This window comes from Podarcis raffonei, chromosome 1, assembly GCF_027172205.1.
Source record: "Podarcis raffonei isolate rPodRaf1 chromosome 1, rPodRaf1.pri, whole genome shotgun sequence".
NCBI lineage: Eukaryota > Metazoa > Chordata > Lepidosauria > Squamata > Lacertidae > Podarcis > Podarcis raffonei.
Window position 1 is genome coordinate 936,955 of NC_070602.1, and position 72,089 is coordinate 1,009,043.

Consider the following 72,089-nt stretch of genomic DNA (forward strand, 5'->3'; position numbering starts at 1 on the left):
GTGTAAATAAAATTTATTTTTTTTATTATTAAAGGCTCTGTTGGCTTCATTATGTCCACTTGTGAAGAGTTACAGTCTAAATGGGCAAATATTAACAGGGGGTGGGGGGAATGAAGAAATGTATCACATTGGGGAGATTGCTTACAGAAATGTGAATCTTGGCCACCGTCGCATATTAGGAGAAACCCACATCACAACACAACAAATTTCCAAGACATCTTTTCTTTCTTTTTTTAAAAAATGCAAAACCGATATGGAAATGCAGCAAACATTTTGTGTAAATGGGAACCTTTTATTTGACTCTGGAAAATATTTTATACTACTCATCCTTTTTAAAGCTGTTTATGATACTTATTCTATTAACTTGCATTTTTATCCCATTCTCTCTTTTCAGTGTTTTCTTTACACTTTTTAGCTTGATGTTTTTGCTTATTGTATTTGAAAATCTTATCAAAGATAGATGTTGTTGTTGTTTAGTCGTTTAGTCGTGTCCGACTCTTCGTGACCCCCTGGACCAGAGCACACCAGGCACTCCTGTCTTCCACTGCCTCCTGCAGTTTGGTCAAAATAGATAGATAGATAGATGATAGATAGATGATAGATAGATAGATAGATAGATGATAGATAGATAGATAGATGATAGATAGATAGATAGATAGATAGATAGATGATAGATAGATAGATAGATAGATGATAGATAGATAGAGATGATAGATGATAGATAGAGATGATAATTAGATATAAATAATTAGATATAGATAATTAGATATAGATATAGATAGATAGAGATGAAAATTAGATATAGATGATAGATAGAGATAAATAGATAGAGATAGATGATAGATAGATTAGATGATAGATAGATAGATGATAGATAGATGATAGATAGATAGATAGATAGATAGATGATATAGATAGATATGATAGACACACAGATTGATAGACAGATGATGATGAGAGAGAGAGAGAGAGAGAGAGCTATAGATAGATGATAGATAGACAGATAGACAGATGATGATTAGATAGATAGAGAGAGAGAGAGAGAGCTATAGATAGATGATAGATAGATGATAGATAGATGATAGATAGACAGACAGATGATGATTAGATGATAGATAGATGATAGATAGATAGATAGATAGATAGATTAGATAGCTATAGCTATAGCTATAGCTATAGCTATAGCTATAGCTATAGCTATAGCTATAGATATAGATATAGATGATATAGATATAGATATAGATAGATAGATGATAGATGATAGATAGATAGATAGATGATAGATAGATAGATATAGATAGATAGATAGATAGATAGACAGATAGATGATAGATAGAGATAGATAGATAGACAGATGATATAAAAAATGGGGCAAACCTGATATCTAGAAGAATGAGGAACATTTGAGCCACCAAGACTAGCTGCCCTCTCTGTCTGCCAAAGCAGGCGTTGTGCATTCATTAAAAGCTGAAGCTCCTCCAAAGAGGCAAAGGTCAAGCAAGCAGAGAGTCTGGGGTCTTTGCCTCCCCCCTCAGAGCAGCTCTACCTGTTAGAAAGGAAGGTCGTGTCTCTGCAAGGAAAGATGGCACGTGGGGGGGGGGGTTCACCCCTTCGGAAGGAGAGTGTGGAAAATATTCCCTGCGTTAGCCGGCAAAGAGCAATCCCTTGTGGTCAGCAGAATTTTAGCTTAACCTTTTCTCCCCGGCTGAAGGTTCATTAAAAGGACTGTCGAATTGATTCATACCTCGCAGGCCTCTGTTGGAAATTGCCGGCGACAAAAGGTTCATCTTCAGAGTCCCCGTTGTGTCCTTCCGCAAGAGGTCAACCCTTCCTTCTCTGCTGGGCAAAGCACTGCTCAGACATCACCTTCTGGAAATGCCACCTGCAAAAGAGGGCGGAGGAATGAGACAGAGGTGTTGAGGGACACCGAGGCTGTGATCCTCGATGGACTTACTAAGGAGCAACCCCCATGGAGCTCAATGGGACCTACACGCAAGTAGAGATCTCTAACTTAACTGGTCGACATGGTGCCAGGGCCCCCAAGCTGGCACTATCTCTTCTCTGGAGAAGCAATGCAGAATTACATTTTTTAAAACCTAACAAGCTATCTTGTGCTTGTGGCTTGGCTTATCATCGCTACGCATGATGCATGGGGCCTCTTTAAAGTCACAAAGACCATCTATGGGCCAATAGGGACACGGGTGGCACTGTGGGTTAAACCACAGAGCCTAGGACTTGCCGATCGGAAGATCGATGGTTCGAATTCCTATGACGGCATAAGCTCCCATTGCTCAGTCCCTGCTCCTGCCAACCTAGCAGTTCGAAAGCACATCAAAGTGCAAGTAGATCAATAGGTACCACGGAAACACCATTTACCTTCCCACCAGAGAGGTGGGGAAAAGGAAGTTCCAGCTGGCTGGAACAAGCATCCTCTAGGATGTCCCCTCTAGGAATGTTGTACTTGACAGAAGAAGAAGGAGGAGGAGGAGGAGGAGGAGGAGGAGGAGGAGGTTTCTCCCTCCACTTTCTTCATGCCAGGCATAATTTTAAAAACTTCTACCATGTTGCCTCTTCCTTGCCTTTCCTCTAAGCTAAACAGTCCCAAATGCTGCCACCTTTCTTCATAGAGGAGTCTCTTTGATCATCTCTTCAATATCCCTGTTATGTAAACTATAACAATAAAAAATTAATATATACTGTATGTATAAAATTTTACACAACAATTTAATTAAAAAATATTGAAGTGGTTTGCAACACACACGCACACACACACAATCACAAACATATTCACTCACTTAAAACCAGAAAGAGGATTAAATTTACAGATCATCAGCTAACTCTTACAGGGAATCTTTCCTCTTAATTGTCCACCAGCACAGAAAAGCTTTCAGCAAAGATGTAAATGTTAATATAGGAGATATACTTGGGAAGATAAGAAAATAACAAACCAAACCAAAACGTTGTATCAAAACACCATTCCAAAGCAATGAGCAGCTAAAAGCAGATGAGATGCTATGCCCCCTAACCTATTGATTAATCTCCAGTCTCTTAGGCGTCTTGCAATGAAGCCAAGGAAGATGTGCTGAGTCTTGGAGGAGGTGGCAGGGAGTTCCACTGGTGAGGAGCAGCCACCAAGACTGGTTCTCAAATGCTCTTCTGAAGAGCAGTGATCTTGGCCTTGCATTACGTGACGGCGCAGAGGGGCGGGAGCCTGAGATTGGTCTTAAGGTAATGCCATTCAGGGTCTGTGCACTGCGCATGGGATTTATGTCAGCCTCCACCTCACGGCGGCTGATTGCCTCCTGTTTGCCTCCCGCTCGCCGTGGAATTAACAGCTTGGGGAATTACCTTGTACTGGAGGGGATGAGCGTGGGATGGGAGGAATCACAGGTATTTACACACTTCATGGCTCTCCTGACATGCGGGGAGATTAATCTGTCAGCTGAAATAACACGGTGTTGGGAGGCGCAGATGAAGGAGAAGCAGCCGCCCCCATGGCAAGGAGTTGCTCAAGGCATCAAAGTCAATCCAGAGCCTGAGGGCTTGTGGGGAGGAAGGAGGAAGAGGTGGAACAAGGGCTGGTGGGGAGAAGCTGAGGTCAGGCCCAGGGCATCCTAGAGGACCAAGAAAGAAGATTCCACCTAAACATTAGGAAGAACTTCCTGACAGTAAGAGCTGTTTGACAGTGGAATTTGCTGCCAAGGAGTGTGGTGGAGTCTCCTTCTTTGGAGGTCTTTAAGCAGAGGCTTGACAACCATATGTCAGGAGTGCTCTGATGGTGTTTCCTGCTTGGCAGGGGGTTGGACTCAATGGCCCTTGTGGTCTCTTCCAACTCTATGATTCTATGATTCTATGATTCTATGACCAACCAAAGACGAAGAAACAAAGGGATTGCTTCCATTTATTTATTTAAAACATTGGCATGCAACTGTGTCTCATGGGTGGGTGGGTGACGGAGCAAGCTGGTCCATAAACCACACAATTCAAAGTCAGAGTTAATTCCTTATCAGCAAAACACAATCTTCACAGACTTGGCTGAGTGTCAGGCCTAAGGAGCAGAGAAGCTCATGTTCTGAAGGTCTTACTCCATGAAGCCAAGATGAAAGGTCCCCACCTCCCCACCGGTCTCTACAATATTTCTCCTCCCCTCCAAGGCTTCTTCCAAGCAATCGGGGACTGCGCCCCCTGTGTGCAGGCCATCTTGGCTCCTCCTGTTTCATTCATCTCCTAGTTCTGGGAGACAAGGAGGGGAGGGGAGCTTCTCGCAGCAGGAAGGGAAGACATCAGCCTGATGTTGGTTTCTGTTTGTGCCACTGTGCAGTTGCTTTGGAGTCACAAGACTCTGTTTTGCATTCCAGTGTTTCCAGGCTGTTGGAAGTCTCACGGAAGACAGGAGACAGATGTGATGTTACTGGTTTCCTGTTCCTTTGTTTAAGTTGCTCTCTGCTTTCACAGAGAGAGCATGTATATTTCTTTTCTGTCTGTGGCCTCCTTCTCCCATTCGCCTGCTTCATCTTCTGCCTCCGGTTCTAGATGGACCTTGGTCTGATCCAGCTGCAAGGACACCTCTCTTTTTTTCCTGAATTTGGAGAGGCACTGCTGGGTGTTTTGTTTTTTAAACTTATTTTTTATTAAAGATTTCTTGGTTTACAAAAGTATGTGCAATGTCTCTTTTTTCAAGTTGCAGTTTCTACAGATCAGTTTCATTTGTTGAGACATTAGTGTTACATTAGGAAGAGAAGGGGGAAAGGTGGAGGGGGCCATGGCGGGTGGGGGTGGGGTCGGGTGGCGATGTTTCTATGCTACTTAATGTATGTGGGGGGGGGGTTGTGTCAGCTTCGCTTGTGCAGGTTCTCTTTGCCATTTGCTTGTGTTCCTTTGGTGGTGAGAGAGGGTATGGTTGGTTGGTTGGTTGGTTGGTTGGTTGGTTGGTTGTGATTGGCTGTGTTGACCTTTGTTTTCATGTGTGAGTGGGGTGGGTGGGTGTTTTTGAATCAGGTTAGCCATATTGATTTGTATGCTTTTGGTGGATTCTTGTTGACACGGGGACAGGACACTTCTTAAAATAGCTGCAGACCATCATGATCTCCAAGTCATCCATCCATTGGAAACATCTGCTTCGGAAGATCCATGGACAATTCCCTGTTTTATTGTCTCTTTCATTAGACAACCACCTGCCCTCCTTCTAAAAAAATATGCTCAAATTGGAATTTCCAGTTGGAGCCTTCCCCCAGAATAGACTCACTGAGGCTCATGCAAATGGAGACTTCTGCTGTAGCAGTGGAGGTTCTGCCATGTTCCTCTCCTTTGCAGCCCCCTGTGAAGCCTCAACATCTGCTCCCGGACACATCTGGAGCAGATTTGGAGAGGGAAGGGAAGGTGCCTTGCATAAATGGAACTCTGCATGTGAATATTGGATGTATCAAAATTTTCCCTACCATTCTGCCTTCAAGATGACACCCAAGACCCAACAGGACCAAGGCCATTTTGTTGAAGCTGTCCTGGCATTAACTGCTCTGCAATGGAGAGTGTGGACTGAACACATTTTAATTTTAAAATACAGTGTTCTTTTGGTGTGTGAAAGCACTCCTTCATGCAGCATATAGTTAATCTGTGGAACCTTCTCCCACAGGAGGGGTCGATGGCCATTGGGTGGCTTTTAAAGAGGATTAGGCTAATTCATCAAGGAGAGGGCTACTGATGGCTACTAGCCATGAGGCTTTGCCCTATCTCCATGGTTGAAGGCAGCAAAGCTTCTGAATGCCATCTGCTGGAACCTGCAGGAGGGTCTTGTGTTCACCCCATTAGACTCTTCTAATGTTCTGAAGTTCTTGTGGCTCTCAGCTTGTGGTTCTTTTTTCCTCAGTTCTCCAAGAGGAAGACAAGTGTTTCATTGAGATGTCCACCTGCTGGTGATGGGGGTGGCCCAGTATTTTCATTTGGAGGGGATTGTTCCCTCCCAGCCCAAAGGCTGCCTCTCTGACTGGGATGCTGGCTGCTGGACTGTTGATGAGGATTTGCGCAGAAGGAATGTTGTTTCTTTCTCCTCTGTGAAGAGCTCATCAATTGGAATTGGAAATGTCAGGGTTGCTGCTCCCTTTCTGAAGAGGTGTGTGAATTATTCACTGCCAGAGAGATCTTTTATTTCATGCCCTCCTCTTAACAACCGGAGTTGCTGGGGGAAAGCTAAACATCCCATAGGGAAGCATTCTGGGGAAGCCCCAGCAGCCCCGCCATCTGCTAAGCCACAGGTTTCCCACCACCCCACTGGGCTCCCCACGCCGAACAACCGCTGGAAGCACTGAGAGGCAACAACCCATGAAAGCAGTTATGTGAGCAAGGGCAACGTGGGAGGTGCAGAAACATCTCCCAATGCTCAGGCTCAGCGGCTGTGCAGGAGGCTCAGTCGAGTATGGAATCTGGCAAACCAGGTTAAGGACGTCAGAAGGTAAGGAGAACCTGTTGGATCAGGCCCATGGCTCATCTAGTCCAGATGTTAGGATTCTTGCTCCATACGTGCAGTCATGGGATTGTTGTCTATCTGTGCTGGTCCCAAGGGCTAACCGTGCGGTGAGGTCCGAGTCCAGTCCAAGGTCAAGGGTGTGGTATGGAGGCTGTCCGTCAAGGCTGAAGTGGGGTCCAAGGCAGGGAGTCGGGTGAGGACAGGCACTCTGTCAGAAGAGCAGGACAGGGTGCAGGCAGGAACTAGCAACCAACAATGTTGCTCCGGCAACTTGGGACTGGGGCTGGCTGGCTTTTATCTGCCCCGAGGCATAGGGCAACCCCGGTCCACAGGTGACTCTCCTCTCCTGGCCTGGAGGCGAGCACTCCTCCTGCGGGAACTTAGTTCCCTCTGCCTCTCTGCCCTGAGCCTCTGCAGCTCAGGAGAGGCTGGAGGGTTCCTGGACCCAGAGGCAACCTCAGCTTCCTCTGACGGGGCTGAGAGTGGAGCACCTGCAGGCAATGGGTCCTCCATCACCTCAGGAGCCAGAGCAGACTCAGCTGATGCCTGCACCTGAGGACCCAGCACAGGTGAGGACCCTTTAGGCTCAAGCTCCAGCCCCGGCTCAGCTGGTTCTAGAGGCGGGGAATCCTGTGCAGGCTGGGATTCCTCAGGTTCAGCCTTCAAGTCCAAATCCCAGGCCATCACACTATCACATGACGGTGTATGTTTTCATTCCACATAGTGGGTAGTGACGGAGACAGGATGTTTTGTATTACTGTGTTTCCGTGATGTGGGACTATTGTCCTTTGTTCTCTTTCTTTGCTGGCTGATGAGAAAGAGGAAGGAGCTGAATCAGAATGCTCCGAGTGTATTATATGTAAATAAACGTAGATTAGCCAAAATGCTGCACTGCTGAGTCTGTTAAGCGAACTGCCAATACTCTGCAGGTTCCGTATGTGTGCTGATGCCTCTTGTAGTCAGTCGCTGTGATGTTTGGGCTGGAGAAAGCTTTTGAAGCTCCCGAACAACCGACCAGGAGGGAGAGAACATGCCAGTCGGGCATGTGTCTCTATCGGATGCTTACTTGTGTGTAGGACGATCCTAACAGTGGTTATGGGCCCAGCATGCTTCCGCTGCGCCACTCTGCCAACCGGATGCCTCTCTGAGAAGCCCACAAGCAGGATCTGAGCATAGCCATTGTGGCTAGAAGCTATCGATAGTCCTCTCCTCCTCCAAAGATTTGCCTAATTCGCTTTTAAAGCCATCACTGCTTCCTGGGAGAGTGAGTTTCATACTTTAACTATGAGCTGTGTAATGAAGGGCTTTCTTGTTTTTGTCCTGAATCTTCAAACATTCAGCTTAGCTCCTTCGATGGGGGGTGGGGCAAATTTTAGATCCCCCCCAAAAACTGATGCCAAAGTTTAGTGCTAGTTTTGTGCCACGAACCCCACATTTCATGCCAGCCCCCAAACTGACTAATTGGCACAGCAACAAGTCCATGCCAAAAGATCCAACCTTGTCTGATAGACTCCAAACAGGTGCCAAAGTTTCATGCTAGTTTTGTGCTGCAAACAACACTAAATCAGGGGACATTAATTGAAATCCGGGGACATTCTGGGGACAGATTTTGTCCGGGGACAGATTGGTGAATCTGGGGACTGTCCCCAGTAACCGGGGACGTCTGGTAGCCCTATTCTGGTGGTTCCCTCCCTGTGAGAAGTGAGGTTACAGGGAACCAGGCAGAGGGCCTTCTCGGTAGTGACTCCCGTCCTGTGGAACGCCCTTCCGTCAGATGTCAAGGAAATAAACAACTACAGTCGTACCTCAGGTTAAGAACTTAATTTGTTCTGGAGGTCTGTTCTTAACCTGAAACTGTTCTTAACCTGAGGTACCACTTTAGCTAATGCGGCCTCCCGCTGCCGCCACGCCACAGCCGCACGATTTCTGTTCTCATCCTGAAGCAAAGTTCTTAATCTGAAGCACTATTTCTGGGTTAGCGGAGTCTGTAACCTGAAGCATCTGTAACCTGAAGCACCTGTGACCCGAGGTACCACTGTATCTGACTTTTAGAAGACATCTGAAGGCAGCCCTGTTTAGGGAAGCTTTTAATATTTGATGAATTATGGTATTTTAATATTTTGCTGGAAGCTGCCCAGAGTGGCTGGGGAACCCCAGCCAGATGGGTGGGGTATAAATAAATTATTATTATTATTATTATTATTATTATTATTATTATTATTATTATTATTATTAAAGGCAAGGAATGCCCAGGTTTAACAGGGAGTCAAATTCGTAGAGGTCTTGCCACCCACCACCAAGGAACCAACGTCCTTCATACAAATATAAGAAGAGTCCTGCAGCTGGATCAGACCATGGCCCATCTTGTCCAGCATCCAGTTCCCACAGCGGCCAACCAGTTTCCCCTTCTGGGAAACTCACAAGCAGGACCTGAGAACAAGAGTACCTTCTCCTCCGGCCTCCAGCGACTGGCATTCATAAGTATTGCTGCCTCTGACTTGGGGGCAGAGTATAGCCATTGTGTCTAGGAACCCTCCATAGCCCTCTGCTCCATGAGACCGTGTTTGGTCCAAGGTTCTGTTGAGGAGCCTTAAATTCTGCCCCTCTGCAGACCCCTATCATCCCTGGCCCCCAGCGCAACCCATCTACCTTCCATCACTGGGAGTTTTCCGCCTCGTGGGCCATGATTTGTGCTCTAAATGCACCACAATGACCTTTCCTTTGAGCAGTTGAAATGTTTTCATTAAAAATGAAAGAGCAGATACATCAAAATGTTTCGCGATGTAAAGGCCCACGTTGTGAATATAAAGCAGAGGGAGCCGGCACTGCCAGGAGGCGCCCTCCAGATGAAACAATGGACAAATTGGCTTGTTTTGCGACTCACAGGCAAGACCGATTTGGGGAGCAGCCACCTGGGCTTGGCGGGCGGAAGCAAATGCAAGAGGCAGAGCGAGGGAGGAAGAGATCTAGGAAGGCAGGACTCACAGAGGGAGCAATTGGAGCAACTTTGTGGTGACAAGAGCTGTTCGCCCGTGGAGCAGGCTCTCTCGGAAGGTGGTGGACCTTCCTTCATTGGAATTTAGCGCCCTTGTATTTACAGGACCGCCTCTCCTGGTCTGCCCCGTAGAGGACCTTAAGGTCCATGAATAACCATAGTTTAGAGGTCCCGGGCCCTAAGGAAGTCCTCCACCAGGGCCAGGGCCTTCTCAGTGATGGCTCCGACCTGGTGGGATGTTATGTCCCACGAGACCAGGGCCCTGCAGGATTTAACCTCCTTCTGCAGGGCCTGTAAGGCAGAGCTATTCCGCCTGGCCTTTAATTTGCATTCAGCCTGATCTTTTATTCCCCTTCCTTCCCTTCCTCTCCCCTTTTTATGAAGATTCCCCGCTTTGGGATCCCACAGCTAATTCTCCCCTGGTCTCCTCGCTGGCCCAAATAGGAGTCATTTAGCCAGCTAGCCCTGGTGATCATCTAATGTTTATTGGATGGATTCCCCCCCCCCAAAAAAAATGATTTTTGAATTCTGAATTTATTGCTATTCACATTTTATACTGTATTTTATGGTGTTTTTTGTTGCATCAATTAAGTGTTTTAAATTTGTTGTTAGCCACCATGAGCCCGGTTTTCTGAACCGGGAAGGGCAGGGTAGAAATAAAAAATTATTATTATTATTATTATTATTATTATTATTATTATTATTATTATTATTTAGGTTGGATGGCTCTCTGTCAGGCATCCTGTAGCTGTGATTCCTGCATTGTGGGGCTCTTGACTAGATGATCCTTAGGGTCCCATCCAACTCTACAAGTTTATAAGTCTTCCAAGAGAGGGCGGAAAGTGGCAATGGTAAGGAACAGCCACCCTTCGAAGAGCAGCGATCTCATTGCAGGGGTTGGATTAGATCAGGGGTGTCCAACAGGTCGATTATATTTTACTGGTCGATCATGGGGTGTCCATGGTAGATCACGGTTGATTCCCCCCCGAAAGCTCAACAACTTTTTCTTCCTAAAAAGTGCTCAACAACTCTTGCCAATCCAATGGGTGAGTTTCCGTTCCCACGCTTCCAGTATGGAATGTAAATAAGGATCATATGATCCAGCAATGAGAGAGTGAATTACTGACAGAACCCATGGACATCGCATTAAGCTGAATGTTGGAAGATTCAGGAAAGATAAGAGCAGAGCACAACTGAACTGCGGAACTCATTCCCACAGGAGGACCACCAACCTAGATGGCTTTAGAAGAGGGTTGGATAAATTCATGGAGGAGAGGACATGCTCTGCCTCAGTGGTCAGTGACAGCAATCTTTCTGAGTCACGTTTGCTGGAGACAACAGGAGGGGAGAGGGATCTTCTATTCAGATCCTGCTTGCTGGTTTCCCACTGGGGCATCTGCTTGGCTGGATTAGGTGGCCTCCTGGCCTGATCCAGCGGGCTCTTCTGATGTTCTCAAGAGCACCCTTCATCTTGGCCTGGTGGTGGCTTGTCTCTTCCTCCATGATCTACACCGAGACATTTGCCACACAGTTTTGCCCAATATTGCAAGTGCCAGAATGAGCCTGACCTGCTTTGTTCCTCATCATCTCTACATCCACGGTGGCAGCAGAGATGCTTTGAAGAGGCGAAATAGCGCCAGACTCCTGCAGGCCTTTCATTTCAGAGGAAAGGAGGAAGAGTCGCTCCTGTGACACGGCAGCCCTTTGCTGCTTTGTTCACACACAATGGCAGGAGGGGACGATCACCTCCGAGATGGGTTTTCTAGCGGAGGGGAAAGTAGAAATAGAGGGGAAAGTGACAAAGAGATGTCATGGGACTTGACAAAGGGTGGCATGTCGCTTCAAATCCCATGGCAAGCCAGGACTTTGCTAGTTCCTTAATAAAGCCGGTCAAGAGGGGAACCTCGTTCATGTTACAGGAGATTTTCCTCTCCAGAAAAACATGAGCTCAAGCATTCACTGCTTCTCGAATCTTTTTGAGGCTCCCCTTGGCTCCATAAACAGGCCTCCAGTGCCCTCTTACCCTCTGCCTTGTCTGGACTGAGTTCCAGCTTATTCACCTCCACTCCTGAACTGACACCAGACATCAGTTCATCATTTTCTACAGCCACCCTGGGACCGGATGCTAGGAAGGAGAGACGGAGCTGAGCGCCATCTGCATACTGATGGCCCTTCAGCCCAAACCTCTGCATCATCTGAATTTCACGTGGGCATCAAAGAGGATGGCAGGCAAGATGGAATCTTCTGGGACCTGCCGTGATCCAAAGGCCATGTGGCACAACAGTCACATCCTGGCACCACCTTCTGAGATTAACCTTCTGGGAAGGAGTGGTGCCTCTGCAACACAGGGGTCAATAATTCTACCCCCTGAGGCAGCCAAGAAGGAACCTTCAGGTGCTGTTGTATCACAAAACACACAGAGTTCTGGGAGAACCAGAAAAGCAGGAGTCCACCTCCCCCTGCAGATCTTTCACCAGGGCCACCAGGGCAGGGTCAGTTCCAGATTGGAGTCACCTGCTCCTTCTGGTAGGAATCTCAGTTTGCAGCAAGTAGTCAACATCAACTTCATTGGACTGGTCATGTTGTACGGATGCCCGATGATCGTCTTCCAAAGCAACTACTCTATTCTGAACTTAAAAATGGAAAACGTAGCGTTGGCGGCCAACAAAAGAGCTTAAATGACTGTCTCAAGGCAAATCTTAAAAAATGAGGTATAAACATCAACAACTGGGAAACACTGGCCTGCGAGCGTTCCAGTTGGAGAACAGCCTTGACCAAAGGTGTCATGGGCTTTGAAGACACTTGAACTCAGGATGGGAGAAACGTGCTAAGAGGAAGGCACGCTTGGCAAACCCTCACTGTGATCAGTGAAAACAGGCGAAGTCCCGGCAGACTGGAGGAGGGCAAATGTTGTCCCTATTTTCAAAAAGGGGAAAAGAGAGGACCCAAATAATTACCGCCCAGTCAGTCTGACATCAATACCAGGGAAGATTCTGGAGCAGATCATTAAGCAAACAGTCTGTGAGCCCCTAGAAAGGAATGCTTAAGTCATGTCAGACTAACCTGATCTTGTTTTTTGACAGAATTACAAGCCTGGTAGATGAAGGGAACGCAGTGGATGTAGCCTACCTTGATTTCAGCAAGGCATTTGACAAGGTGCCCCATGATATTCTTGTAAAGAAGCTGGTAAAATGCGGTCTTGACTATGCTACCACTCAGTGGATTTGTAACTGGCTGACTGACCGAACCCAAAGGGTGCTCATCAATGGTTCCTCTTCATCCTGGAGAAGAGTGACTAGTGGGGTGCCACAGGGTTCTGTCTTGGGCCTGGTCTTATTCAACATCTTTATCAACGACTTGGATGATGGACTCAAGGGCATCCTGATCAAATTTGCAGATGACACCAAACTGGGAGGGGTGGCTAACACCCCAGAGGACAGGATCACACTTCAAAACGACCTTGACAGATTGGAGAACTGGGCCAAAACAAACAAGATGAATTTTAACAGGGAGAAATGTAAAGTATTGCACTTGGGCAAAAAAAATGAGAGGCACAAATACAGGATGGGTGACACCTGGCTTGAGAGCAGTACATGTAAAAAGGATCTAGGAGTCTTGGTGGACCACAAACTTGACATGAGCCAACAGTGTGACGCGGCAGCTAAAAAAGCCAATGCAATTCTGGGCTGCATCAATAGGAGTATAGCATCTAGATCAAGGGAAGTAATAGTGCCACTGTATTCTGCTCTGGTCAGACCTCACCTGGAGTACTGTGTCCAGTTCTGGGCACCACAGTTCAAGAAGGACATTGACAAACTGGAACGTGTCCAGAGGAGGGCAACCAAAATGGTCAAAGGCCTGGAAACGATGCCTTATGAGGAACGGCTAAGGGAGCTGGGCATGTTCAGCCTGGAGAAGAGGAGGTTAAGGGGTGATATGATAGCCATGTTCAAATATATAAAAGGATGTCACATAGAGGAGGGAGAAAGGTTGTTTTCTGCTGCTCCAGAGAAGCGGACACGGAGCAATGGATCCAAACTACAAGAAAGAAGATTCCACCTAAACATTAGGAAGAACTTCCTGACAGTAAGAGCTGTTCGACAGTGGAATTTGCTGCCAAGGAGTGTGGTGGAGTCTCCTTCTTTGGAAGTCTTTAAGCAGAGGCTTGACAACCATATGTCAGGAGTGCTCTGATGGTGTTTCCTGCTTGGCAGGGGGTTGGACTCAATGGCCCTTGTGGTCTCTTCCAACTCTATGATTCTATGATTCTATGATTCTATGATTCTATGATTCTATGATTCTATGATCAACTCCCACCATGAAACCTCTGTCCCCACTGTGGAAGAAAATGTGGTTCCAGAATTGGCCTCCACCTCCACAGTCACTAACAGACTCATTGATAAAACTGTGTTAATGGAAGACAATCTTACTCAGCTACAAGTGAGAAGAAGAAGAAGAAGAAGAAGAAGAAGAAGAAGAAGAAGAAGAAGAAGAAGAAGAAGAAGAAGAGGAGGAGGAGGAAGAAGACAACGACAACCAGGATGGCCATCCCATTTAAACAGACTATTTATTTCCCTCTCAAATACCCTCAGTTGATTTAAGATGGGTATGACATGAGAGCCTCCTTTGGCACATTTCATATCAACCTTCACAAATGGTTGCTGTTCTCCTAGCTAGGGGTGGACTTTGGTAATATGGCACCCTGAGTGAGGACAAAATTTGCCACCCCCAATATTTCTTATTTTCACAATTATTTCTTTTGGTACAATTGGATAACTCAGTTGGTTAGAGCTTGGTGCTGATAACGCCAAGGTTGCAGGTTCAATCCCTGTATGGGACAGCTGCCTATTCTTGCATTGCAGGGGGCTGGACTAGAGGATCCTCAAGGTCCCTTCCCACTCTAGGATTCTATTATTCTATTATTATTTTCCATTCTACTGGATCTTCTCAGTAGGTTGCTGTTGTTTAGTCGTTGAGTCGTGTCCGCCTCTTTGTGACCCCCTGGACCAGAGCACGCCAGGCACTCCTGTCTTCCACTGCCTCCCTCATGCTGGTAGCTTCGAGAACACTGTCCCACCATCTCGTCCTCCGTCGTCCCCTTCTCCTTGTGCCCTCCATCTTTCCCAACATCAGGGTCTTTTCCAGAGAGTCTTCTCTTCTCATGAGGTGGCCAAAGTCTTGGAGCCTCAGCTTCAGGATCTGTCCTTCCAGTGAGCACTCAGGGCTGATTTCCTTCAGAATACTGAGAAGTACCTTCTCAGTAGGTACTCATATTATGGGGGGGGGGGAGCACCCACACCACCCAGAATCCAGCCTGTCTCAGCTCACCTGGTGGTTGCTCTGAGGAAAAAAGAGGTTTCCCCCATGAGGGAGACACTTTTGACCCGAGCCGATAGATTCAAATGACAAGAAAGAAGAAACCAAATAAACATCAGGAAGAACTTTCTGACCGCAAGAGCCATCCAACAGTGGAACGGACTCCCTTGGGAGATGGCTGACTCTCCTTCCCTGAGGTTTTTTGGGAAAGCCATCTGTCAGGGATTCAGTAGTTGAGATTCCTGCATTTCAAGGGGTTGGACTAGATGACCTGCGAGGTGCCTTCCAGCTCTACAATTCTATGACATATGAGTTTGGGGAATTGGGGAGAAGAGGAGCAAAGGACCCTGGTAGAAGTTCACAGCACAAATGTGGCGGCAGAGAAACACAAAACATTATTTAATGGAAAGGTTAAAGAAAAAAGTTAATTGAATCTCATATTTGCCCGAATTTATCTTGAAATGTACTTGTTCTTCAGGAGGGTTCTCCTGTTTTTCAATTCACCTCCATGCTTAAACTCTAATGACACGGGTTGCTTTGAGACTTCAAGAGAGGAAATCTTAATAAAAGCTCGACTTGATGTTATTCCACTGCAAAGCCGGCACTGAATTAAACATGAGGGGAAGATTTTCCAACCGATGAGTGTCTGCCTTCAGCACCATTGGCCAGCCAGGGAAGATTGCCGGGGGGGGGGGAGCGGGGGATGACTCTCCCTTCCTTCCAGATCCCTTATGGACTAGAATCTTTCCCCACCGGCAGCTAAAACTGACACCCTCATTGGAAGGTTGGATTCTCTCTAATGTTTCACAATTACTGATTACTCCACACAGGTCTTGGTTTATTAACAGGCTTATAAATCTCACTGAGAAGACGCTCGTTTTTTGGGAGGGGGGGGAGAACATGCCTTGTATCAGTAATTTATAAATATTTTTTTCATTATCTACAACAATAAAAATACGGTTGTGTGTTTGGTGGGGTCAGTTTGGATGATGCCCCAAGTCCCCCCCAGTCCTTGGAGTCCTGCACCCAGGGAGGGTTGGAATCTAAGGAAGGAAGTTGCTGAACTGGTGAGACAAGCTTCTATGCAAGACAAGGACCTTGGCTGGTCGCTCAAGTGTCCTCATCAACATCCCAAAACAAGGAGCCAGGTTACAAGAGCTACAACTACAACAGGGTTCTGTCTTGGGCCCGGTCTTATTCAACATCTTTATCAACGACTTGGATGATGGACTCAAGGGCATCCTGATCAAATTTGCAGATGACACCAAACTGGGAGGGGTGGCTAACACCCCAGAGGACAGGAACACACTTCAAAACGACCTTGACAGATTAGAGAACTGGGCCAAAACAAACAAGATGAATTTTAACAGGGAGAAATGTAAAGTATTGCACTTGGGCAAAAAAAATGAGAGGCACAAATACAAGATGGGTGACACCTGGCTTGAGAGCACTACATGTGAAAAGGATCTAGGAGTCTTGGTTGACCACAAACTTGACATGAGCCAACAGTGTGACGCGGCAGCTAAAAAAGCCAATGCAATTCTGGGCTGCATCAATAGGAGTATAGCATCTAGATCAAGGGAAGTAATAGTGCCACTGTATTCTGCTCTGGTCAGACCTCACCTGGAGTACTGTGTCCAGTTCTGGGCACCACAGTTCAAGAAGGACATTGACAAACTGGAACGTGTCCAGAGGAGGGCAACCAAAATGGTCAAAGGCCTGGAAACGATGCCTTATGAGGAACGGCTAAGGGAGCTGGGCATGTTTAGCCTGGAGAAGAGGAGGTTAAGGGGTGATATGATAGCCATGTTCAAATATATAAAAGGATGTCACATAGAGGAGGGAGAAAGGTTGTTTTCTGCTGCTCCAGAGAAGCGGACACGGAGCAATGGATCCAAACTACAAGAAAGAAGATTCCACCTAAACATTAGGAAGAACTTCCTGACAGTAAGAGCTGTTCGACAGTGGAATTTGCTGCCAAGGAGTGTGGTGGAGTCTCCTTCTTTGGAGGTCTTTAAGCAGAGGCTTGACAACCATATGTCAGGAGTGCTCTGATGGTGTTTCCTGCTTGGCAGGGGGTTGGACTCGATGGCCCTTGTGGTCTCTTCCAACTCTATGATTCTATGATTCTATGATTCTAACTAAGGGTTGTGGTCCTCTGAGCTAAAGAGGGAGCTCTTCCCCCACCCTCTTCAGCTAGCTGCTAGAGTAGCATGTGGGAGCTGAGTTGGGAAAAGCAGGTTGGAAGTTGGAGACGCAGGTAACTGCTTGCTCTGAGTTGAATCCAAAGCTGTGAGCCTAATGCAGAAGTAATGTCTGCTAGGGTCTTAATGCTACAAGCGCACCCATCTTATGCTCAGGTTGCGTATATGTGCAAATAAAACTGCTGGGCCCGGGGGTAATCAGTGAAACGTGGTCCAGGACCGGTCTAGAATCTGAAAGTTCCGCTGGGAGTCAGTCTGACAGGGCCAAGGCAGGAAACCAGGCAAGGACAGGTACAGGATCTCAGGCAAGATCTGGCATACAGCAATGTTGCTCCTGCAGCCTGGGGCGGGGTCCGACAGACTTTTATCTTTGTCGGGGTAACGGCTGGTCCTGATCCTCCGGCGACTCACCTCCCTGTTTCATCCAAAGGCAAGCACTCCTCCTGCAAGTACTCAGGTCTCTCCTTCTCTCAGACCTCAGTCTCTGCAGCTCAGGAGATGTTGGTGGGTGACTAGACCCAGAGGCCGCCTCAGCCTCCCCTGACCCAACCGGTAGTGGAGCAGCTGTAAGTGATGGCCGAGCTGGAGGCAACGAGGTCATCCCCGCATCCGGAGCCAGGGCAGGCTCAGGCCCCTGACTCAGCCCAGCTGGGGTTTGTTGCAGGGGAACGTGTGCAGACTGGGACTCTTCAAGATCAGGCCCCAGACTTGGTTCAGATGATGCCTGAGGCAGAGGATCCAGTGTGGACCAAGACTCCTCCGGTTCCAAGTCCGAGTCCCAGGCCATCACAAAAACCATGTACCCCAAAGACACCACAGTCTACGCTAACTTTCATTCCAGGGAAACCAAACCTGGCTAAGTGCCTGGAACCTCGCCATTCGCTCAGCCCTTGGAGTATCTTATTACAATAAGAAATATTATAATTAAAACCACCACTTTGGGGGGGCGGGGAGCATGTACCACGTATAACTGACTCCCTTGGAAGGTGGTGGGCTCTCCTTCCTTGGAGGTTGGGTGGTCCTCTTCCAGGGATTCTTTCGTTGAGGTTGCTGTGATGCAGGAGGTTGGACTAGATGACCCTTGGGAATCCCAACCCGACAAACATATGATTCTGTGATTTTCTTTGGGAGGTACTATCAAAAGGCCAGGAGGCTTCTGGTAATTCAGTGCCATCCCTGCTACAGCATTGAGCTTCTGTGGAATGATGGAACGCCAGACCTTCTGTTTTCAATGAGGTGAGCCGGGAGATAAGGAACAAGATGGAATAAGGAGATATGAGGAGAACAAGATGTGAGAGGGAGGAGGCATTTGTCTGCATTTGTCAGCTGGGCAAGGAGGAGATGGATGATCAGGCCACAGAAGATACTGCTGGGGGGGGGGAGCTGTCATGGTCCGGTTCACGGGCGATCGAAGTCCCGGCAGGGGACGTCAGGACCAGGGGCAAGATGGTGGGGTGGAAGCAGGAACGGGGGTCCAGAACCCAGGAGTCAGGAAGCCAAAAGTCCGAGGGTCGGAGAGCCAGGAGTCAAGAAGCCAAGGATCCGAGGGTCAGGAAGCAAGGAGCCACGAAGTCAGGGGTCCGAGGATCAAGAAGCAGGGAGTCAAGAAGCCAAGGTTCAAGGATCAGGAAGCAAGAAGCCCAAGGCAGGGAGCGTGTTGCTGTGGCAAAGAGCCGAAGGGAAATGCTGACCTTATATCCCTTCCCGGCTCTTGCCACCAGGTGCATTGAGTTACCAATCAGCCTCACCTGTACGGCTGCACCTTGCCTTTTCAGAACAAACTTAGGAAGGCCCCAGTCCTGCAAAGTCCTATTGGTCACAGGGCCTAGCTCCTGCATGCACAGGTGACAGGAGGGAAGAGAGAGGCAAGGCGTGTGGAAACCAGCCTGGACCTCTGGAAAAACTTCACTGTTAATTCATTGCATCTGAATGCAACATCTGGACAAACAAGAGCTTAGAGGGCTCATATATAAGAACATAAGGAGGGCCTTCTGAATCAGGCCAATGGCCCTTCAATTCCAGCATCCTCTTCTCACACTGGTCAACCAGAAGCCCCAGTGAGAAACTTGAAGGTAGGACCTGAACATAACAAGAAGTATCCCCTCCTATGGTTCCCAGCAACTGGTTTTCAGAAGAATTACTGAATGTGGAGGCAGACCATAGAGGCCGCCATGGCTGATAACCACCTCTAGTCCCCTCCTCTGGGAATTGGCCCAATATTCCGAAGGGAGCAAATTCCATAGTTTGACTCTGCATTGCATGAAGAAGGACTTCTTTCATCTGTCCCAAATCTTCCAAAGTCCATCTTCATTGAGAGAGCCAGCGTGGTGTAGTGGTTAAGAGCAGTGGACTCATAATCTGGTGAACCGGGTTCACGTCTCCGCTCCTCCACCTGCAGCTGCTTGGTGACCTTGGGCCAGTCACACTTCTCTGAAGTCTCTCAGCCCCACTCACCTCACAGAGTGTTTGTTGAGGGGGAGGAAGGCAAGGAGAATGTTAGCCGCCTGGAGACTCCTGAAGGGGAGTGAAAGGCGGGATATCAAGTCCAAATCCAAACTCCTCATTGGATTTCCACCAATGTTAGATTGTATGCAGTGACTATTTGTTCAGTATATAATCAGAGAATCATAACTGTATAGCTGGAAGGGACCCAAAGAGTCATCTAGTCCACCCCTTGCGATGCAGAAATCACAGCTAACGAGTCCCTGGCAGATGGCCATTCAGCTTCTGCTTAGAAATCTCCAATGGAGGAGAGGCCACCACCTTCCAAAGACGTCCCTTCCACTGTCAAACAGGTCTCGCCCTCAGAAAGTTCTTCCCATTGTTTAGTCGGAACCTCCTGTTTTGGCATTTGAATGCATTGGTTTGTGTCCTCCCCTCTGGAGCTAAAGAAAACAAGCTTGCCCCATCTTCCACAAGCAGCCCTTCAGAAACTTGAAGATGTCTATCATGTCACCTATCCCTCTTTTGATTCAGTGACATTATGAATTCTGTTTTCAATGTGCCAAGTCTCTCTCTTGCTCTCTTGATTTCAGGACCTTCCATGGTTAAGAAGAAAAGGCAAGTACAGTAGACCTGTCATTCTCCCCACCACAGCTGAGTTCAGCGTCAAGCCTGTCAACCCAGTCTTGTGCCCCTGTTACCCATCAGTTCTGCTAAACATGATAAACACAGATTGGGGTCTCCCCCTCATGGCCTGCTATCAATGTGGGGAGGAGGAGAGATGGACTTTCTCTTGTGTGCAAAACAGTGGAGTCCCCAGAAGGCGAACAACATTACTGGGTTATTGGTTGTCCTGTTTCAGCTCAACATGCCCTGTTAAAAGCCATTTCTACCTGCTGGAGGGCTCAGCAGGGATTCATGACTCAGATGGTATGGCTTTGGCTTGGGAGAAAGTGAAAGGAAGGCCCATTTAATTGAAAAGTGTGGGATAAAAGACCATTAGCATGTTTATTGCAGGAGTAACTGAGCAGAGCTCTACACTTCTGCTGTCTGGGAGCAAAGGGCAGGCAGCCTCGGAGGCCGATTCATTAGTAACTGTCCAGATTATTAGGGATTATTATTATTATTATATATTGTTATCATTATTACTATTTCATAATCCAAATGCATGTACTTAATCATTAACACAATACACACATGCAAAGGGGGAAGAAGACCAGCTGGAAGGTGTGCAGAGGAGGGAGATCGAGAGAATCAAGGGTCTGGAAACCAAGCCTGATGAGGAACAGTTGAAGGACTTGGGTCTGTTTAGCCTGGAAAAGAGGAGACTGAGATGAGATAGGAGAGCCATCTTCAAGTATCTCAAGGGCTGCCACATGGGAGATGGAGGAAGCTTGTTTTCTCCTGCTCTGGAGGGGAGGACACAAACCAGTGGCTTCAAATTACAAGAAAGGAGATTCCAGCTAAACATCAGGAAGAACTTTCTGAGGGAAGAGCTGTTTGACAGTGGAATGGACTCCCTCAGGACACTCTGTCCTTGGAGGTTTGAAAGCAGAGGTTGGATGGCCATGTGTCATGGATACTCTAGTCAAGATTCCTCTAGAATTATACAATTTAGATTATAGAGGTTGACCCCTTACCTGTTCCCTATTCCAGAACAAAGTCCTTTCCCCATATAAGGGCTGAAGATAGATTAACTGTGGAACAACTTCCCACAGAAGGGAGTGATGGCCACTGTGGCTATCACACAGGGTCTCCGGACATTCAACAGTCTATTGATCCCTGTGCCACCACTGTGCTCGCTTCCCCGCTGCCACCAACCCGTTACTCTCGGGTAAAACACTGAGTCCAGACAGTTGTTAAAAGTGAACCAAATGAACAAGTTTATTTCATAAACATTAACAAGTTTATGGTTTCTCCGATAATATTCCTGTCAGTATCTTAACTTTAGTTTCTTTACCGGCCTATACCTTCCTAATACCTTCTGACTGATTATCTCAACTGTTTGACTGACTCCTCTTAACAAATTCTCTCCCTCTCCCACCCCAGACTAGCCCAACCCACAGACTTATCTTCTCCGTCTCTTCTAACTCCAGACTGTCTTCTCAACCACCCTAACTCTAACTCCCCCAAAACCATCTGTGCTTAAATCTTTGTTGTTGTTGTTGTTGTTGTTGTTGTTGTTGTTGTTGTTGTTGTTGTTGTTTAGTCGTGTCCGCCTCTTCGTGACCCCATGGACCAGAGCACGCCAGGCACTCCTGTCTTCCACTGCCTCTTGCAATTTGGTCAAACTCATGCTGGTAGCTTCGAGAACACTGTCCAACCACCTCGTCCTCTGTCGTCCCCTTCTCCTTGTGCCCTCCATCTCTCCCAACATCAGGGTCTTTTCCAGGGAGTCTTCTCTTCTCATGAGGTGGCCAAAGTCTTGGAGCCTCAGCTTCAGGATCTGTCCTTCCAGTGAGCACTCAGGGCTGATTTCCTTCAGAATGGATAGGTTTGATCTTCTTGCAGTCCATGGGACTCTCAAGAGTCTCCTCCAGCACCATAGTTCAAAAGCATCCATTCTTCGGCAATCAGTCTTCTTTATGGTCCAGCTCTCACTTCCATACATCACTACTGGGAAAACCATAGCTTTAACTATACTGCCTTGCTGTGGTGAAGGGGCTTGAATAACTCAGAGAAGCTATGAGCTATGCCATGCAGGGTCACCCAAGATGGAAAGGTCATAGTGGAGAGTTTTGACCAAACGGGATCCACCTGGAGCAGGAACTGGCAAGCCACTCCAGTATCCCTGCCAAGAAAACTCCATGGACAAAGACAACAGGCTTAAACCTTATCCACAGTTAACTCTGCCCCCTTGGGTTCCCATTGGTTAGTCATTTTACAATAAGTTAACCTTTTCCTTATGAACCCAGTATGATGTCACACACCAGTGAGAGCCAGTGTGGTGTAGTGGTTAAGAGCGGTAGACTCGTAATCTGGTGAACCAGGTTCGCATCTCCGCTCCTCCACATGCAGCTGCTGGGTGACCTTGGGCCAGTCACACTTCTCTGAAGTCTCTCAGCCCCACTCACCTCACAGAGTGTTTGTTGTGGGGGAGGAAGGGTAAGGAGAATGTTAGCTGCTTTGAGACTCCTGAAGGGGAGTGATAAAGAGGGATATCAAATCCAAACTCTTCTTCTTCTTCTTCTACCTAGGAGGGCAAACGCCACAGCCACCAAACTAGTTAGCTTTAAAAGAGGAGAAGGCCAGCGATGGCTACTAGCCACAACAGCTATGCTCTACCTCCTCACTCGGAAGCAGCGATGCTTTTGAATCCCAGTTGCTGGAGATTGCAGGAGGGGAGAGTGCTGCTCTTGTGTTCGAATCCTGCTTGTGGATGTCTCAGAGGCATCTGGTTGGCCACTGTGAGAACAGGATGCTGGACACCCTTTGGCCTGACCCAGCAGGCTCTTCTCATGTCCTGATGCTGCAACCTTAAACCAGATACCTCTTGCATATGATCTGCAGCTGGTTTCTTAATTAACTGTTGCTGCTGAGGAGGTGGGGGGGTCATCCTTGTGCAATAACTCATTAAGGTGAAGGAATGAAAGGGAGCTGAGCTGACAGTTATTACAGGGAGAAGAGAAGATTCACGGCCGCGGCGTCTTAGGAACTTTCTCAATCCAAATTAAACACACACAGAACCCCCCTTCTCCTCGCCCCTCGACTTCCCTCCCTCCTATTTAAAGAGATTAAAATCAAGATTAGTTTGAAGGGACAATTTTATCTAATTAAAGGAGAGGCCTTTAAATGGTTTATTTCATTAACGCATACTGGAGGGGAAGATGAGCCCAGACGAAATATTGCTTTCTGGAAACTGTCAAGGGGGATGAAGATGGCACACAAATAGCCCATTAGGAGCAAGATCCATCTTGAGGTTATTGGGGGGGCAAGGGGGCGGGAGGGGGGGTTCTTTGCTGTTACTTGCACAGACCTCGCCGACAGTTTTATTCCCCTACTTTCCCCCCACCCACAAGGTGAGAGACGACATGGCTGAAGCAGAAAGCTCATGTAGCTTTTTGGCTTTTTTCATAGAATCATAACATTGTAGGATTGGGACCCTCAAAGGTTCTCAAGTCCAACCCCCTGCAATGCAGGAATCTCAGCTAAAGCATCCCTGACAGGTGGCCATCCAAGTTTTGCTCTAAAACATGGGTAGGCAAGCTAAGGCCCGGGGGCCGGATGCGTCCCAATCACTTTCTCAATCCAGCCCATGGACAGTCTGGGAATCAGTGTGTTTTTACATGAGTAGAATGTGTCCGTTTACCGTATTCTTCGCCCTATAGGACGCACTTTTCCCCCTCCAAAAATGAAGGGGAAATGTGTGTGCGTCCTATGGGGTGAATACAGGCTTTCACTGAAGCCTGGAGAACGAGAGGAGTCGGTGTGCACCAGGAAGCTCCGCGCAACCCTCCGGAGCCTGGCGCGAAGCACGCTTCTCCCCAGCAGCAGCCCCACAAGCTTGGGGGACAGAGGGGAGGTGCAGCGCCGCCATCCCGCTGTTCCCCGACTTGGTTTGGATTCCCCGACCTGGTTTTGGGGGGGAATAAAGGGGGGGAAATTTCCTTTATTCCCCCCCCCAAAAAACTAGGTGCGTCCTATGGGCCGGTGCGTCCTATGGGACGAAAAATACGGTATTTAAAATGCATCTCTGGGTTATTTGTGGGGCATAGGAATTTGTTCATATATTTTTTCAAAATATAATCCAGCCCCCGACAAGGTCTGAGGGACAGTGGACCAGCCCATGTCTGAAAAAGGTTGCTGACCCCTGCTCTAAAACCTCTGAGGAAGCACTTTCCCAGAGAGTCTGTTCCTCTGCTGAACACCTCTCTCCCTCCGAAAGTTTTTCCTAATGTGTGCGGACCCCCAAGCTTGCTTTTCCATCACCGTTGCATAACTGCAGCAGACAGCACACCCTTTGAATCTGAAGAGGCGCAGCCTCTGCCTGGAATTAAGTCGTAACACATTTTATGTTACTCATTTGCCAGACGACACCCACCTGGTGGATTTCTGTAGCCTAAGGGCACGATCTTGCAAACAGGGCTGCCAATTCCGTATCTTTGCAAGGTGCGCAGAAAGGAGGGTTCCAGCACTGCAGCCGTGCGAGGGGGGAGGAGAAAGCAGCAAAATCTGCTAACACCCCAGAGGACAGGAACACACTTCAAAACGACCTTGACAGATTAGAGAACTGGGCCAAAACAAACAAGATGAATTTTAACAGGGAGAAATGTAAAGTATTGCACTTGGGCAAAAAAAATGAGAGGCACAAATACAAGATGGGTGACACCTGGCTTGAGAGCACTACATGTGAAAAGGATCTAGGAGTCTTGGTTGACCACAAACTTGACATGAGCCAACAGTGTGACGCGGCAGCTAAAAAAGCCAATGCAATTCTGGGCTGCATCAATAGGAGTATAGCATCTAGATCAAGGGAAGTAATAGTGCCACTGTATTCTGCTCTGGTCAGACCTCACCTGGAGTACTGGAGTACTGTGTCCAGTTCTGGGCACCACAGTTCAAGAAGGACATTGACAAACTGGAACGTGTCCAGAGGAGGGCAACCAAAATGGTCAAAGGCCTGGAAACGATGCCTTATGAGGAACGGCTAAGGGAGCTGGGCATGTTTAGCCTGGAGAAGAGGAGGTTAAGGGGTGACATGATAGCCATGTTCAAATATATAAAAGGATGTCACATAGAGGAGGGAGAAAGGTTGTTTTCTGCTGCTCCAGAGAAGCGGACACGGAGCAATGGATCCAAACTACAAGAAAGAAGATTCCACCTAAACATTAGGAAGAACTTCCTGACAGTAAGAGCTGTTCGACAGTGGAATTTGCTGCCAAGGAGTGTGGTGGAGTCTCCTTCTTTGGAGGTCTTTAAGCAGAGGCTTGACAACCATATGTCAGGAGTGCTCTGATGGTGTTTCCTGCTTGGCAGGGGGTTGGACTCTATGGCCCTTGTGGTCTCTTCCAACTCTATGATTCTATGATTCTATGATTCTATGAAATCTTAAAGGCAGAGCAGCCTCCTCAGCCTCTGGACTTGGCCACTCACAGCAGTTCAGTCCAGCTTCCTTTCTGAACAAAGCACAGAGCTTGCTGTTGCTGCCCACATGCCTCTAAATGCCAGTGGCCGGGAGTCACAGGAAAGGAGAGATTGGCTGCGTTCAGGTCCTGCTTGCAGTGGGCAAAAATCTCTCTCTTTCTCTTTGGCGATCCCTCGTAGCCGAGTAAACATGGTCTTAACAGCGAGTCCGTAAGTGACTGTTTTGGATCCACGCGTCCTTCCACAGTGGGGACATAGGTTTCCGGGCAGGAGTTCATCACAGTGTGGATTTGCCAAGCGTGCCTTCCTCTCAGCACGTTTCTCCCTTGCATCCTGAGTTTGAGTGTCTTCAAAGCCCATGACACCTTTGGTAAAGGCTGTTCTCCAACTGGAGCACTCGCAGGCCAGTGTTTCCCAGTTGTCAGTGTTTATACTACATTTTTTTAGATTTGCCTTGAGAGTCTTTAAACCGTTTTTGTTGACCACCAGCATTACGCTTTCCATTCTTAAGTTTGGAATAGAGTAGTTGCTTTGGAAGACGATAATCAGGCATCTGCACAACATGACCAGTCCAATTAAGTTGGTTTTGAAGAATCATTGCTTCAACACTGGTGATCTTTGCTTCTTCCAGTACGCTAGCATATTCATCTGTCTTCGCAAGTGATGGGTAAAAAAAATCTGGAGACACCATTAATGGAATCTTTCAAGGAGTTGAAGATGGCATTTATAAGTGGTCCATGTTTGACAAGCATACAGTAAGGTTGGTAGTACAATAGCTTTGCAAACAAGCATTTTGGTTTCCCTGCGAATGTCCCGGTCCTCAAACACTCTGAACTTCAATCGGGAGAAAGCAGCACTGGCAGAGCTCAGGCGATGCTGGATTTTGGCATCAGTGTCAGCCCTTGTGGAAAGAGAACTGCCCAGGTAGGAACCCCTCAGGCAGGAGCCAAGCCCAAGAGCCGTCTCCTCTCCAGGTATTCAGAAGCATGGCTGCCTCCACCCATGAGGGCAGGGCAGAGCCATCCTGGCTAGGAGCCCTCAAAAGCCCTCTCCTTTATTGTCTAATCCTCATCTAAATTCATGGAGGTTGGTGGTCATCATGGCCTCCTTGGAAGCAAAATCCAGAGTTCAACTCTGTGCTGCATGAAGAAGGACTTTCTTTTATCTCCCAGTCATTTGCCTTTGTTGGCTTTACACAAGTTCTAGTGTCATGAGAGAGGCAGGAACATTTCCCTATTTTTAAATCTAAGGGCTTATCCACACTTAAATTTTGCCCTGTTCTTTCCAGGTCTGTGCTTAAAATCTCCATCTCTGTGTGTGTGGGGGGGGGAGGCACTTTCACTGCTAAAACCTGCTCTTTACCGCTCAATCAGAGCAAATATCAGTTCAGGTTTTCCACAATGGTTGTTTTCTCCCATTGAACTTTAAAGAGTGGGTTTTTCTAGGGAAAGGTAGAGAGAGAGAGAGAGAGAGAGAGAGAGAGAGAGAGAGAGAAGGTACTTGGAGATGGAGCTCTAAAGCACAGACTGTGGCTGGAAAGAGCAGAGGCAAAGTGTGAAGAAGCCCTAACACAGGCATAGGCAAACTTGACTACAATTCCCATCATCCCTGACCACTGGTCCTGTTAGTTAGGGATGATGGAAGTTGTAGTCTCAAAACATCTGGAGGGCCGAGTTTGCCTATGCCTGCCCTAACAGATGCCTTTATATACCCTTTTCCCTAATATGGGCCTTTTCATTGCAGAACTGCATTGCAAAAGTTGTAGAAGTCCCAATTTTGAAGGCTACCTCATGCTTTGGTTCATGCAGTTCTTTGAGAAGTGCAGGTTTGGGTTGGTTCGTATTAAAAACAATTTCCACCCAGGGTCACCCCCAGCCAAGAAACTGCTTTCCATGCCTTAGCTCAGTCCTTGAAATACAAGAATATAAGAACATAAGACGAGTCCACCAGACAAGTCCAAAAGGGGCCCACCTTGTCAGCCTCCTGTTTCCCCAGCGGCCAACCAAAGGGAAACCCCCGAGCAGGATCCGAGCACGAGAGCAACCCTCCCCTCCTGGGGTTTCTAGCAACTGGCATTTGGAAGCATTGCTGTGGAGGCAGAGCCAAGGCACGGTCTCATCCATGAATCTGTCCCCTCCTCTCCTCCAGGCGGCTCCCAATAGATGTTCTGCAACATTCCTTTATTTAATGATTGCGCCAACGGAAGCAATCTGTTCCACGGAAGACAGATGGCTTATTTATTAGGCAAAGACCCCCGGAGAGGAATCCAGTAGTGACAACAAAGGAGGGTCACCTCACCCCGGCTCCGCAGATTTAATACCTGATGTCACACCTCTCCACAAGCTCAGGGAGCCCCTGGCGCCTTCCTCCGTAACAAATTAGATCTTTCCCAATGGGTGCCTGTCATCACAGCCTCTGAGGTTTATGCTCATCAGAGCAAGAAAGGATTAATTATACTTTTATTCAAGGATGAAGTGTCTCCACTCTACAGTGTGGGTGGGAGAGGAGAACTAGGTGCCAGCATCTTTCTGCATGTTTTGGGTAGCATTCTAGGTTCACGGATCACACCACAGTGGCCGCCTGGATCTAACCAGTGCAGGGGATTAGGTCCCTTGGGGTCCCTTCCAGCCCCATGATTCTATGAACTATTCATGTTAGGCCTCAGCCCTAATCTCTTTTCATTAATGAGAACTTGTATCTCTGAGCATGTGCAGAGTCACCTCTTTTCCTTGCCACATCCAAAGCAGTCCACCTCCGATGTCCTGATCCACTGGGCTGTTCTTACGAAAAGAGTGGGGAGGACAAGCACAAAATAACTGAAGCCCACAAGCTTCAAATAAACCCACAAATTCCTTCAGTTAAAAGTGTGGATCAAATCCAGGGGTGATTTGGGGTGAGCCCCACATATCCTGCCCTGGGGATTGTGCTCCTACTTCATGCAAATCCAGGACACTCGGGTCTTGCTTGTGGTTGTTCTGAGATGCAACTGTTTGGCCACTGTGAGAACAGGATGCTGGACTAGATGGACCATTGGGCTGACCCCTCAAGCTTTTCTGATGCTCTCCTGTTCTGGAGCCTCTGGTTGGCAGCTACCAGAATGCAGAACAATGAGGAACCCTGACCTGCATCTGTTTTCCTGTTCTGCTGTGGCTTCAAATGAATCCATCCTTCTCTCCCAGCCCACTCAGATAACTTCCCAAGAAGGAAGCCTTTCTGCCAAGTCCTGTGAAGCTCCTTTCCCTCTGGCAAGGTCCTCCTTATTTTCAATTCAGGTCAGCTTGTCCCACCATGAAATTGCTTTTGTCAGAGTCGGAGCCAGGGGGCAGGGGAAGAGATTTTGAGGTGGGTCAGCAAAGAGAAGAGGATTCCCTGCCGTTCTCAATGACCCGTCCCACATTGAGCGCTCCAGCAGGGGGCTAATCAACTCTGTGCTGGGCCAAGGCCTTCGGTGGAGGAAAATGTCCTCCGTGGTGTCACCAGAAGAAGAAGCCAAGGGTCAAAAAGCCAACAAGAGTCTTGAAGCAACGTTGTTGTCTCAGGATGGCAGGAGCTTTGCTGAGGTGGTCAGTGGTGGTGGCAGCAGGAGGAATGCAAACTGGTGGTCTTCAGGAAGAGGTGGTTCAGAAGCGGGCAGGGACAAAAGGCCTGGGACCCAGAAGAGCATCAGAAGAGCTCCACTGGATTAGTCCAATGACCCATCTAGTCCAGCATCCTGTTCTTATTGTGGCTGATCAGGTGTCTGGAAGAAACCCACTAGCAGGATCCAAGCGCAAGAGCAGCTCTCCACTCCTAGGATTCCCCCAACTGTGGCAGCAGAGCATGGCCAACAGGGCCAGAAACAAGGGGAGAAACTAGATTTGCTTGTTTGTTTTCTGCAATACTTTTTATTAAATTTTCAAATTTTACAACTTATTTTTAAATGCAATCAGAACTAATCTCTCATAACAATTGACTTCCCATCCACCCTTCCGTAATTGTTACCATTAGCCTAGCCATCTCAGCATATCCCTTCATCTGAAACTTGGCTTCATTTCACCCAGGTCAAAGACCCAGCTTGGCAAAAAAATAAAACTAAAACCCATGCATTTGCATTCACACACACACAGGCTGGGAGCCTCAATGGTGCCCCTCTGGAAGCTAGCCCCCTTTGCCCCCCATAGCTATGGCACTGCCTGTAGCCATTGACACCCCACTCCTTCGCAAACAGGACAGTTTGTGAACAGATGAGGTCATCACAGGGACCTGGTCTGGCTTCACGATTTTTCCTGCTCTTCCTCTGCACACACACACACACATCATAATTCACGATATATTGGCAGTTCAAAAGGTATGAAACCAGTATCACGATACGGACTTCAAAGTGGTTTGGCACGACATATCAGTATCTCGCCCAGCCCTAACTGGAGGGCTGCATTTGGCCCCCGAGCCTGAAGTGCCCACCCCCGCAATAGGGCCCTGCGGTCACTGGCCATGAGCTTCCGTGTTGCTGTTGGCACCTGTCTGTCTGGGGAGACAGTGGAAGAGGAGTGCCCCTTCCGTGGACCCACCGATATACCCCTTCCGCTTTTGGAACTGGCAGGGGTTGTTTTGGCAGGGCTTGTCCTGTTAGTATTTCTCTCCTCCGATGCGGCAGTTGATATTGGTGTAAATCACATGCCTGTCTGAGAAGAGTGTGGGAACGGAAGACAGTCTTATCTCTTCTGCTGGATGTACTATTTGTACTGTACTTTTACTTGTCCTTGTACTTCTCTCGGAGCTGGGAAGAAAGGACACTATAACACACTATGTCTGTACATAGTGTGTAAATAAATACGTAGATTAGATGTCTCATGCTTTTGCTGTGTTATGCTAGAAGATTAGTATGCATATATCAGCTGGTATATGTCGCTGAAGCGCACTGGAGAAGAAGGGATATGCCTTTTCCAGAGCTACGCATATTGGAGGACGCTCGGAGTTTGGGGGCTGCAGGGGCACCCCAGTGCGTTTTCCAACATGTCCCAGGTCTGGAACCCGCACAGAGAGGACACAGAAAGCTGCCTGATGCCCAGTGACTGGGAGCAGCCACCGAGACCACATAACACCGGTCTTGAAAGATCTGCATTGGCTCCCAGTACGTTTCCAAGCACAATTCAAAGTGTTGGTGCTGACCTTTAAAGCCCTAAACAGCCTTGGCCCAGTATACCTGAAGGAGCGTCTCCACCCCCATATTTCTGCCTGAGGTCCAGCTCCGAGGGCCTTCTGGCTGTTCCCTCACTGCGAGAAGCCAAGTTCCAGGGAACCAGGCAGAGGGCCTTCTCGGTGGTGGTGGCGCCCTCCCTGTGGAACGCCCTCCCACCAGATGTCAAAGAGAACAACAACTATCTGACTTTTAGAAGACATCTGAAGGCAGCCCTGTTTAGAGAAGCTTTTAATGTTTAACAGACCACTGTATTTTAATACTTTGTTGTAAGCTGCCCAGGGTGGCTGGGGAGACCCAGCCAGATGGGCGGGGTATAAATAAATGATGATGATGATGATGATGAGGTCCATCATGCCCAGTGTTGTCTACACTGGCAGGCAGGCAGCTCTCTGGGATTTCAGCCAGGGTGTCTTTTCCCAGGGGATTGAACCTGCCACCTTCTGCACACCGAGCAGATTCTCTGCCCTCTGAGCTACAACCTCTTCTCCAATGGCTACATAGCCTAGTGGCCTTGCAATTGAGTCCATCTGTTCCCAAATTGTCCGCACTGATGGGCAGCTCTGCTCTCTGCTGCTTCTAGTCGCACCCCCAACGCAAGCCCGTTTGTTTTCAATCTACCACTTGCGGAAATGTCTTGAAGGCAGGAAGTATTTAGCTTTGTTTTGGTTTAGTTTTTTGGGGAAGGAAAGATTGACCTTTTCAGGTCTGCCACATCGATATAAATTAGTTTTGGGGAACTGCATTGCAAAGACCTTTTTAGTAGGTTAGAAAAAAGATTGTTGTTTTAATCAAGTATGAGTAATGTCTCCATAATCTACAGTTGGGCAACGTCATATTAGGGCGGTAGAAAGGACTTTCTAATTTTATGGTGCTGAGAGCTGTTGGACAGTGGAACAGACTCCCACAAGAGGCGGTGGCCTCTCCTTCCTTGGAGGTTTTTAAGCAGAGGTTGGATGGCCATCTGTCTTGGATATTAAGCTGTGATTCCTGCATTGCAGGGGGTTGGAAAAATGAGCCTTGGGACCCCTTCTGACTCTACAGTTCAGTTGGCAGAGGATGAGACTCTTAATATCAGGGCCATGGATTCAAGCCCTATGTTGATCAAAAAATTTCCTGCATTGCCAAGGATTGGACTAGATGATCCTCGTAGCCCCTTCCAACTCTGCAATTCTATGATTCTATGACAAACCAATGACTTAGTGTGAATGAGAACATATCTGTGCACAGTGAGAATCTGGGGCTTCACTCTGGGCTGCCGCCCCATTAACTGGGAGGGAAGGAACAGTTCAAATTTGTGTTATTTGCAAACCAGGCTGATGGTCTTGCTCCAAATAAGCCACAAGGTGTAACCAAGGTTTTCTCTTGGCTATCCGTTCATGATTTGTTTGGGGAGATGAACCACGACCTCAGCAGGACCAGGAGAGGAGTAAATCATAGCTGTCAAGTGTCCCTTATTTGAAGGGACAGTCCCTTATTCCAGCGCCATGTCCCGCTGCTGTCCCTTATTGATGGATGTCCCTTAAATGTCTCTTAAATTTCAAAGGAAGCAGCTCCTCTCCCTCCCTCCCTGCCGGCCAGGGAGGAAGGAGGCTCCAACTGCGTTGCTTGGCTGTGTTGCTCACCCAATAAGAAGTCTAAGAACGACTGGGGGGTGGAGCTTGCATGCCTTGTGTGTGGCTAGTTAATGCAAGCTGAGGGGGTTTTTGAATGCTGGACGCCATTTTGTTGCATGTGCTGCTGCAAACTTTGCAGTGCAAAGCCAGGCCGGGGAGCCATCTTAAGTTGAGGCTGCATAGGCCTTGTGGTGCATGTGATTCAGATTCTATTCAGTTGGACCGCTGGTTACAAAGTTGGTTGGACAGTGTTTTCGAAGCTACCAGCATGAGTTTGACCAGACTGCAGGAGGACAGGAAGACTGGAGTGCCTGGAACAGGTGAGGCTGCAGGTCCCTTATTTTCAAGGCTGCTGGTCCCTTATTTTCAAATCTGTAAGTTGACAGCTATGGAGTAAATTGGTGGTGAGTTTCCAACTGTCCCAGCAAGCTTGCTCATTCGCACGAAGCCAGAGTTTGGCTCAGTGTTACATGCAAGTGTGAGTCCATTGTGTCACATTGCCTAGTGGTTGGAGAGATGCATCCTTCAAACTGCAAGGTCCACTCACAAAGTCTCACTGGTAGCTTTTCATATCCTCACTCTAAATGTAGCAACAACTGTTCTGGTCACCTCACTTCAAAATGGATACTGTAGAGTTGGAGACATCTGAGAAAAGAGCCACCAAAATGATCCAGGGGGTGATTGAGTGACTGCCCTATGAAGAAAGGTCGCAGCATTTGGGGCTTTTTAGAGAAAAGGTAAGAAAGAAGCAGAATGGCAGAAGTTTATAAAACGATGCATGGCCAGGAGAAAGTGATTTTTGTGGTTGCATTTTTTGGTAATGGTACGTTTTTTTGAAATTGTTTTAATGTTGCATTTTCAGTTGTTGAAACCCTCAGATCTAAGGAAGAATAGCAGGTAATAAATGATGATGGTGATGATAATTCAGAGCTCCCTTACGATTCACAGCTTGGACATTTGTTTTTCTGCAATGGGGTGGTAATAATAATAATAATAATAATAATAATAATAATAATAATTATTATTATTTATACCCCGCCCATCTGGCTGAGTTTCCCCAGCTACTCTGGGCGGCTTCAAATCAAGTGTTAAAAACAATACAGCATTAAATATTTAAAACTTCCCTAAACAGGGCTGCCTTCAGATGTCTTTTAAAGATAAGATAGCTGCTTATTTCCTTCACATCTGAAGGGAGGGCGTTCCACAGGGTGGGCGCCACCACCGAGAAGGCCCTCTGGTTCCCTGTAACATCACTTCTCACAATGAGGAAACCTCCAGAAGGCCTTTGGCGCTGGACCTCAGTGTCCGGGCAGAACAATGGGGATGGAGACGCTCCTTTAAGCATACTGGACCAAGGCCGTTTAGGGCTTTAAAGGTCAGTAGAACACTTTGAATTGTGCTTGGAAACGTACTGGGAGCCAATGCAGATCTCTCAGAACCAGTGTTATGTGGTCCCAGCGGCCACTCCCAGTCACCAGTCTAGCTGCTGCGTTCTGGATTAGTTGTAGTTTCCGGGTCACCTTCAAAGGTAGCCCCACGTTGAGTGCATGGCAGTAGTCCAAGCGGGAGATAACCAGAGCATGCACCACTCTGGCAAGACAGTCCGCAGGCAGATAGGGTCTCATCCTGCGTACCAGATGGAGCTGGTAGACAGCCGCCCTGGACACAGAATTAACCTGTGCCTCCATGGACAGCTGTGAGTCCAAAATGACTCCCAGGCTGTGCACGTGGTCCTTCAGGGGCACAGTGACCCCATCCAGGACCAGGGAGTCTGACAAGAATCTGACAAGAAACTCGATTTCCATTGAGCAGCTCATCTTTTGCACTTCAGGTACAAAATTAGCAGACGTCTCAGGCCACCCGGTAACATCACTTGCTTTGATCCTTGCCTGGTAAGCTTTTGAGGAGTTGCCTTTAATTGGCAATAACTTTGTTTCGGAAACCGCCATGCAACAAAACTGACCTAGAAACTGAGTGAAACTCTGGAGAGAGCATATCTTCCAGTGCAGAGGAGGGGAGGGAGGCAGGTCAGCGTAAGAACAGTCTCCTGCTCAGAGCCACCTGGCAGGTCTTCAGTCTTGTTCAGCAATGGAAGGGGCCAAAGGGGCAGAGGAGAATCTCACATCTTGTTGACTGTGTGGCAGCAAGAGGCCTCTCTGTCTCTGCCCAGGCTCATCCCAAGGAGAGATGGGCTGCCAAAGACCGAGAGACCCCACCAGACATTTAATGGCTCCCCTCTAAACATAGACTGATTTTTTAAATTATTATTATTAGTTTTCTATACCACCCTTCGCCCAAAGATCATAGGACAGTTTACAATATAAAAACACTAAAACACATACATTTGGTGGCTTCTCCTTCCTTCTCCCTAAATGGCCTCGGTCCTGTATCCTTGAAGGAGCGTCTCCACCCCCACAGTGAGGTCCAGCTCCGAGGGCCTTCTGGAGGTTCCCTCCCTGCAAGAAGTGAGGTTGCAGGGAACCAGGCAGAGGGCCTTCTCAGTGGTGGCACCCTCCCTGTGGAACGCCCTCCCATCAGATGTCAAGGAAATAAACCACTTTCTGACTTTTAGAAGACACCTGAAGGCAGCCCTGTTTAGGGAAGTTTGTAATGTTTGAAGTTTCATTCTGTTTTTAATGTTCTGTTGAAAGCCACCCAGAGTGGCTGGGGAAAGCCAGCCAGATGGGCGGGGTAGAAATAAATTATTATTATTATTATTATTATTATTATTATTATTATTATTATTATTATTCCTTGGAGATTTTAAAGCAGAGGCTGGATGGTCATCTGTCATGGATTATCTAGCTGAGATTCCTGCATTTCAGGGGGTTGAACTAGATGGCCATTGGGGTCCCTTCTAACTCTACGATTCTATTATTCTCTTGCCTAACCTGGTGGTCTCCAGAAATTTTGAAGGCCAGTTCTCATTAGCCCCAGCCAGCACCATTTGGGACCCATGCTGTTATTTTGTTTTTGGGAGAGAAGAAAAGGGAACCCAATGAAGGCAGGTGATGCTTTATGGAGCCTCAGAGCTGAAACTGTGTCTTGTAAAAAGATGTTGCAGATTTTCGAAGAGTTGCAAGTGCAACTCAATTTATTCCTTTCTGTCACCTGATAATGCTACTTTTTGCTGACTCTCCTTCTCCTCCACTGACAGGACCGTGAATAAATTGAGTGTTTCCCCTGCAGAAGACTTTCATCCTGGAACGCATTTGGCTGCAGTCTCTTCCTACATAAACAAAACCCAGCGCTCCCGTCCCCGGAGGTCCTCTTCCCATTTGCCTTCTTCTTTCATCAGCCTTCCTTGGGAGGTGGAGGTGAGGATCTCATGAACTCAGAAGAAGGACTTCAGATGCAGATTTCCGTCGCCTGGAAAAAGTTGTCCACAGTGACAGGCTAAATCGCTTTCAAATGGCTGGCAAATAGCTAGTGACAAAATTCAAATCTTCTCATGCCCTTCATATTTGTGGGTCCTTCCTTCCCTCCAGCTGGAAGCCTGGAGTCCATGAGGGCTTTGAACTTGGAAAAGACAGCTTCCTAATGCATTCCTGCAAAGGAGAAGTGCCACTTCTTACATCTGCCCAAACAACACACTTTGGAGCCTGCCGACAGGAGCAATTCTGGGATCTCCTCTCGCTGGTGCTCTCTGGGACTTTGGAGAGCAGAGGGATGTCAATCACAGCTCCTTGCTCTGAGCTGAGACACCCAGCTCTTTCTCCTGCATAAGATGAGGAGGAAAAAGGACTCTCTGGAAGGGTTCTCTTGCCAGGTTGCGAGTAAAAGGGGTGCAGACAGTCCTGGGAAACTTCAGGTGGTCCAAAAACACAGCAGCCAGATTCCTGGCTGGGGTTGCATTCAGATCTCCCATAATCCCTGTATTAAAACAGCGGCACTGGCTGCTGTTTATTTCTGGGCCCAATTCAACGTGCTCAGGCTGCTGTTGAAAGCCCTAAACGGCTCAGGCCCTGAATGCTTGAAAGACTGCCTCCTTCCCTACAGACCCTTTGGGGTTCTGAGGTCCTTGTGGTGACCCCTGAGCTGTGAAGTTCCCTCTCCACAGAGGGCCCCTTTGCTGTACAGCTTCCAGAATGTCATAGAATCGTAGAACTGTAGAGTTTGAAGGGATTCAACAAGGGTTCAACTAGCCCAACTCTCTGCAATGCTGGAGACACACTTCTTGTCCCTGGCTTTTGACACTTGAGGTATCTGTTTTTAGAGCCCACCTGGATTTTGTGATTGTACAGTGTTTTGAATTGTTTTGATATTGTGTTTTAACACTGTAACCTGTCCTGGGACCCTGGGGTGAAGGTTGGGCAATAAATGGTATATTTGTGGGATGTAAGAATCAGGTGCAGTCAAACACAACATTGCTAGTGTAGACATGAAGGTTGTCTTAGTCCTCCAGCTGGAACTTCCTGCTTTCCAGGACTGAGACGAAACTTCCTATGTGTAACTTGAGATGGGCATGGCCTCTCCTGAAGTAGAGAAGAACCAGAACCACAGGCTGGCGACCATCTTATCTCTTATCTTATCTCTATCGATGCCATCTTAACAACAGCACTACTAAGATGCCCCTTGGCTCCCATAAGGAGATAGTCACCACATTTAAACTATGTTCTAACCTTTTAAGTCGGCCTTCTGGGAACCTTTGTGTGAACAGATGATTACTTGTGAGTAAACATTTTATACTTTACAGAAGACTGTGCAGCGTCTTATTTTAGGAGGGATTAAATGGGGAAAATACCAGGAAATATGTAGAGACTCTAACGAGTCTGACCAAGCTATCTGCTGTGCGTGTGTTTAAATAAAAGGGGAATGTTAACTCTGCTGATTTTGTTGAACTTGTGAAGAAGAAGAAGAAGAAGAAGAAGAAGAAGAAGAAGAAGAGGAGGAGGAGGAGGAGGAGGAGGAGGAGGAGGAGGAGGAGGAGGAGTAGGAGTTTGGATTTGATATCCCTCTTTATCACTACCCGAAGGAGTCTCAAAGCGGCTAACATCCTCCTTTCCCTTCCTCCCCCCCAACAAACACTCTATGAGGTGAGTGGGGCTGAGAGACTTCAGAGAAGTGTGACTGGCCCAAGATCACCCAGCAGCTGCAGGTGGAGGAGTGGGGAAGCGAACCCGGTTCACCAGATTATGAGTCCACCACTCTTAACCACTACACCACACTGGCTCTTAAAGACAAGTTGTGATAGGATATTTTAGACAATATATCCTCCCCTGGATCCCTAAACATTCCCACAATATTATCATCATCGTCATTGTCATTATCATTACTATTTCCATGATAATAATAATAATAATAATAATAATAATAATAATAATAATTTATCTGGCTGGGTTTCCCCAGCCACTCTGGGCGGCTTCCAAAAGAATATTAAAATACTGTGATACATCAAACATTAAAAGCTTCCCTAAACAGAGCTGCCTTCATGGCTTCAGTTACTCTTGGAAGAACAAAACCCGCCCAGCTCCTAACCCCAAGATCTGTGCCCAGGGAAGAAAGGAGAAGAAAGCTTGGCGTTTCTCTTCCCCAAGTCATAAATCCAGTCTTGGGGCTCCATGGCTGGCCTTCAGTGACACTGTAATAAAGCAGAGCACAGTGCTTGATGGATGGCTCATTCTTGATAGATCCCTGCGTCACCTGGCAAACCCATTCCTGGGTCAATGGTGGGGACACCTGCCATTGGCACACAGGGGAAGGATTGAACGGTGTGCAGAGCTGACGCGGCAGTTTTCTCAGAAATCCACACTCAGACGGCAAAGTCCGGGAGGGAAGTGGCTGGGAAACAGGTGAAGACTCGGGCAGTGGCTGGCTGCTCCACTAGTGGATGGGGATGGGGCAAACTCTCCAGCCTGAATTTCAGCTCTGCCATCATTCACAGAACCGCAGAGCTGGAAGGTACCCTGAGGATCATCTAGTCCCACTCCCTGCAATGCAGGAATTAGTATTATTTCATCAGTATGCTGTCTGTTATGATGCTTTCTATTATGTATTTATTATTAGTGCTCCATAAAATGTGTTCTTAATGTTGTGCACTGAGCTCGGTCAGTCAACCAGCTACAAATCCACCTAACAGTTACCTCCTTCAACCCACATTTTACCAGCTTCCTCGAGAGAATATCATGGGGGCTTTGTCCCAAGCCTTAATGGCATCAAGATACACTATGTCCACAGCATTCCCCTGATCCACCAAGTTTGTAATTCCATCAAAAAAGGAAATCAGATTGGTCTGGCATGACTTATTTTTGAGAAACCCATGCTGGGTGTTAATAATCACAGCATCCTTTTCTAAATGCTCACAGACCAACTGTTGGATTATCTGTTCTAGGACCTTCTCTGGTGTCGGTGTCAAGCTCACTGGTCAGTAGTTAGCTGGGTCTTCCTTCCCCCTCTTTTTGAAGATGGGGACAGCATTTGCCCACCTCTCATCTGTAGGGACCCCCCTGTTCTCCAAGAATTCTCAAAGACCATAGACAAAGACTCTGAAATTATATCCTTTAGTACCCTTGGTTTCAGCTCATCAGGCCCTGGAGATCTGAATTTATTTAAAGTATCCAGGTGTTCCCTTACTACCTCTCTTACTATCTGGGCTGCAGCTCCCTCCTGACATCATTTATTCTGTTATCACCATGTTGGACATCACTTTCCTTTTGGGTGAAGACAGAGGCAAAGTAGATGTTGAGCAGTTCTGCCTTTTCTCTGTCACCCAATAGCATTTCTCCATCTTCCCCACCTCTCCATTCTGAAGGAAATCAGCCCTGAGTGCTCACTTGAAGGACAGATCATGAAGCTGAGGCTCCAAGACTTTGGCCACCTCATGAGAAGAGAAGACTCCCTGGAAAAGACCTTGATGTTGGGAAAGATGGAGGCACAAGGAGAAGGGGACAACAGAGGACGAGATGGTGGGACAGTGTTCTCGAAGCTACCAGCATGAGTCTGACCAAACTGCGGGAGGCAGTGGAAGACAGGAGTGCCTGGCGTGCTCTGGTCCAGGGGGTCATGAAGAGGCGGACACGACTAAACGACTAAACAACAACAACATCTTCCCCACGCAGAGGACCTACCATTGACTAGATCCAGCTGCAGGGCTCTCGTCTTCTGCTCTTGTTTTTGAGAGTGCATAAGATTGACAGCATTACATGTTTAGGCTCACAAATGGGGTCAAATTCAAGTATTTTTTATTTTCAAACAAAAGAAATCTACCGCTGCTGGAGAAGTGTGAGGAAATAAATATTCACAGATCATAGCTGGGTATTTTGATAAAATTGATTGTTCTCTGTTAAAGGCTGCAGAACTTAGTTTCTTTCCTCCAGAACCTTCCTTGCTTTGGGGCTAGGAAATCTCATCATCATCACAACCTGTTTCTTTCTCTTCTCCAGTGAGACAGCTGGGAAACCTCATTCTTCATTAAGATTGTTTCTGGAAAGGCAAAGCTCCTTTAATAATCTTTGGAAAACTTTTGAAATGTTGGTTGGTTGGTGTTTGCTCATGACGATCACTATATTGGGTGTTCGGTTGTGTTCTTTGCTCTCATGCCAAATGTTCTTATTATGTAAGTATTGTTTGCACAGGTTTTTATGATGACCTTTCCTTGAGCCTGTTGAAAATATTCTGTTGGTGCAGAATCTATCAGAAGCCACAGAGATGCTCAGGCTGGTACACCCCCTTCATGAGAGGTAGAATATTGCCAAGTCAACTAATATGGAGCAGTGCTGTCTAAATACATGAATTTGCCGAATCCTCTTTTAAAGCCATCTGAGTTTGTGGTCATCACTGCTTCCAGTGGCAGTGAGTTCCACAGTTTAGCTACCTGCTGCTTGAAAAGGTGCTTTCTTTTACCTGTCCTGAACCTTCCAACATTCAACTATGGACACAGCACAGGTACCTTTACTGTACTCTATTTAGTGTCTGCTAAAAACCCTTTTGTTTAGACAAGCCTACCAAGATGTGTTTTTTTCTTTTCTTTTAATTTATTGCTGCTTTTCATTTGGCTTGCATTTTTAAATCCTTTTTTACTAATAATGCTGTTTTATTCTTTCTGTAAATCTCTCTGAGGTTTGTTCCAATCCTGCAAATTTCATTAAAATAAGAAACTGGGTGTCTGCTAGCATTGTGAGAGAGGGGGGCTCTCTGGGAGGTGCTGCAAAAGTTCTGCAGGTGGATCTGCTCCCTATTTCTTTTGCTTCATTAGTGCTCACTTCAAAGAGCAGAAAAAGTGTGGTTTCCTGACCCCTGGAGACATTGACAGCTCCTCCTCCTCCTCCTCCTCCTCCTCCTCCTCCTCCTCTTCTTCTGCCACTCCTGCAGCCAGACTGAAGATGCTCACTAGCCTCTTTCCAGCGAAGCCTTCAGCTCCTGACGGCAGCTTGATGGATGACCCCGGCTGCAGTTCCAGTCGGAGGAGCGAGAGGAGACATCGGAGGAATTATGAAGGGAGCAGATGATATGCAATTGGCGAGACGGCGTGACAGAGCGATTTGCTTAAGCTCAGCCCTTGTCCAGCTGCGAACAGGAGTCGGGCAGGAAGAGTCTTGTCAATATTTAAATAGCCGATCACGTCCTTCGCTTGACAGGCCATTTATATGCCGAGATTAGATCGGTGTAGCGCAAATGCGCAGCTCTGTTCCGGCCTTGCCGCCTCTACCTTGGGACAGGAGGAAAGGGAGCAGGCCGCCACGGAGCAGGGCCCCCCAGCAATAAGCGGGGGGGGGCTGAAGAAGGGGCCCCGAGGCCAACTCCAGAGAGCTGCGTTCTTGGCTCGGAGCATGCGAGAGCCTCCCTGAAGGTCCCACCCTCCAAAATCCTGCCCTTATCATCTTTCCCAATTCTAGAATCATGAATTCAGAGGTTTGTAGAGCGGGAAGGAACCACAAGGGTCATCTAGCCTAACTCCCTGCAGTACGGGAATATTTTGCCCAACGTGGGGCTCGAACCCACGACCTGGCGAGGCTTCCAGGAATGTGCAGTTAAATGTGCATAGATGCACACCCACCATCGGCAGTGCAGATGCTGGGAATAGCAAGTAAGAACAGAAGAACAAAAAAATGGTGCCACTGGCCCATCCTCATTCAACATCCTGGCCTCAGAGATGCCCCAATGAGGAGCCCACAAGCAGGATCCGGGTGCAAGAGAATCTCTCGCTGACTTCTGTTTCCAGCAGTTGGGATTCAGAAGCTCCAAGAACATAAGATGAGTGAAATATACTCAGAGTCGAGAGTGGATTTCATGCTCTTTATTCAGCTCATAGTGGTGAGGAGGAATGGAAGTTCCCCCAGAATGTCTGCTTTATATACATTATTTACACAGTGGGCCCCACGTCATTGGCTAATTCTGGGATTCTCCTGTAGGCCAATCAGGTTGCGGATTCACTTCCACCTGGAGCTGGATTGGGTTTCTCCTGTGGACCAATCATACTGCTGTTCTAGGACCAATCAGACTGCTGCATTCTGGGTCCTATTGTTCTAGGACCAATCAGACTGCTGCATTCTGAATCCTATTGTTCTAGGACCAATCAGACTGCTGCATTCTGAATCCTATTGTTCTAGGACCAATCAGGCTGCTGCATTTTGGATCCTATTCAACTCAGTGCATAACGATGAGTCTCCTGAATCAGCCCATTGGCCAGTCTAGTCCAGTATTGTGTTTCCACAGAGGCCAACCAGATGCCTCAAGGGGAAACCAGCAAGCAGGATCCGAGCACAACAGCAACTCTCTTCTGCTGTGTTTTCCAGCAACGGATATTCAGATGCATTGTAGCCTCCTGGCTGGTAGTCACTCATAGCCCTCTCCTCCTCCATGAATTTGCCTAATCCTCTTTTAAAGGCATTCAAGCTGGTGGCAGGGAGTTCCATAGTAAATGGCCCATGTGACATGCCTCCTCTCAAGAAGCCTTAAAATAAGCCCAGTTTTAGCCCCACATCACCCCTTCCTCAACTAGAATTGTAGAATCATAGAACCATAGAGTTGGAAGGGACCCCAGGGGTCATGTAGTCCAGCCCCCTGCAACGCAGGAATCACAGCTAAAGCATCCAGGACAGATAGCCATCCAACCTCTGCTTAAAGACCTCCAAGCAAGGATACAATGGGATAACCCTTCTGTGATGGCCTGGGATTCAGACTCGGATGCTGAACCTGAGGCATCCTAGCCTGCTCAGGAATTCCCGCCTCCAGATCCAGCTGAGCCAGGGCTGGAGCTTGAGCCTGAAGGGTCCTCACCTGTGCAAGATCCTCAGGTGCAGGTACCAGCTGAGTCTGCTCTGGCTCCTGAGGTGATGGAGGACCCATTGCCTGCAGGTGCTCCACTCTCAGCCCTGTCAGGGGAAGGTGAGGTTGCCTCTGGGTCCGAGAACCCTCCAGCTTCCCCTGAGTTGCAGAGGCTCAGGGCAGAGAGGCGGAGGGAACTAAGTGTTACGAAAAAGGAGCAATGCAGAAGCGAGCTCCAGGTGGCTGGAATGGTAAACAAGAAGCTGATGTTATGGGACTGTACCGTGGGAACCAGGGACAGTCTATTCTGTCCACTGAGCGCCGGATGTTAGCTCAGAGTGTCACATGACCCTGTACTGGAAGTACATGGGTGGAGTTATTCTCTCTCTGCAGTTGGGATGAGAGAGTACAGACATGTTTTCTCTGTACTGCTGGAAAGACAGGAATAAAAGTATGTAAATATATTTCTGTCTGTCTCTTTTCCCCCCCCCTGGCGATGGGAGGGGGAGGAATGGTGTGTTCTTCTTCATGTTGGGAAGAATCGCCGGTTGGAGACCTCGCCTTGATCTTGCCGGGAGTCGCAGACAGGAGGTCAACAAGGATTCAAGCCGGGCACCTGGAGGGTGGCCAAATTCCTCTGAGCTTCGCTGGCTCTGCTGGCTTGAATTTAACACTAAGTTCCCGCAGGAGGAGTGCTGGCCTCCAGGCCAGGAGAGGAGAGTCACCAGAGGATCGGGGCCGCCTTGTGCCTCGGGGGAGATAAAAGCCAGCCAGCCCCAGTCCCAAGTTGCGGGAGCAACATTGCTGGTTGCTAGTTCCTGCCTGAACCCTGCCCTGCTTTCCTGCCTGAACCCTGTCCTGCTTTCCTGCCTGAGCTCCTGACCCGCCCTGGCTCCCTGCTTGCATGCCTGTTCCTGACTTCACCCGACTCCCTGCCCTGCACCCAGATTCAGCTACTACGGACTGCCTCCAAATTGCACCTTTGACCACAGACCGGACTTGGACCTCGCCTCTTGGGTAACCCACGGGACCAGCACACCACCAGAGGACCATAACATCCAGCTCTGCCCCTTCACCTTATCTGCTCTGTCAAGAACTTGACCGACCCTTGGCAGTGGCTTCTGGTTCCCATTTCTCAGCCCTGCTCAACTCCCTGTAGAAGAGGAGGCATGGACTCCCCCTGGGTCCCCAAAATAGGGATTTTCAGCCAGCAAGGGGGCTTTGCAAACCCTCCAGACTCTCTGCCTAGAACAGGCGCCGATGCTTAAGCAAAAGAGCTTCATACATCACGACGACACTGAGAGGCGGCAGAGCTGGAATTTGTTAACAAGCTGGTTTCTTTATTTCTCGGGGTTTAAATAATGATTATGGCTGGGCTCTTGCACCATAAAAAGTGAATGGCTTCCTGTTTTGTTGCATATCGTATCTTTTTAGAGCTCACGCTGTCAGGAGGAGTCTTGTGCTTAAGCTCGCTTGAGTTCTTACCAACGGTGCTCTGCTCCCATTTGTGCATGTGCGCATGCATGCATTTGGGGACCTCACATGGCAAGAAGTTCTTCCAGATAAATGCTGGAGCCACAAGGAGCCAGATCAAGCTTTCCTGCTGGGTCACCTGCCTGGGATCCACATGGGGCTGCCCTTGAAAATGCCTCAGAAACTCCACGTGGTCCAAAATTACAAGTTCATGGGGGACAATTCTCCTGATGGCTACTAGCCCTGAAGGCTGTGCTCTGCTTCCACAGTTGGAGACAGCAAGGCTCCCAAAATCAGTTGCTGGGAATCACGGGAACAGAGAGTTTCTCTTGGGCTTTGGGGTTTCTCACTGGGGCATCTGATTAGCCTCTGTGAGAAGAGGATTCTGGGCTATATGATCCACTTCCTGATCCATCCTTCTTCGCTTCTTAGGAACACAATACCTGCATCCCTTTCAGTGAGGCTTCAGCCCAGGTGTGATTGCCATGCATGGATGTGCTGCTATTGTGTGGAAATCACGCACGGATGGTTCCCTGATCCCCACCTCAGGCTGTGTTGTCAGAAAGGCACCTGTTTGGCTCTGGTCTCTCCTCTCTCTTCTGCTGCTGCTGCTGCCTCCCTCTTCTGGATGCTTCTCCTCCCTCTCCAGGTGTCCGTCTCCTCTCTGCGCATCTCCCGCCTCGCCTGGCTCCGCTTCCCCCTCATTATCTGCACAAGCTGCCAGCCCACTTTGTTCCCATCTGCAAGTGCCACGCAGGGCAGGAGCTCCGGAGGCAGCCTGGCTGGGAAGGACACCAGCGGAATGAGCACTTCAGTCCCACAAGAGGGATTTCCACCTGGTTGGAGGGATGCTAATCCAGCCCCATAGAGGAAAGAAGGAAAGGGGCCAGCTTGCTCCAGGCACCCGGGAAGGTGGGTCTGGCCCTGTGGCTCTGACTAATAATAATAATAATGATAATACCGTAATTTATTATTTATACCCCACCCATCTGGCTGGGTTTCTCCAGCCACTCTGGGCGGCTTCCAATGGAATATTAAAATACAATAACCTATTAAACATTAAAAGCTTCCCTAAACAGGGCTGCCTTCAGATGTCTTCTAAAAGTTTGGTAGTTGTTGTTCTCTTTGACATCTGGTGGAGGGCGTTCCACAGGGCAGGTGCCACCACCGAGAAGGCCCTCTGCCTGGTTCCCTGTAACTTCGCTTCTCGCAGTGAGGGAACCGCCAGAAGACCCTCAGCGCTGGACCTCAGTGTCCGGGTAGAACGATGGGGGTGAAGACGCTCCTTCGGGTATACTGGGCCGAGGCCGTTTAGGGCTTTAAAGGTCAGCACCAACAATTGAAACATACTGGGAGCCAGTGTAGGCCTTTCAAGACCAATGTTATGTGGTCTCGGCGGCCACTCCCAGCCACCAGTCTAGCTGCCGCATTCTGGATTAGTTGCAGTTTCCAGGTCATCTTCAAAGGTAGAGCGCATTGCATTGGTCCAAGCGGGAGATAACCAGAGCATGCACCACTCTGGGGAGACAGTCTGCGGGCAGGAAGGGTCTCAGCCTGCACACCAGATGGAGCCACCCTGGACATAGACTTAAGCTGTGCCTCCATGAACAGCTGTGAGTCCAAAATGACTCCCAGGCTGTGCACCTGGTCCTTCAGGGGCACAGTTACCCCATTCAGGATCAGGGAGTTATCCATCAGCTCTAGCCAGTGACCCTTTCTTACCCTCTGAGTATTAGAGCTGGAACGGACCCCAGAGCTCATCTAGCCCCACCCCCTGCAATGCAGAAATCAGGGCTGATGGATCACTGGCAGACAGCTGTCCAACCTCTGCTTAAATACCTCCAAGGAATGAGAGCCCAGCACCTTCTGAAGGAGTCGATTCCACTGCCATCTCTTAAGGCAGCCATGTCCAATAGGTCAATTACAATCTACTGGTCCATCGAGGGACGTCCAGGGTCAGCCGATTGAGGTTGATCACATGATCCTTAGCGTTTTCCCCCCTCAAAAAAAATATTCCTCCTCTAAAAAAAACTCAACAACTTTGCCTGGCAATGACAATGGGTAGATCACAGCTGGTATTTTTATACTGTGAGGAGATTGCAGTCTTGGGAGTTGGACGTGCCTGTCTTCATGCTTATTCACAGAGGCTGATCTGAGGGGCGATGGAGGAGGCAAGCGGACAATTCTTCTGCTGCTCAGCCTTTTCCTGAGTGCTTGGAATGCAAGAGTATCAGGAGTGGCCTCATCCTTGAGTCAGACCTGTGCTCCTTCTATCTTGGTATTCTCTACGTAAGAACATAAGAAGCACCTGGTGGATCTAACTGAATAGCTCAGATGGTTAGAGCCTGGTGCTGATAACCCCAAGGTTGCAGGTTCGATCCCCGTATGCAGCAGCTGTATATTCCTGCATTGCAGGGGTTGGACTAGATGATCCTCAGGACCCCTTACAACTCTAGGATTTGGTGAGATAAAAAGCTAAGAATCTATATTATAAACAAACACACACCCTCAAAACTGTTTACAAAAAGGTAAAACCAGTGCTTTTTTCTTAAAAAAATGTTTATGGGTACTCTCATTTTGACTCAAGGAAATCACCATTTTATAGTTCAAATCGGGAAAAATAAATACAGTAAATGGACAAAAGTACAAAGAGTCACAAAATGTTTAGGGGGGTGCGTATCCCTGCGTCCCCCCAGAAAAAAGCACCGGGTAAAACAAAACATATAATCAAGAAACAATTACTAGAAAATTCACGTCTGAAGGAATGGGTTTCCAAAACCCAAAACTGACTGTGCAGGCAGTTTTTAAACTGCACCAAAATCCCCATTTCTCCTTAGCTAAAATGCATAAACTTTAGCCGTTGAGCAAATGCAAAACAAGAACACAGCTCTCTCCCTTATCAGTTTGACAGCAAGACTGGCCTTGACTTTACCAGTAGAACAGACACAGACATATCTTATGTCCTGACCACAAATGACACAGAGACCCAAGTCTGGGACTAACGCCAGAGCATGTTCTCGGAAGTAGTGACCTCTTGCTCCAAGATAGGAGTAGGAACAGGAATATCCTTTTATGGTCAGGAGTGCGGGAAGGAAATCCCTTTTATGGTTAAGAGTGCCGGAGCAGGAACATATGTGATGTCAACCTATGTATACAAGCTGACGTGGTTGGAAGGAGGGAGAGGGTGCCTGGAGGATATATATACTGCATGAAACTTGTCATTTCTTTGGACTTGCTGTGAACTTGATCACGCAAGTGCCTTCTGCTATCCGGAGAGCAGAATAAACTCTTTCTTTGAATCAACCTCAGGTGTCGTTTGACTTCCTTCCTCCTGTCCCGGAGCAACACTGACCCAATCGGTGAATTCCAATAAGGCTACACATCCACTTTCTAAGAATCTGTTCAGGCTTGCTTGAGCAAGAATGGTTTTAGCAGGTACCGAAAAGAGTACAAGGAAGGCGCCTGCCCTAATATCAAGAGGCAAGGAGTTCCAAAGTGTAGACGCTGCCGCACCAAATGATCTGAGCTCTTACAAATGTGGGACGGGGGTTATGTGGCACCTGTTGCAGTGCCAGTTCCACCCGTTGAGCCAGTTGAGTGGGCACATGAACTTGGCCTGGAAGCAAATCGGCAGCCAGTCACAACTCTGAGGCTGATAAGGCCTCCCTCCTCCCGGCATAGTGCACCAACTGCAGCTTGCGTGGCGAGTTCTCGCCTCCCCCATTGGAAATAAAGACATGTGACAACATCAATTTAGGTTAATGGGCGTAAATTGGCCACAACTTTATTGGTTACAGGAATTGAGCGGTATTGGCTTAGGCATTGGTCCTATCGACTATCCGGCTTCAGCCTGATTGCTTGAAGTCTGGGAAGGGTTAACCGCCAATAGGGGGAGTCATGCTGATGCACATCAACTAGGAACTCCCCCGGGGTCACCGCTAGGAGGTGTGCCTTAGGCCCTCACCTCCCAGGCTTCGGACAGGGCAACGTCCCCCGGAATCCTTTACCAAACCACCCTTTAATATGTGGGGTAGGGGATGGCGCTTCCTCCCCCCATCTACATAACAATACCCTTACCAATGCCTAACCGCCAATGTCGAGAAGTTGTGACGATTTGCTACGAGGTAGGTGAAAAACCAAATGGCTGAAGCAAATTTGCCAAGTGGGAAAAATTCCTACCAGGCCCCTCAACGGCGACCAACCAAAGTCCATAGCAATGTCAGAGAGCAAAATCTAAAGGGTGGAAGGGATGGGAAACTGGATCAGCTGGAGTGACGAAAGAGGAAAATCCTCGGCCGCACCGGCCCTAAATAGTGCAAACCAGGCCTCCCGGGCTGGCAAGGGAGATGACGCAGCCGAGGAGTCCCTCGATCTCGCGGGGTCTGTGAGCCAGCCCCTGCGCATGTGGGGGAGGATGTGAAGCCCACAACCCCACCTCCTCTCCAGCTCAGAAGTGCCTTTCTAGACCCAGCAGGAGGGAAGCCCAGCAAGAGCTCACAGCAGCCATCCAATCTTGAAGCAACCCTTGGGTGAACTTCTGTGGCCAGGATTTCTCCGTCCAGAAATGGCCATCGCTGTGGCACCAGCTGCAGTTGGCCCAAGGCACTTCCAGCCGCCGAGGCTACCTGAGCCTCGTGTGACCATCCACAGCGATGGACAGCCCTTCTCATTTCAGCAAAGGATCAAAAGGGGCCCAAGGCCTCTGTGGCTCTTGTCTGGGGTTTCTTTGGCCCAGCTTCCCCAGGATCTGCTACTTCCTTCTGAGAGCGAATGCTAATAATGGATTGCCTTTTTAAAACACACACATACACACAAGTGACTTGATTTTCCTCGGAGGTCTTGCTGAATGACCCGCAATTTATGACTTCCTGAGGCTGTTCAGAGTTAAAGCAACTGAAGGGCCGCCTTGGGTAAATGTCTGCTCTGAATGTACCAAACTTAGCTTTTCATTAAATGGAGTAAATTATAGATATCATCCTCTGGTGCAGGGCTGGCTGGCTGGCAGCACAGGAGGAGCCCCGTGACTCACCATCCCTTCCACGCTCTTCATTACCTGAAACGGCAAGTGAGCACACAGACAGGAAGCTTCTCTTCTCCTAACCCCACCCCCACCCCCACCCCCCAAAAAACAACTTTCCGTTATCTGGAGGAACAGCATTTCCATGGCTGAATCATAGAGTTGGAAGGGACCCTGAAAATCATCTAATCCCATGCAATGCAGAAATACACAGCTTTGCATAGATAGATAGATATAGATAGATAGATGATAGATAGATAGATGATAGATAGATAGATAGATAGATAGATAGATAGATAGATGATAGATAGATAGATAGATAGATAGATAGATAGATAGATGATAGATAGATAGATAGATGATAGATCGATGATAGATAGATAGATAGATGATAGATAGATAGATGATAGATAGATAGATAGATAGATAGATAGATAGATAGATAGATAGATGATAGATAGATAGATAGATAGATAGATAGATAGATAGATAGATATAGATAGATATAGATAGATGTTGTTGTTTAGTCGTTTAGTCGTGTCCAACTCTTCGTGACCCCCTGGACCAGAGCACGCCAGGCACTCCTGTCTTCCACTGCCTCCCGCAGTTTGGTCAAACTCATGCTGGTAGCTTTGAGAACACTGTCCAACCATCTCGTCCTCTGTCGTCCCCTTCTCCTTGTGCCCTCCATCTTTCCCAACATCAGGGTCTTTTCCAGGGAGTCTTCTCTTCTCATGAGGTGGCCAAAGTCTTGGAGCCTCAGCTTCAGGATCTGTCCTTCCAGTGAGCACTCAGGGCTGATTTACTTCAGAATGGAGAGGTTGGATCTTCTTGCAGTCCATGGGACTCTCAAGAGTCTCCTCTAACACCAGAATTCAAAAGCATCCATTCTTCGGCGATCAGCCTTCTTGATGGTCCAGCTCTCACTTCCATACATCACTACTGGGGAAACCATAGCTTTTACTATACGGACCTTTGTTGGCAAGGTGATGTCTCTACTTTTTAAGATGCTGTCTAGGTTTGCCATCACCTTTCTCCCAAGAAGCAGGCGTCTTTTAATTTCGTGGCTGCTGTCACCATCTGCAGTGATCATGGAGCCCAAGAAAGTAAAATCTCTCACTGCCTCCATTTCTTCCCCTTCTATTTGCCAGGAGGTGATGGGACCAGTGGCCATGATCTCCGTTTTTTTGATGTTGACCTTCAGACCATATTTTGCGCTCTCCTCTTTCACCCTCATTAAAAGGTTCTTTAATTCCTCCTCCTAGATAGATAGATAGATAGATAGATGATAGATGATAGATAGATAGATAGATAGATAGATAGATAGACAGATAGACAGAGTTATGTATTCAGTGGTCTGTGTTTGCCTGAGCTGGAGTCTGGACTAAGGATTCTGAGCTCCTGTGTTCTGATTCGATACATGATGTCCAATCACAGAGCATTTCAGGATTTGGGTCTCTGCCATTGGCCCTTGAACTCTGGGTCGTGATTTGCTGTTTGGAAGTTTAGACAGCCAATCATGTTGGGAGTGGGAGTGGTCCGGGCTTTGAGAAATGTATATAAGCAGTTGCTTTGCCCCTGTTTCCCAGTTATGTAGTTCAATAAAGATTCATGCTGTGTCTTGCCTCGTGGGAACCCAACTGCACTTCAGATAGATATAGATTGATAGATGATAGATAGATGATAGATAGATAGATAGATGATTGATATATAGATGATAGATAGATGATAGATAGATGATAGATAGACAGAGATAGATGATAGATAGATGATAGATAGATGATGATAGAGATAGATGATAGATGATAGATAGATAGATAGATAGATAGATAGATAGATGATAGATGATAGATGATAGATGATAGATGATAGATAGATAGATAGATAGATAGATAGATAGATAGAATCAGGCAGTGTAATTTTTTTATGAAATAAATATTAAATATATAGTAGAGCTCTTGGTGGAGCAGAAACACAACCTGCAGGGTTCTGGCTCAGGGTCTGAATGCACAAAAACATCAAGATGAAATGGGAGATGGACACAGTGGTACATGACACCAGTCAAGCTTGCAAAAATCTATTATTTGCCCGATAATAAATGTTGGAAATGTAAAGAAAATGAAGGTACATTCTTTCACCTCTGGTGGACGTGCCCAAAGATTAAGGCTTTCTGGGAGATGATTTATAATGAAATGAAAAAGGTATTTAAATATACCTTCCTGAAGAAACCAGAGGCCTTTCTCCTGGGCATGGTCGGCCAATTGGTGTTAAAGAAGGACAGAACTTTTTTTATGTATGCTACAACAGCAGCAAGAATACTTATTGCAAAGTATTGGAAGACACAAGATTTACCCACTCTGGAAGAATGGCAGATGAAGGTCATGGACTATATGGAACTGGCGGAAATGACTGGCAGAATCCGAGACCAGGGAGAAGAGTCAGTGGAAGAAGACTGGAAGAAATTTAAAGACTACTTATATAAATATTGCAAAATTAATGAATGTTAGAATGATGTCGGAATGAAGTTAAGTGGTTTTAGCGGTAATGCCATAAAGGAGTATGTAAAAATGGTCTGTTATTAGGTGAGAATGCGAAGTTATAATACATTAAGGTAAAGGATTAAGATAAAAACAAGGAGGGAAAGGATTTGCTGAATTAACCAATTGAACTGGAATACAAAAAAGGGAGGTGTGAGGAGGTCCGGGAAACAAGCAAATGAAAGACAAGACATGAAAAGATTGATATGTTTTTAACTGTTTTTTTTCCTTTATTTTTCTGTACTTTGTATTTTTTCTTTTCTTTTTTCCTTTTTATTACATTGTAACTCTTTTTGAAACTTTAATAAATATCTTTAAAAAAAGAAAAGAAATGGGAGATGGACACGATCCCTCCTGAGCGTCTTCTCCAGCACTGTGGTGCCCGAGTGACCCCACAGGGAGCTCTAGGATATGAAACAGGACAAAGGCTGGAGCGCAAGTGTCTCTTCTCCCCCAGGAGGCAGTGATGGGCACTAGCCTAGATGTCTTTCTTCATCCAACTGCCAGAGACTTTTATTTGTTTCACAGCCAGAGGGGCTGGAGCTAGTTAGGAATGGGGTTATTTACTTTGATTGCTGGCTCCGCCAATGCTACTTATCGGTTCATATGCAAATTATATCCAATCCAATCCAAATTATATCCAATCATTTTAAGTTACTTTAAACCTAATCGTGTGTAAGTTACTGTCTTTCCAAATGTTTTACCTTATTTTGTATTAATTCCTATAAACTCCATTTTCTATGTAATTCCTGCAAATTCTGTATCATTTATAATCCCATTTCATCTCACTTTAATATCATTTAATGCTATTAAGATTGTATATTAATAAACTGAGTGACTCTTTTCAGTTTTATTCGGGGGTCTGTCATGCTGTTATACTTACTGCATAAGTTTCACTCCCGTTGGGTTCCTACTGAACATAATCGAACCCTAATAGGAATTGGATTGGATTGGTAGGTGCTAATATTGATTACGGTACATCGTCCGATCACATTTGGTGCTCAGACCTGGGAATCTAGCGGAAAGTCATCTAGTGGGAAAGCTGCACATGAGCTGAGTTCAGAACTTGTGAGAAAAGTTGACTAGTGCAATATCTTTCTTTCTTTCTTTCTTTCTTTCTTTCTTTCTTTCTTTCTTTCTTTCTTTCTCTCTCTCTTTCTCTCTTTCTCTCTTTCATCTCCCAACATTTTCTCCAAGGTGCTCAATATAGCATTGCTGGCTTTCCTCCTATTATTATTATTTATTAATTAATTAATTATACCCCGCCCATCTGGCTGGGTTTTCCTAGCCATTCTGGGTGACTGCCAAGCGTACCTTCCTCTTAGCACATTTCTCTCTTGCGTCCTGAGTTCGAGTTTCTTCAAAGCCCAGCACACCTTTGGTAGAGGCTGTTCTCCAACTGGAGCGCTCGCAGGCCGGTGTTTCCCAGTTGTCGGTGTTTATACTACATTTTTTAAAATTTGTCTTGAGAGAGTCTTTATATCTCTCTTGTTGACCACCAGTATTACGCTTTCCATTCTTGAGTTGGGTATAGAGTAGTTGCTTTGGAAGACAATAATCAGCCATCCACACAACATGACCAGTCCAACAAAGTTGATGTTGAAGAATCATTGTTTCAACCCTGGTGATCTTTGCTTCTTCCAGTACACTAGTATGTTCACCTGTCTTCGCAAGTGATGTGTAAAATTTTTCAGATGGAATCTTTCAAGGAGTTGGAGATGGTGCTTATAAGTGGTCCATGTTTCAGAAGCATACAGTAAGGTTGGTAGTACAACAGCTTTGTAAACAAGCATTTTGGTTTCCCTGCGAATGTCCCGGTACTCAAACACTTTGCACTTCAGTCAGGAAAAATCCGCACTTGCAGAGCTCAGGTGATGCTGGATTTCGGCATCAATGTTGGCCCTTGTGGAAAGATAACTGCCCAGGTAGGAGAAGTGATCAACATTTTCCAACATCACACCATTGAATAGGATTTGTGGCGCTATAGAGGGATTATTTTGTGCTTGTTGGTGCGGCACTTTGGGACCTATGCCAACGCTAATGCTGAGGTTCAAAGAAGAACCAGAGAACTAAAAAACACCTGGTGGATTTAAAAAAGCTCAAGATATCCAGCACTTAGCCGACACGCATGATGCACAGAGTGGAAATTGCATTCATGCCTTGTCCCTAAGGTCACCTAGTGAGTTTGCAGGAAACAAACCCAGGCAGCTCCGTATGGACCGGATCCGTTTGTTAGCAAGTTGCATGTAGGTGGTGCATCTACTGTACAGCAGCTTTCTAAGTGTTGTGTGTGTGTTGTGTGTCCCGTTGTCAGAATAACACACACACACACACACACACACACACACACACGTGTGTGTGAATAAGCACCCTGCACAGGCTGATCTTCATGAACCTGGTTCACAGGCAGGATTAATTTGCCTGAAAAGGTAATGAAGACTCGGCAACAGTCACTAAAAGGGATCCTTAAGGTGAAATACTCCCATTGTCTGTGAAAATTACTGTCGGCTAATGCGTGGCATTAAGTTTGACTGGAGGAGCAAAGAGTGCTGGCATCAGGCACATGGGTGCGCATTCTTGTGCAGCCGTATGCAAATACACACACACACACACACACACACACACACACACAGGGTTTCTGCTGGGCTTTAATTTAGCATCACAATAGCTGAAGGCCAAGCCTCTAATAGTTTCCAGCTCTGACCTTTCGGAGTTTGATTTATTTGTGACCCAGTAAAAGGTTCAGCGTGAGCATAATTGCATTGCAATGTGTTTCCTGCAAGAGAGATACTGGCAAAGATATTGATAGAATCAAATCTGGCTGCCTTTCTCCCAGCGTGGGATTCCATTAATGCAGAGAAAAGTCTGGAAGGGGGGGGGGAGAGAAGGCACAGAGAAGAAACACACACACACACACACACACACACACACACACACACCTCGGCTCTGAGGCAGGAGAGCTTCAGTGTCTAGAGAGGACTATGAGCCATGAAGGCTCTCCACACTCAGGTGCTGGAAACCACAGGAGGGGAGAGATGCTCTGGTGCTCAAATCCTGCTTTGCAGGCTTCCCATTGGGGCATCTGGTTGGCCACTGGGAGAACGGGATGCTAAACTGGATGGGCCAGGTTTGGTGGAATCACAGAATTGTAGAGTTGGAAAGGGGAGCCTGGTGGTCATCTAGTCCGACCTCCTGCAATGCAGGAATCGCAGCTGAGGAAGCCCTGACAGGTGGCCATCCAACCACTGGATAAAAACCTCCGAGGGAGGAGAGTCAAGAACCTTCCAAGGGAGTCCATTCATTCCACTATTGAACAGCTCTTCCTTTTAGCATCAGAAAGCGCAACTGCTCTCCATTTTGAAATGTGGGTGCTGATTTTCCTTGAGAAACGCACTGCATCATCTGTCTGTCTGTCATCTATCAACTATCTATCTATCTATCTATCATCTATCTATCTATCATCTATCTATCTCTATCTGCCTGCCTGCCTATCATATCTCTCTCTCTCTCTCTCTCTCTCTCTCTCTCTCTCTCTCTCTCTCTCTCTTGCATGTATCTACATCTCTCTATCTCTATCTCTCTATCCCTCTATCCCTCTATCTCTATCTCTCTATCTATCTACCATCTATCTCTATCTGCCTGTCTGCCTATCATCTCTCTCTCTCATGTATCTATATCTATCTCTCTATCTCTATATCTATCTCTCTATCATCTCTCTATCATCTCTCTATCATCTATCTATCTATCTATCTATCTATCTATCTATCTATCTGCATGCTGCCTGCCTGCCTATCATCTCTCTCTCTCTCATGTATCTATACCTATATCTATATCTATCTATCTATCTATCTATCTATCTATCTATCATCTATCTATCTATCATCATCTATCTATCTATCTATCTATCATCTATCTATCTATCTATCATCTATCTATCTATCTATCTATCATCTATCTATCATCATCTATCTATCTATCTATCATCTATCTATCTATCTATCATCTATCTATCTATCTATCTATCATCTATCTATCTATCTATCTATCATCTATCTATCATCTATCATATCTATTGATCGATCTTTCTATCATCTCTCTCTCTCATGTATCTATATCTATCTATCTCTATCTCTATCTATCTCTCTATCTATCTATCTATCATCTGCCTGCCTATCATCTCGCTAGCTAGCTATCTGTCATCCATCCATCCATCCCACCAGTCTCCCTCCATGCCCATCACTTTAGCTCCGATGCCAGCATTGCATGGGGTTGAGCTAGATGACCACCAGGATCCCTTCTAACTCTGCAGTTCTGTGAGTCCATGATCCTGCCTCTCGGCTTCCTCCCAGCCTGCTGCACTGGACCCTGTTCTTTTATTTACCCATATGCATTCAAAGCTGGATAAGGCAGTAAAAATTCAAATGAGGAGCCTGAGATTTTCAATCTTGCAAGCAAATTCAGGCTGTAAGAGTTTGACGGAGAACATTCCCCCTAAACCTTACATGAGCGACTTTTTTTTGAGCCAGCCATTCATTCAGAGATCTAAACTGTCAGCTTTAATCCTTGGAATATCAGGCGCCGCTCAGCATTTTAATGGATGGGCTCTACAGTTCTCCACTATCAGATAATTTCTTTTTATTTAAGCACTCTGAATTCAATGGGGGGAGCAGCAGAGACTCTAGCGAGGACTCGGTGCAGCTGTGGAGCTAGAGCTGCCTTCACAAACACCCTGCCCACCAAGAACCAAGCCATTCTCACTTGCCTCTGGGGCAGCTGGGAGTTCCCCCAGGGAGAAAAACAGAAACCCCTTTCATATACTTAAGAGGAGAATTTCTGGGAAGTCATATAAGCAGCACCTGGTAGTAGTGGACTCTCCTTCCCTGGAGGTTTTTCAGCGGAGTTTGGATGCTTTAGCTGAGATCCCTGCATTGCAGCGGGTTGGACGGGATGATAATAATAATAATAATAATAATAATAATAATAATAATAATAATTTATTATTTATACCCCGCCCATCTGGCTGAGTTTCCCCAGCCACTCTGGGCGGCTCCCAATCAGTGTTAAAAACAATACAGCGTTACATATTAAAAACTTCCCTGAACAGGGCTGCCTTAAGATGTCTTCTGAATGTCAGGTAATTATTTATCTCTTTGACATCTGATGGGAGGGCGTTCCACAGGGCGGGCGCCACTACCGAGAAGGCCCTCTGTCTGGTTCCCTGTAACCTCACTTCTCGCAATGAGGGAACCGCCAGAAGGCCCTCGGCGCTGGATCTCAGTGTCCGGGCTGAACGATGGGGGTGGAGATGCTCCTTCAGGTATACAGGACCGAGGCCGTTTAGGGCTTTAAAGGTCAACACCAACACTTTGAATCGTGCTCGGAAACGTACTGGGAGCCAATGCAGATCTCTCAGAACCGGTGTTATGTGGTCCCGGCGGCCACTCCCAGTCACCAGTCTAGCTGCCGCATTCTGAATTAGTTGTAGTTTCCGGGTCACCTTCAAAGGTAGCCCCACGTAGAGCGCGTTGCAGTAGTCCAAGCGTGAGATAACTAGAGCATGCACCACTCTGGCGAGACAGTTTGCGGGCAGGTAGGGTCTCAGCCTGCGTACCAGGTGGAGCTGGTAGACAGCTGCCCTGGACACAGAGTTAACCTGCGCCTCCATGGACAGCTGTGAGTCCAAAATGACTCCCAGGCTGCGCACCTGGTCCTTCAGGGGCACAGTTACCCCATTCAAGACCAGGGAATCCCCCACACCAACCCGCTCCCTGTCCCCCAAAAACAGTACTTCTGTCTTGTCAGGATTCAACCTCAATCTGTTAGCCGCCATCCATCCTCCAACCGCCTCCAGGCACTCACACAGGACCTTCACTGCCTTCACTGGTTCTGATTTAAAGGAGAGGTAGAGCTGGGTGTCATCTGCATACTGATGAACACCCAGTCCAAACCCCCTGATGATCCTTGGGGTCCCTTCCAACTTTGCACTACAATTCTATGATTTTATGAGTCTATGACCTCACTTGCTGCCTGGATGTTGGTACTGCAATGCTTCTTTTGACAAACTCATTGACTCTAACCGTAGCCGCCTAGAGTGGCTGGGGCAACCAAGTCAGATGGCTGGGGTACTACTACTAGTAGTAGTAGTAGTAGTAATAATAATAATAATAATAATAATAATAATAATAATAATATTAAAATACAACATTCTGTTAAACATTAAAAGCTTCCCTAAACAGGGTTGCCTTCAATAACTGGAGGAGGAGGAGGAGGAGGAGGAGGAGGAGGAGGAGGAGGAGGAGGAGAAGGAGAAGGAGAAGAAGAAGAAGAAGAAGAAGAAGAAGAAGAAGAAGAAGAAGAAGAAGAAGAAGAGGAAGAAGAAGAACAACAACAACAACTACTACTACTACTACTACTACTACTACTACTACTACTGGGCAGTTATGCTGACTCAGAAACCTTTTATTTCCTGAAACGTAGGAACCTTATTCCGAATCAGACAGTCTGCCTCATTGCGGCTGGGGTCTTTTTCTGTTCCACCTGGAGATGCCAAGGATTGAACTGGAACCTTCTGCAAAGTTCTGCATGCAAAGCAGAGGTGGTAGCCTCTCTCCAAACCTGCCTCTTGGGCTGCAGGACAGCTCCCTTGCCTCACCAAGGTCTTTTTTTGCTGGAATCCATCTTAGCTGGAGTCAGGTATGTCCTGTTTCCCGCCCAGCGGTGTCTTCACTGATCATTAAAGTCCTTTTTCTTATTTTTGACATACGTTTTACATGGAGATGTCAAGTATTGAACCAGAAAGTAAGTGTGTGTGTAGACAGCATCTTAAAAAGTAGAGACATCACCTTGCCAACAAAGGTCCGTATAGTAAAAGGTCCGTATAGTAAAAGCTATGGTGAAGTATGGTAGTGAGAGCTGGACCATAAAGAAGGCTGATCGCTGAAGAATTGATGCTTTTGAATTCTGGCGCTGGAGGAGACTCTGGAGAGTCCCATGGACTGCAAGAAGATCAGACCTGTCCATTCTGAAGGAAATCAGCCGTGAGTGCTCACTGGAAGGACAGATCCTGAAGCTGAGGCTCCAAGACTTTGGCCACCTCATGAGAAGAGAAGACTCCCTGGAAAAGACCCTGATGTTGGGAAAGATGGAGGGCACAAGGAGAAGGGGATGACAGAGGACGAGATGGTGGGACAGTGTTCTCGAAGCTACCAGCATGAGTTTGACCAAACTGCGGGAGGCAGTGGAAGACAGGAGGGCCTGGCGTGCTCTGGTCCAGGGGGTCATGAAGAGTCGGACACGACTAAATAAGTAAACAACAACAACTATGTGTCTATGCGTGTGCGTGTGCGTGTGTGTGTGAGTGTGTGTGTGTGTGTGTGTGTGTGTGTGAGAGAGAGAGAGAGAGAGAGAGAGAGAGAGAGAGAGAGAGAGAGAGAATCTAACACATATCACCTTCTTCCAGCATATGGTTGTGGTTTTTAATATTTTTGCTTTCAAGGAACCTTTTGCACATCAATTCATCTTCAGGTGAAACCCTGAACGTCTGCTACAGAACACCAGATCCTTGTAGTAGATTTTTTTGTGGGGGTTGTTTAGGGGATACCACCAGCTCACCCAGAACAGAAGCAGCCAGACGGTTGGGTCTCAGGGCTCCCTCTGGGAACAGAGATCACAATCTAAAACGCACCAAACCCTCCTCCCTCTGCAATTGTGCTTTTCAGGGCGCACTCGGGAGCGGAGGGACAATTGTCTGCCATCTGTGATCTTCTCTGTGAGGAACTCCAGATCAGCTTCCAAACAGTCCCCAAGTCTCCTGAAGCACAGTTTGAATATTATTGCGCTATGATAACCCACTAATCTCCACCCCCTTCCACAGAGCACATTCTGGAGCACATTTTTAGGGAATATACAAGGTTCCTTATACCGTCATAAGAGCAAATGACCCACATTGGCCAGCATCCAGTTCTTGCAGTGACCAACCAGATTATTATTATTATTATTATTATTATTATTATTATTATTATTGATTTTCAATTTTATACATTTCAATAATTTTACAATCATTTTAACATTTCAGAACTTGACTTCCTTCCCCCTCTTTCTGCGGTTCCTTAAATTTATTTTTAATATTTTCTGCATATCCTAATTAACATAATTTGCTCATTTATTAATCTACTTTAAATATACGCTCTTATAAAACTGCAGGTTTTTATGATAACAATGTTCTTATCTGTTTATAGATTATTTCTAAATATTCCATAAACCATTTTCGTTGTTTTATAAAAAGTTGTTATCTTGATTTCTTATTTTTCCAGTAAGTTTCCCCATTTCTGCATATTCCATAAGCTTTTGTATCCATTCTTCTTTCGCTGAGACTTCTTCTTTCCATTTTTGTGCAAGTAACATTCTTGCTGCTGTAGTTGCATATATGAATAAATTACTATATATTTTGGGTAGTTCTGTCCCTATAATTTCCAAAAAGAAAGCTTCTGGGAGTTTTTTTACAAACATTATTTTAAACATCTTTTTCAATTCATTATATATCATGTCCCAGTAAGCTTTAAGCTTACTACACTTCATTATATATCATGTCCCAGTAAGCTTTAAGCTTAAGCCAACTTTTAAAAAGCCATCTAGCCTCCTGTGGCAGGGAGTTTCATTGTTTAACCATGTGCTACATGAAGAAGGACTTCATTTTAAGTCAGGCAGGAGTCTGTTCCCAGCCCTAACAGAAGATGCCATTGGGGAACGAACCTTGGATTGAACCGCAGGTGCCCTAACTGCAGATATTTTTTTACAGGCTATTCCTTCTTTCATTCACTCAGGATTTTATCTGTTGCAGAAACTCCATCATGGGACACAATGATGATCAGTTCCGCTTCCATTCAGTTCAGACAGAGGCTCCCTAATTGGACAAGAACATTCATTTTCTAGGAAATTGCGGGCAGAAGTGTCATTCACAATTGTCAAACAGATCTTTAATTCATTTCCTTGCTGAAAGAAAGAAAGAAAGAAAGAAAGAGAGAGAGAGAGAGAGAGGTGTGGTGGGACATTTGCTCCACAAACCAAGTTATTCAGAGGAAGAGAGCAGAGAAATCTATTCCGAGACAAAGGCCAATGCATAATTGAAGAAATAAGCATTTACTTGCATGTTGCTGTTTTGAGTCCTGCTGGGAGATTCCCCAAGACAGGCCTTCCATTAGAAGAAGAAGAAGAAGAGTTTGGATTTGATATCCCGCCTTTCACTCCCTTTAAGGAGTCTCAAAGCGGCTAACATTCTCCTTTCCCTTCCTCCCCCACAACAAACACTCTGTGAGGTGAGTGGGGCTGAAAGACTTCAAAGAAGTGTGACTGGCCCAAGGTCACCCAGCAGCTGCATGTGGAGGAGCGGAGACACGAACCTGGTTCCCCAGATTACGAGACTACCGCTCTTAACCACTACACCATACTGGCTAACACTAACATTAGAGTGTTTGTTTTCACTTTTCCTTCTCCGTGTGCCTCGTGACCCAGGACACTTTGCAGATGGGCTATATAGTAAACAAGAAAGTTGCAAGGTCTTCCTTGGGGGACTTCAAAGTGCTAGCAGAGGAAGAAGTGATTGGAAAGAACTCTGCTCTGGAAAAACCATGCGCCTTTCCATCCAATGCATTTATTATCACATTCCAATATCTCAAGGGCTGCCACATGGAAAATGGAGCAAGTTTGTTTTCTCCAAACCAATAGAATCAAGTCACAAGAAAGGAGATTCTGACTAAACATCAGGAAGAACTTTCTGACAGTAAGAGCTGTTTGCATTGGAACGGTCTCCCTTGGGAGGTTGTGGACTCTCCTGCCTTAGAAGTTTTTAGGGTAAAGGTAAAGATAAGGTAAGGGATGCAGGTGGCGCTGTGGGTTAAGCCACAGAGCCTAGGACTTGCCGATCAGAAGGTCGGAGGTTCGAATCCCCATGACAGGGTGAGCTCCCGTTGCTCGGTCCCAGCTCCTGCCAACCTAGCAGTTCAAAAGCATGTCAAAGTGCAAGTAGATAAATAAGTACAGCTCCGGTGGGAAGGTAAACGGTGTTTCCGTGCGCTGCTCTGGTTCGCCAGAAGCAGCTTAGTCCTGCTGGCCACTTGACCCGGAAGCTGTACGCCGGCTCCCTCGGCCAGTAAAGCGAGATGAGCGCCGCAACCCCAGAGTAGGCCACAACTGGACCTAATGGTCAGGGGTCCCTTTACCTAAAGGTAAGGGATTCCTGGGACGGTTAAGTCCTGTCAAAAGGCAACTATGGGGTGCAGCCCTCGTCTCGCTTTCAGGCCCAGGGAGCCAGTGTTTGTCCACAGACAGCTTTCCAGGTCATGTGGCCAGCATGACTAAGCCGCTTCTGGTGCAATGGAACATTGTGGGAGAAACCAGAGCGCACATAAATGCCGTTTACCTTCTCGCCGCAGCGGTACCTACTTGCGCTGGTGTGCTTTTGAACTGCTAGGTTGGCAGGAGCTGGGACAGAGTAACAGGAGCTCACCCCGTCATGGGGATTCGAACCGCCGACCTTCTGATCAGCAAGCCCAAGAGGCTCAGTGGTTGAGACCACAGCACCACCTGCGTCCTTTTGGATGTCTTTAAGTATAGGTTGGATGGCTATCTGTCAGGGATGCTTGTTGAGATTCCTGCATTGCAGGGGGCTGGACTGGATGACCCCTGGAGGTCTTTTCCTACTCCACAAGTCTATGATTCTGTGATCTCCCCAATCTGCAGCCCATCACAATCCCATTAAAGTAGATTGTAATTGTATAAAGGTAAACAGGAAACAACACTTTCTCCTCATGTGGTCTCCAGAACCAGATATTCAGAAGCATGACTTCATCCAACTGCGTCGGAAAAACATGGCTATTATGGCTAATGGCCATCAGTAAGCATCTCCTCCTCTATAAATTTGTCTAATTCTCTTTTTATAGAATCATAGAATTGTAGATTGTATTACGATACTGGCAGTTTCATTTTCAGTTCATTTCCTGGGATTCCTGGCATGGAATTTGCCTTTTCCACAGCTGCAGCACTCTGGGTCAAGGTCTGCATTGAACTACCAGTGAGGACTTACAACTGTCCAGTTGTTGGCTATATTCCCTGCATTGCCTATAGATGTATGGCTGGAAGCAAACAAGAGATGCTCCCCCACTCGGGTGGTGGAATTGTGTGGGTGCAGCGACAGTGGCCTATGGCAAGATATACAAGTTCTCCTGGACCTCTCAAGACCTTGCGAGATCTCACCAGAAGCCGGTGGAGGGAAAGAAAGGCTTGGGTGGACCTTCCCATTTGGCCTCCGGTGTTGAATCAGGATTGGCCGTTCCTTGTAGGCAGAGCCCTGACAGAGCTCAGCGATGCCTTCTGCACTTGGTGAGTCCCCTCCATCCTTCATTCTGTCTGGACTAACAGCAGCCTTAATGTCTGTAGCACCAAAAGGCAATATACCGTACTTTTCCGTGTATAAGACTAGTTCCCCCCCTTAAAAATAATGCTAAGAAGTGGGAGTTGTGTTATACATGGGTTGTGCATAGGGTGGATGTTTGATTGGTTTCTGCCCGCTATTGTGCGTGTTATTGGTTGTTGGGTCATAGAATCATAGAATCATAGAGTTGGAAGAGACCACAAGGGCCATCGAGTCCAACCCCCTGCCAAGCAGGAAACACCATCAGAGCACTCCTGACATATGGTTGTCAAGCCTTTGCTTAAAGACCTCCAAAGAAGGAGTCAATGGGTGGTGTTGATTGGCCAATGCTGCGGCAGTTGGGCGGTCGATTGGCAGCTTCTGCCAGCAAGAGGGCAGACGGGAGGTGGGTTTAGCGATGCATTCCCCCCCTTAAAAAAGCTCAAGAACCCACAGTAAACCCCCCCCAAAAAAAATCTCAACAACTCTGGGCAATCCTCCCCCAAAACATCTCAACAACTTTTTGCCATCTCCCCCATTTTCTGAAATTTCAGTCCCCCCAAATAAGGGGCGTCTTATACATGGGGGCGTCTTATAGACGGAGAAGTATGGTGGTAAGTCGGGGGTGGGGGGAACCTGCCCTTAATATATATCAGCATTATCATTTGTATCCTTTATTTCCAAAGAGAAGACCAGGCTCCAGGCAGATGGCAACATGAAAAAATGCATAGTGAACATAACAAATAACAATAAAGAAAACACACCCAAAAGTACACAACCAAATGGAACAGTTTCCACATAAATCTCAGTAAGATCTAAAAAAAGAGATACAAAAAAATTAATATCAACATCAGCCACAAAAACCCGCAGCAAAAGTCCGTCAGCAATCCCCCAGTCCTCTGCGTACAAAGTGCAACAATAAAAGAGAACACCATCTGAATGACAATAATGAACTAGAATAAATGCAACAGCCCAATGCAAACACTTTTTCAGCTGCCAAACAGTAAAATACTCCAGTTTCTAAACACCGTAAAGTGTGAATTGGAAGTCGGAGAAAAACAGCTTAACAGCCTGTTGTCAATAAGCAAGGCTGTCAGTCGGCATAAACAGTCTTTTGCAGGTGAGCGCCACTGACAGCTGCCAAAAGTGTTTTGAACTTTCAGCCCCGTCATCTTCTTCAGCGGAGTATCTTGAAGCAGAAAGCAATCAGGTCAAAGTGGATCCAGAAGAATTGCGTCAGAAGGTTCTGCTGGATCAGGTCCAGCCTCCTGTTCTCCCAGACACCTGTGGGAAACCAGCAAGCAGTATCCCAGTGCAAATGGACTCACAGCTGTCCATGGAGGCGCAGGTCAATTCTGTGTCCTGGGCAGCTGTCTACCAGCTCCATCTGGAACGCAGGCTGAGACCCCACCTGCCCGCAGACTGTCTTGCCAGAGTGGTGCATGCTCTGGTTATCTCACGCTTGGACTACTGCAATGCGCTCTACGTGGGGCTACCTTTGAAGGTGACCAGGAAACCGCAACTAATCCAGAATGTGGCAGCTAGACTGGTGCCTGGGAGCGGCCGCCGAGACCACATAACACTGGTCTTGAAAGACCTACAGTATTTTTCGCACCATAGGACGCACCGGACAATAGGACGCACCTTGTTTTAGAGGGGGGAGAACAAGGACAAAAAATTCTCCCGCTCTCTGCCCAGTGCCCCTTCAGTGAAGCGGCAGGAGGCGCTGCACAGAGAGTGGGAGAATTTTCCCCCTCTTGTTTTCCCGCTCTAAAACAAGGTGCCGTTTAAGGTGCGTTCAGGCGACTACCTTGGAAGCCGGGAGAGCGAGAGGGGTCGGTGCGCACTGACCCCTCTCGCTCTCCAGGCTTCAGGTTCCTTTCGACCTGCTCTTTGGGGCTGGGGGGGGGGAGCCCACCACCAGCCCCAAAGAGCAGGTCAGGGAGCAGCGGAAAGGCGCAGCAGAGAGGCTCCTGCCATAGGCGCGTGTCACCTCTCCAGCCGGGAGAGGGTCGCGGGGGGCTTCTTTAGCCCAGTGCGCGCTCTACCGACTGGAGAGCTGATGCGCGCCTATGGAGACTCCTGCCATAGGTGCGCGTCACCTCTCCAGCCGGGAGAGGGTCGCGGGGGGCTGCTTTAGCCCCGCGCGCGCTCTCCTGGCTGGAGAGGTGACACGCAGCTATAGAGGCTCCTGCCATAGCCCCGCGTTACCTCTCCAGCCGGGAGAGGGTCGCAGGGCTATGGCGTCTTCGCTCCATAGGACGCACACACATTTCCCCTTCATTTTTGAAGGGGAAAAAGTGCGTCCTATAGAGCGAAAAATACGGTACATTGGCTCCCAGTACGTTTCTGGGCACAATTCAAAGTGTTGGTATTGACCTTGAAAGCCCTAAACAGTCTCAGCCCAGTATACCTGAAGGAGCATCTCCACCCCCATCGTTCAGCCCGCACACTGAGATTCAGCACCGAGGGCCTTCTGGCGGTTCCTCGCCGCAAGAAGTGAGGTTACAGGGAACCATGTAGAGGGCCTTCTTGGTAGTTGGCAGTGGCGCCTGCCCTGTGCAACGCCCTCCCAGCAGATGTCAAGGCAATAAACAACTATTTTACTTTTAAAAGACCACCTGTAGGCAGCCCTGTTTAGGGAAGTTTTTAATGTCTGACACTGTATTGTTTTTGTTATTTGGTTGGAAGCCGCCCAGAGTGGCTGGGGAGACCCAGTCAGATGGGCAGGGTATAAATAATAAATTATTATTATTATTATAATATACCCAATGGCTGAGGGAGCTGGGGATGTTTAGCCTGGAGAAGGGGAGACTGAGAGGAGATATGAGAGCCACCTCCCAATCTCTAAAGAGCTACCACACAGGGCATAGGACAGGCGGCAGGGGGCACACCAGGTGCCACCCTGATGGGGGGTGACAAAATGGCAGGCGGCACTCACCGCAGGGCCTTCAGCATGCACAAGCCATGTGTCTCAGCGCCTGCAGGCTCCGTGCTGTCTGTCCGCTGCCTCCCTCTCAACTATAGGGTGGCTGTGGCCCTGCGGTGCACCCTGTCCCTATGGCCTCCCCATGCCCCATGGTGCATGTGCCCATAGGGACGGGGCATGCGGTGCCTATAGAGACAGGATGGGACATGCGGTGCCCATAGGGACGGCATGGCAAGTGGGGCACGCTGCACTCATAGGGACAACTGTCCCATTCTGTCCCTATGGGCGCCATGTGCCCCACCCCTATGGGCAGGTTGCCCCATCCCTGGGCACGCCGCCCCAGGTGCCCAAGAGCCTTCTTCTGCCACTGCCACTACATGGAAGATGGAGCAAGCTGGTTTTCTGTTGTTCCAGAGGTTGGGATCCAATCCATCATGGGTGCGGCCAGAATTTTTGTTGGGCCAGCAGGCCTTTTGTTAGGGGGCAGAACCTCAGTTTGTTATGGATTTGTATTGGTTTTTATTGATTTAGTGGGGCAGCTGCCTCTCCCTGCCCCACCCACTTGGCTATGCCCATGCAACCCATGGATTCAAGTTACAAGGAAGGAGATCACTGCCTCCCAAGAGTGGAGGTTCTATAGTTTAAGTCGCTTCAGCAAAGACACCACAAAGCGATGACTGGGAGGGAGAAGGGGGGTTTTCTGAGATGGTGTTCCAGTTCTGGTTTGCTCTCCCCAGGCTTGTCCGGTGCTGGATCTGATGAACTTTAGGCATCCATGTCAGACCTCTTCATTTGCCCTCCCAGTCTTTTCAGATTTAATCTGTTGTATGTTTTTGAGTTTTGCTGGCAATTATTATTTTTTTTGCTGCTCCTATTTGTGTGTTTTGGGGAGATTATTCTAATGTTCTTTTGCATTAATTATTGTTGTGTTGCATTTATTCCTTCTTTGATGTACGTGAGACACCTGGAAAACTCCCCGAATTATGAGGCGAGATCCAGTTTTGTTTCGGAAGAAGCAAATGGAATTAAACAGACACCTGCAGAAATGGATGAGGCGGCTGGAAGGGAGGAGGCAGCTCTGAGATCCAAGCTGTTTAAGATATAACAGGTCAAACCTGGAACATCAGAAGCTGGTGTCAAGTCAGCAACACAGCGCAACATGAGATGTGACACTCGGGTGGCACTGATCCAAATGCCACCCTGCTCTCCTTACCATATCTGGCAAAATGGCTTTAAATGTGCGTTTTTGTAGGACGTCAGAGCAAAATTGCCTCCACCTGCTAGGACTGCTCTGTGGCCACAGCGACAACAGATCTGGATTTTCCACTCTGTCATTTCCTGCGCATTTGCCCTTCAGGGGTTAAATCACATCTCCAATTATCCAGTCATAAATAGTAGCATATCTTACTCTCCTCCTAGGAACGGAAAATGCTCCATTTCCTCCTGGTGCTTTATCTTCACATTATTGCCCCCTTGTGGCTGCCGGGGCGTCTCTCTTCCCTCCAAGGCTTTCACCTGCCCATATTTCAAAAGACACTGCTTTTCTCTCCTGCAAAGTGCGGGTGGAAGTTGCAAGGAGCTTGCTGGGCTTCAGGTGATGCATCTGCCTGCAAGTGCAAGAGGACCCAGTCTCTATGACAGCATCACACAGGTAGGGAACTGAGTGTGACATAATAGCCATTGTTATATCCCTCATTTATTTAATTGAGGGATCTTTACCCCATTGTTCAGTGAAATGACTCGTGGAATGTGAAATTGGGTTGGCGCAATGTTGGAAACTCAGTGCCTACCATGAAGAAATCATAGAATCCTAGAGTTGTAGGATTGGAAGGGACCCGAGTCATCTAGTCCAACCTCCTGCAATGCAGGAATCCCAGCTCAAGCATCCCTGCCAGATGGCCATCCAACCTCTGCTTAAAGGTCTCCAAGGAAGGAGAGTCCACCACCTCCTTAGGGAGACCGTTCCAGTGTCAAACAGCTCTTGCAAGAGGAAGTTCTTCCTAATGTTTCATCAAAATCTCCCTCCTTATCAATGGAAACCATTGGTTTAGGTTCTTACTCCATCTTCCATGTGGTAGCTCTTTAGATATTTGAAGTGTCAGGAGTCCAGTTCCCGGCTTGATAACACAGTGAGTGTAGTTAATTAAAAAGGATGATTTATTGTCAAAACAAACAGATAGCTCTGGACGGCTTTAACACAGCCTTCGCCATCATCAATCAAGATAACCCTTCTGAAGACTGCTTCTGGCGTGACCAGAAGCAACTGGACTTTCGCTTCATACGTCTTTTGTTTTGCTTCCTGTCTTGCAGCCCTCCCATTCGCCGAGACCTTGGCCTGAGTGGATCAGCTCCCTCCTCTTCCCCATTCTCTGAGAGGCCGTCTCTTAGCTCTCTCCCGCCTGTTTGTGCTTCCGGTGAGCTTTGACTGCGTCCTAGTCTGCTCTCAGCCATTCCCTTATCAACCAGCATTCCAAGAGGTGGGGGAGTTGGCCCCAGCTGATACTCATCCTGCATGGCGGTTAACCCTCTCTGTTCCTGGCTGCTTTCTTCAGTTGGCTGTAACCCTTCCCTGGAAGCTGGCTCCTTCATGACATACCCAGTTCCTTCAATCATTCCTCATCAGTTTCCAGACCCTTGACCATCTTGGTTGCCTCCTGCACACATTCCAGCAAAGCCAAGTGGCTGCTCTGTGACTTAAGATGACGCCCTTCTCATCAAAATAAGTAAGTTCCTTGCAGCTTTCACAGTATCTAATTTGCATGAGATATTGGAAGGATTGGTTAAATCTTTTGAGACTGAAAAGCCAGTGATAGTTTTCTACAGATATCAGGTCTCAATTAATCAGTTTGACATACAGCATCTGAGAAGTCAATGGAATAAAGCATTGGACAGTCCTATGGGAAAATGTTTTAGCTTCTATAGCTAATGTGCCGTTAGGTTGTGAACTATGCCATTTACAATAAAAATAATATTTAGAATTTAGTGGACCCCCCCATTGCATATAGAAAGGGATTATCTGCAAGAACATGTTGCTGGAGCTGTCATAAGGATAATGCCTCTTTGAAGCCCATGTCCACCCAATGTCTGGAGGAAAGAATCGGGGTGTATCAATATTCCTTTGGGGGAGAATTTAAAATTCTCTGATGATAATATTATTTCAACCCCTATACCAGCTATGTGGGGTTGGGCAGTGGGTCAACATAGATGGGCTCTCCATGCCCTGACATCTGCCCAAAGACTGATATGGATTTGTGGGAAAGAGAACACTACTATGCCCCTTTGAGCAATGGAGAGAAGGTAGGGCAACTCTTGCCATAGACAAACTGGTTGCATTCAGACACAGATTGTATATGGATTAATACAAGGATATTTGGAATGCATACGTAGCCATGATAATGTCTTGCTAGTTATTTTATGTTAGCTGGAATAACCATATTGCTTAAAGGTAAATGTACCCCTGACCGTGCTGGACCATAGAGAGCTGGACCACAAAGAAGGCTGATCGCCGAAGAATTGATGCTTTTGAATTATGGTCCTGGAGAAGACTCTTGAGAGTCCCATGGACTGCAAGAAGATCAAACGCATCCATTCTTAGGGAAATCAGCCCTGAGTGCTCACTGGAAGGACAGATCGTGAAGCTGAGGCTCCAGTACTTTGGCCACCTCATGAGAAGAGAAGACTCCCTGGAGAAGACACTGATGCTGGGAAAGATGGAGGGCACAAGGAGAAGGGGGCGACAGAGGACGAGATGGTTGGATAGTGTTTTCGAGGTTACCAGCATGAGTTTGACCAAACTGCGGGAGGTAGTGGAGGACAGAGGTGCCTGGCGTGCTCTGGTCCATGGGGTCACGAAGAGTCGGACTAAACGACTAAACAACAACAACCCCTGACCGTTAGGTCCAGTCGTGGCCAATTCTGGGGTTGCGGCGCTCATCTCGCTTTATTGGCTGAGGGATCCAGCATACAGCTTCCGGGTCATGTGGCCAGCATGACTAAGCCACTTCTGGCGAACCAGAGCAGCGCACGGAAACGCCGTTTACCTTCCTGCCGGAGCGGTACCTATTTATCTACTTGCACTTTGATGTGCTTTCGAACTGCTAGGTTGGCAGGAGCAGGGACCGAGCAATGGGAGCTCACCCCGTCACGGGGATCCGAACCGCCAACCTTCTGATCGGGAAGCCCTAGGCTCAGTGGTTTAACCCACAGCGCCACTCGTGTCCCAACCATATTGCTTATATACCTGTATTTCATATTGTATCACCATTTCAAGTACTTCTTTTCTTTTCCTCCCCCCCTTTTCTTTCACTTTATCTTCTCACTGGAAATTTTGAACAAAACATAAAAAGGTGAGATTCTAGCCCTCATGGTTCTGAATGAGGAATGTTGGAAGCTGCTTTCTTCTGAGCCAGACCAGGGGGGGGGCACCTAGCTTAATATTCTCTATGCCAGGGGTCAGCAACCTGCAGCCCATGGGCCACAAGCACTGACGGAGGAAGAGGAATGCGGGGGGAGCGCAATGCCCCTGGCAGCGCAATCCCAGCAGGGTGCCATCACGGCTGCTGCCCCGCCCCACTCCCAGGACACATGCCAGCCCTGCCCCCGCCTGCTCTCCGCCCCCCAGTGCCGGAGGATGAAGCTCTGCCACTGGCCACAAGGGGCCCACAGGGGTCATTTAAACGGCCCACAAGCTGCACCCTGTCACGGTCCGGGCTACGGGTGATCAAAGCCCCAGCTGAGGATGTCAGGACCAGGGGCAAGATGGCAGGGTGGGAGCAGGAATGAGAGTCCAGAAGCCAGGGGTCCGAGGGTCAGGAAGAAGGGAGTCACGAAGTCAAGGCTCCGAGGGTCAAGAAGGAAGGAGTCAAGAAGCTGAGGTTCAAGGATCAGGAAGCAGGAAGCTCAAGGCAGGAGGTGTGTTGCTGTGGCAAAGAGCCGAAGGGAAATGCTGACCTTATATCCCTTCCCGGCTCTTAGAATCACAGAATCACAGAACTGTAGAGTTGGAAGGGACCACGAGGGTCATCTAGTCCAACTCCCTGCAACACAGGTATATTTTGCCCAACGTGGGGCTCAAACCCACAACCCTGAGATTAAGAGTCTCCTGCTCTACCGACTGAGCTACTTGCCACCAGCTGCTGTGAGTTACCAAGCAGCCTCACCTGTGTGGCCGTGCCTTGCCTCTCCAGAACAAGCTTAGGAAGGCCCCAGTCCTGCGAAGCCCTACTGGTCACAGGGCCTGGCTCCTGCACACACTCCTGACACGCCCAAACCAAGCCACTGGCTCGGTGAGTCCCTGCGCAGTGTGCTAAACCAGCGCAGCATGGAGCTGGGACTCGCTTCCACAGCACCGGAAATTCATAGAATCATAGAATCATAGAATCATAGAATCATAGAATCACAGAGTTGGAAGAGACCACAAGGGCCATCGAGTCCAACCCCCTGCCAAGCAGGAAACACCATCAGAGCACTCCTGACATATGGTTATCAAGCCTCTGCTTAAAGACCTCCAAAGAAGGAGACTCCACCACACTCCTTGGCAGCAAATTCCACTGTCAAACAGCTCTTACTGTCAGGAAGTTCTTCCTAATGTTTAGGTGGAATCTTCTTTCTTGTAGTTTGGATCCATTGCTCCGTGTCCGCTTCTCTGGAGCAGCAGAAAACAACCTTTCTCCCTCCTCTATGTGACATCCTTTTATATATTTGAACATGGCTATCATATCACCCCTGAACCTCTTCTCTTCTCCAAATTGCGCCTGCGCAGACGCGATCTGGCCCATGGAGCGATCTCCACGGAAGTGAACCAGCCCAGGCCAGGTAAACCTTGCTGCCCCCTGGTCTACGCTGACTGGCAGCCATAGCTCTGCCCGGTTTCAGGAAAGGTGGCTCTCTGAGTCCTGCCTGGAGGTGATGTCTGGGGTGGAACCTTTTGAATGCAAAGCAGAAGCTTCACCAGTGAATTTCCATTTGTCTTCCTGAAAGTACGGTCCGTGTCCTCCCCTCTGTTTTATATTCCACTCCTCATTCCGTTCTCTTGATTTGATCTCCGAGAGACGAAGGTTGGGCTGCTTCTCTGTTGCCCAAGTGACTCACCCTCTGACTCCCAGCTGCCGATGCAACATGCAAAGGATGAGAGGAGGGAGGGGGCTGCATCTGATCTCCACTTCCAGGACATCTAAATCCGACTCAGGATCCCCACTTCACACAACGCCACAATCACCAAAGTA